This window comes from Pinus tabuliformis, chromosome 5_1 (genome assembly GCF_031772625.1).
Source record: "Pinus tabuliformis cultivar Carrire ecotype Pingquan chromosome 5_1, CPIR1, whole genome shotgun sequence".
Lineage (NCBI taxonomy): Eukaryota > Viridiplantae > Streptophyta > Pinopsida > Pinales > Pinaceae > Pinus > Pinus tabuliformis.
This window is the reverse complement of record NC_142305.1, coordinates 963,239,075-963,311,163: the sequence shown is the minus strand read 5'-3', so window position 1 is coordinate 963,311,163 and position 72,089 is coordinate 963,239,075. Positions and strand designations below refer to the sequence as shown.

At 37.0% G+C, this 72,089-nt stretch overlaps 1 pseudogene; it reads right to left on the bottom strand.

Moving 5' to 3' along the window:
* Positions 1 to 15,622: 15,622 nt before the first annotated feature.
* Positions 15,623 to 44,715, bottom strand: LOC149167962 (uncharacterized; annotated as a pseudogene).
* Positions 44,716 to 72,089: the final 27,374 nt, after the last annotated feature.

The following is a 72,089-nucleotide window of genomic DNA, read 5'->3' as shown; positions in this document are numbered from 1 at the left end:
CCATGCATGTTGGCTTGTAAGAGTGTTGTTCAAATGGGAAATATCCTTAGAAATGAATCCATAGGTGGCAATAGAATAGAGAGCATTTGGGAATGTAAGATAATACTCCAATACCATAAGCAGAGCCACTGCTGCCAGTAGGCGTTCATAGCCTCGACAGGGTTGCTTTTTAACCCCACAAATGAGCCAGAGTCCTCCTTTTAGTATGTAGATGATTCTTCTTTTCCTGCCATAAAGAGACCATTATGCTAACATGGTGGCCAGATGATCATAGTGCCATTCACCAAGATATAACAAAATGATTAGGCTAGCTCGTAATGAGACCCTCTGTCCTTCTAACAGTTTTTAATCATCAAGAAGGTCATTACCTTAGTTTGGTGGCCAAAAATGGAATGTCACCTGTTACATATTTATGATCATGGTAGGCTGGCTCATGATGAGACCCCCTATCCTCTTTAAGACAATGTTCATTGCATTTTCATATTTCTTTATTTTCATTTTTTTTATCTTTTGATGTTTATATAAAAATAGGGAGGCTCATTTTCTCCTTAAGAGTCAGGGATGGTGTAAGAAGTAAAAATATGCCAATGAAAGTTTATACTTTTACCCCCATCTCATCATATCAAAGGGATTTGTCCATTTGAAAGTGTGGTAAATAAGCCAGCATGGTTTGAAATAATGAATCATTTTATGACGTTTCCAAAAAAAGATGTCTAGCCAGTCATTACAGAGATGCACCATATCATATTTTGAATAACGATAACCATCAAGAGGCTTCATAGATCATAATAGTGTTGACATTACTATTTTTCGTTATGTTAGGCACAAATCCACTCAGATGGTGTTTATTCAAAACATAAAAGAAAAAAGAAGATGACACAATGATCGGCAATGAAAAAGAAATCACAGTTCATCCTATAATAAGCACAAAAGTGTGGTTCAATTGGTTAAACAACGATCGTTCAATCATTTGAACAAAAAAATTGAAAAGAAAACAAATTGTTGTTCAATTGATTGAACAAAAATCTTTCAATCGATTGAACATCAAAATCGAAAGGAAAACAAAACTGTTGTTCAATTGATTGAATAGTAATCGTTTAATCGATTGAACAACAAAATTGAAAGGAAAACACGCAAGAGTGTTGTTCAAATGATTGAACAACAATCGTTCAATCATTTGAATGGCAAATATCAAATAAGAAAAAAACGCAAAAGTGTTGTTCAATCATATGAACATCAAAAATTGAAAATAAAAACTCAAAAGTGTTGTTCAATAGAATGAACAACAATCGTTCAATCGTTTGAACAAGAAAAATTGAAACTAAAAAGTCAAAAGTGATGTTCAATCGATTGAACAACAATCGTTCAATCATTTGAACAACAAAAATTGAAAGAGAAAACAAATGCAAAATTTTTGTTCACTCAATTGAACAGCAAGCGTTCAATCATTTGAACAACAAGAATTGAAAAATAACAAGTGAAAAAGTGTTGTTCAATCGATTGAACAACAAATATGGGTAAAGAAAAATGCAAAAGTGTTGTTCAATAGATTGAACAACAATCATTCAATCGTTTGAACAACGAAAATTTAAAAATAAAAAAATGAAAAACGCAAAAGTGTTGTTCAATCAATTGAACAACAATCATTCAATTGTTTGAACAACGAAAATTGCAAAAAACGCAAAAGTGTTGTTCAATCAATTGAATAGAAATCGTTCAATTGTTTGAACAACAAAATCAACAAAAATGCAGAAGTGTTGTTCAAGCGATTGAACAACAATTGTTCAATCGTTTGAATATAAAATTAAAAAAAAATGAAGTGTTGTTTAATCGATTGAATAGCAATTGTTCAATCGACTGAACAATGACACACACATAAATGTAAGTGATTTTCAATTGATTGAACAATAATAGTTCAATCGATTGAATAACACTTACCAAGCACTTAAAACAGGAAAAATCCTCATATTTACATGGTGATACATAACTGAATTACAATCAATCAAAAATAATATATACATTATTTATAATTTAAAAAAAATCTCAGTTTTTTGAAAGAAAAGCTATAGGATCATCACTCTCTACAACTAAGATTTGCATGGAGGGGTCCTCGCATACCTGCTGGCAGAAAGACTCCTTGGTGAGTGGTTTGTGGTAGAGACGCACCCGATGCCCATTCACCTTAAAAGAATGGCCAGGCCTGTGAATGGTAGTCAAAGTAAGAGTGCCATTGTTATGTACTTCTTGAATCTCATAAGGTTCGAGCCATCTTGTTTGCAACTTGCCTAGAAAATCCTGGAATTTGGAGTTGTAAAGGAGTTCCCAATCCTCTTTTTGAAATGTCTTCTTTTTTTATAAGTTTGTCATGCCACTTTGCCCTTTGCTGCTGAATAATTGCAATCCGTTGCAAAGCTAGTAGTCGATCTTAATCTAGTTCGGTGATTTGTTGAAGTCGCTTGCTTTGGGCTTCTGTTAAATCCAACCCTACTTCCGGAGCTGTTCTTAGAGTCTTTATTTCGAATTCGATCTGAAAAATAGGTTCTTTGCCGAACACGAGCTGGTACGAAGAGTATCTAGTAGTATTCCTCCAAGTTGTGCGATATGCCCACAAGGTCTCTGGCAGTCTAGCAGCCCAGTCTCGCCGATCTATTGAGACTATTTTGGTCAAAATCACTTCAATGACCTTATTGGTGCTTTCGACCTCCCCATTCACCTATGGGTGATACGGGGAAGTTATCCTATGTGTAATTTGATGGTTTCTGAGAGTGGTAGTAATCTTGTGTCATACGAATTGCCCTCCCCCATCTGTTATCACTTCCCGTGGTAAACCATACTGCACGAATAGCCCAAAGAGGAAGTTAATCACGGTGTCCTCTATAGCTCTTGGTAAATCTATTGTTTCCACCCATTTCATCACATAATATGTGGAAACCAATATGTAGGCTTTCTGATTCGATAGCAGATGGAATGGGCCAACAAAGTCCAACACCCATCGTTTGAAGGGTTCTATGACTAGTTGGGGTTGTAGTGGCATTTCATCAGATTTCCCAGGTTGGCCCATCCTTTGGTAGCTATCACAAGCATGGGCATATTTCTTAGCATCTTTAAATATAGTGGGCCAATAATAGCCCATCTATAGTACCTTATGCCCTGTCCTTCGATTTGCGAAGTGTCCTCCGCAGGGCTCGTCATCACAATCTTTCAGGATGTCATAAATCTCATCCTCGCAAATGCATCTGCGTATACACATATCGAACCTTGTGTGAAAAAGATATCCACCAATCCAAGATAATTGGGCACTGCGCTGAATGATCTATTTCCTCTCCCTCACTGTCAAATGCCTAGGCAGCTTCCCTACTGCCAGATAATTTGCCACATCTACGTACCATGGCGTCTTGACTGTCACGACAAACAAATGTTCATCTGGGAATTGGTCGTCTACTACCAGTGGATCATTTACCTTTGGGATTCAAGACAGAAAATCAACAACTGGGTTTTCCTTCCCCAGACGATCCTTAATAGTAATTTCAAATTCCTGCAAAAGCAATAGCCAATGAGTCACTCAACCATTTGTGATAGGTTTGTTAGCTAAATACTGAATGGCAGAGTGATCATTATACAAAAAAACTTGGTAGCCAATTATGTAATGTCTAAATTTTTTAATGCATAAATAACAGCTAAATATTAATTTTCTGTTACTTTATAATTAAGTTCTGCAGGAGTAATATTTTTGCTAATATGATACATAGCATAAGGCTTCATGTCCTCTTCCTGGTCGAGGATAGCACCTATAGCTGCATCTGATGCATCCATGGATATGTGAAAAGGAAGCTCCTAGTTTGGTCCACGTAATACTGGTGCCATCAAGAATAGCTTCTTTAAACCTGTAAAATCCATGTCACATTTGTCAGACCATTTGAAATCAACATTTCCAGTTAAAGCATATAAAGGTGCAACAAATTGTGAAAAGTTTTTAATAAATCTGCGATAATATCCTGCATTTCCCAGGAAACTACGTACCTCTGTCTGAGTACAGGGAGTAGGCAGTAAAAGAATTACCTGTATTTTTGTTGGGTCTACTTGTATCCTTGCTGCAGAAATATAATTTCCTAACATTACACCTTCGGTCATCATCATGTGACACTTGAAATTTCTTAAACATAAATTGGTAGCAATGCATCGTTCTAAAACCTCTTCTAATGTTTGCAGTGCTTTATCAAAGTCATCCCCATATGGAGTAAAGTCATCCATATATACCTCAAGTCCTTCGTATATCAAGTCAGCAAAAATGCTGAGTATAGTTCTTTGAAACGTGGTTGGGACATTAGATAAGTCGAATAGTAATACTCTGTAAGCAAATGTACCCCAGGGACAGGTGAAGGTTGTTTTGTCTTGGTCTTCAAGGGCGATCTGAATCTGATTGTAGTCGTTGAAGCCATCTAGGAAGGAAAATAATTGCTTCCTTGCCAAGGTAGCAAGGACTTGATCGATAAATGGGAGAGGGAAATGATCTTTCTGTGTTGCCTTGTTTAGTTCCCAGTAATATATATAGATATGCCATTTCCCATTTTTCTTGGGGATGACCAGCAATGGAGAAACCCATTTGCTACTCGAAATAGGATAAATGAAATTCACATCCAGCAACTTCTATAATTCTTCTTTCACAATATCCTTAAGGTGTGGATTCAATCTCTGTTGAGGTTGCTGGATAGGTCGAGCATCCTTCTCGGTATAGATGTGATGTGTGCACAACTGTGGATCTATACCCTTCATATTGGGATAATCCCAAGCAAAAGCCCCTTTATATTTTTGGAGAACCTGAATGATATTTTATTGCTGATCATTGTCCAAGCTATCATTAATGTTTAAAACTTTGCATGTTTCAATTTCCACTGGCTTGCTATTATGAACAGTAGTTGTCTAGATGTGCTGATCATCAATATCCTTCAAGGGATCTTGCAAGGCTTCATTACCAAGAATTGCTTTCAGCATTTGACACTTTATATTGCTCACATTATCTGGTTGATTGATGAAATTGTTGATAACGTCATCTTCAGTCTAATCTTTGAATTCTAGTGCCTTTGCTACTATGAGTGGTGAACGGATGCTTTATTCTAGGTATGCTAGTGGTTGTTTACATATTTTTACAATGGGCAAACTTGGTTTGAAAGGGGGGATATAAAACAAGATTTTTTATAGCATCCCCCTTTGCAATAGTCATGTTACCCTCCCAGTAGCCTATATATGCATCAGTTGTCGCCAACCAAGGCCGACCCAGTATTAGAGGGTGCCCATCCAATCGACTCTTCAGGTTTATAACAAGAAAATCTACTGGATATTCCCATGAATCAATAGAAACTATGATATCTTGTAGAGTTCCTTTTGGCCTTACCATCGAACGATTAGCAAGTTCTAGTAAGGTGGTGGTTGGTTCCATGGTTGTAATACCAAGTGCTGAATAGGTTTCTGTTGTTAAGATATTAATGGTTGCACCCAGATCAACTAGCGTATTGGGAAAAGAGCGACCATATATCTGAACTGTCATTATGGGATTCCTAGGATCTTCATACTTTACTGAAGTTTCCCCTCCAAAGAGTAAATCAAATAAGGTTCCTACAACATGAATGGTGGGTGAAGTTTTTGCTTTCCTCACAAGCTTCTTTACACATAACTCTTTAATTGTTTTAGCATAGATGGGAATGTCCTGAATGGCCTAGAGGAGCGGAATTTTTATACAAAGATTTTTTAGTTCCCCTACAAGATCAAAATATGGGTAAAAAATTGGCTTAGGTATCTTTAACCTTTTGGGGAACGGGGAAGAAGTGACTATGATTTCCTCTGGATCTTTTTACTGATCTGTCTCTTCCCCTCGTTTCATTTCAGTATCAATTACAGGTGGTGGTATGTGTACAGGTGTTGGTATATGTATAGGTGGTGGTATATGTAGATGATCCGGATTTAAACAGGAACGCAACAAATTACAGAGATAACCATATACACAAAGATGCAGCGGAAATAATACTTCATTTCATTAATGGAAAATACTGAAATATGCTTACAACCAGAAATGGAAATAAACCAGCTAGGGCGATGATAGCTTATCTCTGAGAAGAGATGTGATGGCTACATGCCTTTGAACTATCTTACAATGAGGCTCGAAGGCCTATTTATTGTTGAGAAACAATGGAAAACCCTTAACATTCCAAAACCTAACCCTAGGAGATGAAACGCCAAACCGTGGGCCCCGTTTGGGGTAAATTGGTACATCAACTTCCCGGGGTCGTAACTTTGGCATATGATCTCCATTTGACGCGTACAATAGCTCATTAGAAATATCTATCCAAGCACTATCATTGTTGGAACGGGCAACATCGGTCCATTCCATCGACCCATGTTGCCCCCGGATTCCCCAAAAAACGTCGTTTAGGGCCTCAAAACGGCTCCGGAAGTTCAGGACCCGAAAAAATGCTAAAAATAGTAAGTTGTGCTACAATTAAGGAAACTGAAAATGCTGAGAAAGACAATGGTGGGGGTCCAGGTGGACTTGGCAGGTGGCCACCAATATCCACCTGGATCAGTAGAGGTGGTGTTTCAATCTCGATGGTTGATCCATGTTTTCCTCAGGGGTGATGATACGTCATGACCTCAATCTAAGTTCATTATATTCTCTTTGCTAAATCTCATAGTCTGAGCTTTCTACAATTTGCACCAGTTGGACCGATCTGTTATTGGGATTCGAATTCGGTTGGGCTGGCAGTTGAGGCCACAAAAGAGGTTGAGGATTTTGTTGTAATGGATAAGGAGCTGACAATGCAGGTTGTGGTTGAGGGCCTGTCCGCATAGGAGTTTTGGATATTCCCAAAGGTCACTGCCAATTTGTAGACCAATTCAGATTTTGAGAAGTGGAGGTACGCCACTAGGATTGATAGGGATTTCCTTGCCAAACAAGAGTAAAAGGATAATCTGGACAGCCATTACCTGGAAAGGATTGAGTTGACTATGGTGTCATAGGTAATGGCTGAGGTTGCCAATTCAAGTAGTGTGATTGGCCTTGCCACACTGCCCCAGGGTTCTGTTGCCGATTTAACCATGAAGAAGGAAAGAACTGGGATGCATCTTGTGACATACCTGTAGGTTTGGCCTGCCACTGTTGACACTGGTTCATTAGATATACTGGCTCTGTCTCTTCTTCTGCTTCCTTGAAAACTGCTTTCAACCCTGGGAGTGATGGACATTGTTCAGTGGCATGACCCTTGGTATAGATCACTCATGTCAGAACCATGTCTAATGGACACTCCCGTTGGTTGTGCTTCCTCCGACAGCGTGGACAGAAAATGGCCAAGTTTTTTTTTTTGCTAAAGCTTGTTTTTGTTTAGCCTGTAGGATGTCCAACTATGTTGTGAGGGTGCCTAGGATGTCTATTTTGAAATCTTCTAGGCAGTTACCAATTTCCATTCATGTTATGCCTCCACTGTGTGGCTTGCTTCCCCTGGTCATAGGATCTCGACTTGCTGCTCCTGTGTGTGAGCTTCCTTGCAAACACTTGATACACAAGTGAACGATTTCATCATAATGTTCCTAATAAATATCTCCTTTCCCCATTAAATTTAGAGATTCTAATCACTCCTTTTTCATTTCTTTAATTAGGATAGTTCTTAGGACTTCTTTTGGTAGGGTGGTGTGTGGATATCTCTACAAGTTATAATGAAACCATTCAACGTATTCTTCTAGAGTTTCATTATCCTTTGCAGTCATCTTAAATATTTCATCCTTTAGCTCCCTAGTCATGCAAAAGTCCTAGTATCTTGTGAGGAAGAAGGTTTTCATATTGTCCCAAGAATTAATAGTACATCCACCCAGACCCATGAACCATCTTAAAGCCGCTCCTTTTAGACTAGAAGGGAATAGTTTTAGATTTTGGGGGTTAGTGGTGTAGTCATAACCTCTACAAAGGACATCAAATTCAAACAGGAAGGCATCAGGATCCTCTGTGATCATCCTATGAGAAGTTGGGATGCTCTGTAGAGCAATAGCCTTCATGGGGGCATTGGCCACTTTGTCGAATATGGGGTATTCCAATGTTGAGGTTTGACCTTGAGGTGGTTGATTTTCCATTTGGTCAAAGATGTGCCAATACTCTTCAGGGATTTCAAGGGGTGTTTTTTGAGTAAGCAAAGGATTAACAACCCAAGATGGCTTTGCATCACTACCTAGATCTAGGATCACAGGAGACCCTTGTTCAAATAGCTGAGGTCCTACCTTAGCAATTCCATTGGTTTCTCCTTCTCCTTCTCTTAAGTTACACAATTTTCCCTCTTGTAGAGGATCAAAATGTAAGCTTATTGTAGCTTGAAGACTCTGTTCAGATCCTCCAATTCAGCTTTGAATCTCAGCGTGAGCTGCATATGGTGAGCCTGCTATTTGAAGGATTACCATAGGAAATTTCCCAGATACAACCTAGAACCTACTGATGCTTGAGACTCTGATTTTCTCATAATGTCGTCTATAAAGGTCATTCTCCCAAGGTTCACCAAATCCTTGGGCTTTGTGGATTTTGGAGGGGGGTTCTGTTCTTTTTCTATCTTTTTATTCCTACTCATTCATAAAAACCAATTCCTATTTAACCTCTAAGCTTTTGCTGAAAAGCCCGCTGGTAAGCAAGCACTTTACTTGCTAGGTACATAGGTTCTCACCTCCCATTTTTAAAACCTAATTCTTTTGCAGCAAGATAAAAAGGAAATCACTTTGAAACAATCTCCCCGGCAATGGCACCAAAATGTTGGTGCACTAAGATGTCTTTTTACAGGCAATCTTAGTTCCTACATTAATTGTCAACCCGAGGCAAGTCTTTTGATTTCAAGAGTGTCAGCGCTATATATGAATTGAATTCAGAGGTTAAATAATAACAAATTGTTGCAATTGCTAATGACTATCTTATTCAAACTCAATCCAAACAACTCTGAAAGAAGTAATTCTGAAAGAAATGCATAACACACTCTGCAATTCTACTTAACCTATCATGAAAGAAAATGGATCTAAATACAACTTGTAAATAATCACACTTGGCAGTCTTAAATAGAATTGACACTAACTTGCTCACACATGAAAGAGAACTATAACAATTGACAGCAATGGTACTTGAACAACAAATCTAAATTAAACAACAATTCTGAATTGAACAACAAATCCAAATTGAACAGCAATTCTGAATTGAACAGCAAGTGATACATAGAAAATGGTTGTAGAAGCATAAAGCGATTAATTCTATCTATGAAATCTATGATAACATTACTTGAAATGAACAATGATCTAAGTTAGAACTAGCATAACCAATTCAATCAAAAGTATTACTCACATATAACACACAGATCAATCTGAATCTCGAATGAATAACATAATCAAACTGAATCAAAAATCCTTACTATAAGAAAAAGTAATATTAACTTAACATTAACAAGCAATCAAGAATGAAATAGAAAAGATTATGGCATAGGTGAAGCAGTAGATCTTCTCTTGACTAGGCCTAGAGTCGCTAAAATTCTCCGCTAAGAGATACTCATAATATAAGTATGAGTTAAACATAGTCTTTCTTCATTAAAATAAGTAACCAAGTTACAACATCCAAGATAATAGTATTATATGTCCAAAAGAATAATTACAAACTATGAAATTCTGAACTCTGTGTAGTTTTGCCTTTCAGCCTTATATATTACATCTAGAAAGTAAATACATAAAAGCAAATCCTCAAGATTAGGGGATCCTAAGGATTTCGCTATACTTGATTTGATTCCTTCATAAAATAGTCATTGGTTTGCCCGATCTTCTTCTATCTTGCCTTGCCTCTGACACTGTCACTTTCCCTTATGAGATGATGTTGTTCTATTGATTGAGCAGCTATTGATCAATTTGTGACTTCTGCACATAAAGATAGTACAAATCAGTTTTTCCTGCTTAGATTTGTCTAATTTGTTATTGATTACTTTTACTCTACTTTAGTTATTATTTCCTCTACTTTTATTCATAAACAAAGATAATCACATGAGAATGAATGCTAAATAAAGCTATTACCAAGGAGAAAATATACCTTTTTCTTGACCCAACAATTACAGTGCTAATTGAACAAAAGGAGGAAATAGTTGATTGGTGTAAGGAGATACTTGAAATTGGCCCGATTCTAGAGTTGATACAACTTAAGGCTAACGTTGCTCCACTTTGAGTCCATTCAAAGATGGATTTTGGGGAAATCACGGTGTGTAGGAGTTAAGAAAATATATCAAGAGCTGGCATTATGAAAAATTGAAATCCTAAATAGAGACAAAGTTATGGATTTACACCATACAATTTTGACCAAGTTCTATTATACTTTATCCAAGGCATACAAAGATCATTCATATAGTTTACAAAATATATATGAAATTGTGATGAGCTTCCTTTCCAAGTTGGAAGGAATTGTGGCATGTGGATAAATTCCAAGAGAATGAGTGAAAATGCACCTAAGTGTTTCCTAACAACAATGTGGATAACTATATTTTGTTGTGCAATTACAATTGGTTTATCAATGTCTAGGCTATATTTGTTTTGGGGAAATAAAAATATGAAGAGCCATGTCAAGAATTGTGAGAAAAGAATATTCGTGGTTGCACATCATAATGCATGGATGACTAAATAATTGTTTATGATTTGGCTATAACATTTTGTCACTTTTTACCTGGAGGCATCGATCTTACAAACATATACTTGTTAATTTTTTATGGCCATCACAACAACATAGTTTTACAAACGACAGAGGAAAACATGATAGGCGTACATAGTGTTGGAACTTCTTAGATATTACTCATAAGTTGCAACCCCTAGAAGTGTGTTTGGGCCTTTTAAGAATTATTTAAGGTTTGAGAGAATAAATTGGATGGCAAAGAACCCATGGAGAGAGGTAAAAAGGTTTGAAACAATTGAAATTTCTAGCATATCTATTGAAAGGACCTTGACACCCTCTAATATTAATGTGGAATGTAGGTGCAATGGAATTTGGCTAGTCAATTATGATGCTCTTACCAATGATGAGGCTTGTAGCCAAGTTTTTGAAATACCTGGTGATAAAGATGAAAAAGTTGTTATAAACATGTTGAGTCTACCTCAAGGATGTTATCATCTATTAGGTGATGATGATGAACATGGAAATTCTACTTAAGAATATGATGGAGCAATTCAAGAAAAAATAGTAGTTGTTGATGACAAAAACCACATACAAATTTTACAAATGCTAATCAAAATGAAATTGTTGAAATGAATATGATTGAAGGTGGTCAAGTGAATGAGAAATTTGCATTTCTAAGCCAAGTGACCCTACATGATTGGTTAGTAGAAGCCATGATGAATATGAATTGAAATTATCTTTACGGATACTAATGAAGAAATCCTTAACATGCCTTCATTCATGCTGGGCCATAAGGTGTTCAGGTGGTGGGGACCAGAGTTACATAAATCTTTTATTGTTGGTCTATTAAACTCCATCATTCAAGGTAGGAACCATTTGTTGGTTGGGTAAGATACAACTATTCAGGTAAGAGAAAGGAAGGTCAGTAAGTAAGGGGGCCCTATTTCATTTTCCTACTTGCATAAAGCCTGCTTGAAGGGGAGGGACTTTAACACAATGACTCAAAACAGAAGATTGCATCGTAAGACCACAGGTAAGGTTCATGGGTATGGGATTCCCTCGATTCAACACTTCATGACATGGTAGAATGACTTTCATAAATTATATATTTATTAAATAATAGAGTGTAATGATCAAATATCATATGGAAGGATGAACTACCTAAAGGTCGATGGCTTAAAAACTACCCAGAGAGAGAATGAAAGTGTTTATAAATCACCCTTGCAAATATAACAACTTCTCCCTATAATGAGGCTGCAAATTTGTAGAAGCAAGAAAGTCCTTTGTCACAGTTAGGATGGCATTTTAGAAATTTGTTTGATATGGAATTAACAAGGTAGTGATGGAAACACTAAAGGAAACAAAAGTTGGGAAAAGTAAAACAAAATTTGTACAAACATTAATCTCTCATAGCTTGAAAAAAGTGGTAGAGAAAAGATTAATCTCTCCTACCTTGACAGAACTGGTGGTCAAGATCAACACATACAAGAACATTGTTGTGGAATATTATCAAAACTAATAGAAGGATATGAAAGAGTGTACAATAAGAACCTTGACAAACACGACCACTGAAACTTGCAACATTGTTTGTAGGAAGATAACACTATGTTTCTTTTTTCCGAACATGTATGTTAGTATGTTACAATTTAATGAATATGTTTTCCTATTATCATATATGGTTTCATACTTTAACAAAACATTCGCCAAGACTTCACAATGTTTTATTATTTAATGAAATACTTGCCAAGATCTTACAAGATTTTATAATTCAGTGAAAGATTCGCCATGACTTTACAAGATAATATAATATGGTGAGAGATTCACCAAAAAAATTATATATACATATTATAATATTGATAAAATTGCCTCCCATTTTTCCTATGTATCATGGGGATTCACCCATTTATTATACATATAAATGTAGAGTGGTTCTTAAAATTGTCCCTGGTCTTTGACATTACTTCACTGCCAGTGAGCCTGAACAATACCCTGACAAAATTTTCTTTTATTCCATACAAGCTTAGTCCTACTTCCGGAAAGCGTCCATAGCCCCAACGGGTTTACTTGTATTTCCCATGCTTCCTCTTTTAATCACTCTTTTCGTAAGTGCATTTGCAAGCCTTTTATTTATAATGTATTTGAGTGAAAGAGGTGGAATTGTAATAGAAATTTATGTTTAATGAACATAATAATTTCATAATGTTGACTCCAAATTCTTTCCCTGCAACTATCAATCAGAGGCTTTTATGTGGAGGGGGGGGAGGGATTTATTGAGTTAAACTTAGATCAACTTTTTTCCTTGAAAAGTAAACTCAATCACTTAGAAAGGATGTGTGTTCCTCCATGAAAAATATGTAAAGAAAGATGGTTTTATGATTCCATAAAGATATGTCTTTAATGATAAATGAAATTCACTAAGATAGAGTTAAAAGATTTCCCATGTATGTCAATTGCTATCGGGTGAGAAAAAGGTCTTTCACATAAATCGTGGTAGAGTCACAAAAATAAAAACAAAACCGAAAGAAAAAGGAAAATAATTCCTAAACTAAAGTAAGAAGAAATTAGCAAACTCTAAAAATTGTAAAAATGGAGAAAGCGAAAGCTAAAAGAAAAGTTAAAATTTAAAGAACCAACCCCAACAAGGTTACTTATACAAATGTCTCAACAGAAGCGATAAAAGAAAATAAGCATATGTACGTGCCTTCTTATATTGATAAATATATATTTTTTTATCTTGCAGAGTTATAAGAAATGAGGCTCTCAAAATGTAGAGGGTGAATAGCAATGATGATAGATAATATGCTAAATGAGAAGTCTTTGTTTGTTGCAAACTTTCTTGTTTCAAAGTAAAATCTGTATAAAAGCATCTTAGCCATTTTCTGACAAAAGTAACGCTCAAGAAACAGACTAAAGGTTCAGAAACTCCCTAGTTTAACTGACTTGATGAGGATCATTACTACTTCTTTCAAGAATCTCAAAACAAATTGAACAAAAGAGAATGAACTTTAAAATTGATCTGGTAGAGGTGCAAAAGGTTCATGAAGACCTGTAAAAACAGAGTTCAAGATCAGCAAAAACTAAAAAATATAACTGAAACCAAAAGTAAAGTAATGAAAATAAATGAAAGTGGGCACATGAAACTTACCATTGGAAAATTGCATTTAATATTACCTAAGAGGTATCATTTTCTCCAACAAAAGATAACTTCTTCCTTTAATTAGAATTAAAAGCATGAAGAAGTTTTATTGACCCAAAATCATTATTTATTAAATCTAATCTAAAGCGAGCAGTAAACTAGAATAATGCAATGTTTTATGTCCAAGGAATCTGAAAATAAAACAAATCCACATAAATGAGAATGAAAGGATGCTTCTTTATGGATTGTAGTGAGGATTGTTCTCATAATATTACAAGTTTCATATCGACTCCATGATTTTCATAAATTGTTCAGAATCAAGACCAAATCCAAGACAATGTAATACATATGTGTAGATGGAGAGGTCTTGAATTTTGTATATTAAATATAGAGTGATATATCAAAACTCAAATATAAGAGAAATCAAAAATGATTTAACTATGTTCCAAATTTCTTATCAATTGCTTCATTACCATAGTGGTTGCCCAAGAGTGCCTTAAATTCTTTTATATAGGACAACACCTCATTGGATTCTTCACATTGCAAGTTTATTTTCCTTGCATAATTTTCAAGTTGCGAGATTCACCTTTACCGATATGTGATTGAGTGTTATATAATAGTTAAAATGCAATGGCATAAAGGCATATATCTGAGTTTATCGCATCGGAGGATCTTAAGACAAGGCACTATTTGAGTTTTGCAATGCGATAGTAAGGTTGCTATATGAGCATATGTGATGGGAAATTGTGATGGAGCAATTGCGATATCGGAGAATAACCATGTTGGGATATCGAGGATATTAATAAAAATGAAATTTCGATATTATTCTTGTGATAACATGAACGCAATAGATGACGTGGCTCATTGGTGGGACCGACTTTGGATTTTGTTGGACACCTAATCCTCTATGGGTTGGTGTAGAATGTGAACAGCCATGAGAGTCCAAGAGACCTTGGGATGTGGAACCCAATGGTCACACAAATATACTATAAATGTATATCATTTTCAATAATAAATGCAATCTATTGTTTATCTTTCCTATTTTGTCTCTACCATGTGTGTGTTTAACATGGTATCAGAGTTGCAGGCATATCCCGCCTTGCCTAATTTTATATCTCTATTGGTCTCCCTTGGTCTGGACCTATCATTTTCAAGTATTGTAGTCCTTGCTGTTGTAACTCTTATGCCTCAGCCCTGTGCTCTCTATTTCTCCTGCCCTGTTAGAATTTTTCTATTCTAAGCCCATAATTATCGGAGACATTGTATTATTCCTTCATTAAAATGTGTAAACGGCCTTTAGAGTTAGTTTCTCTAGCAGGGTGCCTCCACGTTCGAGAAGTGGTGCGGTGATCATCAAGCAACAAGAGTGGGATGCCCAAAGATGCGGCTTGCTCGACAGTGCGCTTAGAGGTGGGTATTCCCACGATGTATACTAAAGCTCTCTGTGAAATCACTCTGTGGTAGTTCATTTCTATGTAACAATTTTGTGTGCACTAACAGTTATCACTGAGGAATTACATCGAAGAAATCCAAGGTTGTATTCTGTAATCATCATACTCCAGTCTTCCATGGGAGTAGCCAAAAATTGATATAAGATGATACCTGTCACATAATGTCTTTCATGTCATTGCACATGCTAAAAGAAAAGAAATTCAAAACGCCTCCCCTGCGCAGTTCTTTTCGAATCGATTTTCTGCAATCTTAGCCCAAGAGATCATATTTCTTTGGTAATGGCGACAAAATTCCTAATTCCTCTTCTTGGTCTTTTGATGTCCAAGAATACAATGAGAATAATAGTACCGAGGCCTTGAAAATAGAGGCAATTTTGTAAATCAAGTCGCGTAAATCTCGAGCTCTGTAATCCATGATTTCAGAGCTTGCATAGCTATAGTTCCCAACTTGTTTGTTAAATCCCACAAATTCAATCTAGTTAGAGATTCTTTTGAATCAGATTCAATAATTTCTTTTTCATCGTTTTCATCAGCAACTACAATTTTCCAAGAACCAAGGACAACTCGATCACTTGAACTTCTCCTGTGCCCACTTTTTCTATCTATAGTAGCTCTAGTATGCCAATCATCGTGACTGTTAGCAAAATTTTGTTCGGTCAATTGTACTACAAACTTGGAGTCCTTGTTGATCAAAATGGTTTCTTTATAACCATTGACATCAGGACCACAATCACTTTCGGCATGACAAATGTATCTTAAGTCACTTCTATTCAACATGTGTGCGTCCTCAAGTCTCCAGTCCACCATTTCTGCTGTTGTGTTAACATGTTGTTGTTCCAAAGAGTTGTTGTTATTCTTGTAGGATCAACAAAGAAACAAGGCCAAATCATCCTTCTCGTGATCATCAAGTTGTACCCATCGAAGACGTTTCTTGCCTTCATCAGTTCTCCTCTGGAGTCACGTGTATTATAACATAAGCTTGGTCTTCAATGGCATTCTCGACTGATGGATGCATTTTATGCTTCTTGGTGTCGTGGTCGAATATGAGGTGCCAGAGTTTCATGAACAACATGTAGATCTTTCTCTTGCAAGACCAATGATCCCATTGATCTTTGCACGAAAATCATTGCGTCCAAGTCCAGTGACGCTCGAAGACAAAATTATGAAATTCCATTGGCAAGAAGGGACTTTCACTTAGCGGATCCTTCCGGTGGCCTACGCTCAGATCTTCCTCCAATCTCAAGCTCATCTACAGTATCCTAAACATTTGAGGTGTAGTATCCTGAACATCTGAGGAAAATTGCAAAAGATTTTCCTTGAAAGTTGTGATGGTTGTCCACATCGTATCCAATTTCAAACTCTAGTTTTATTTGAAAAATTAGCTTCAATTAAGGGCATTTATTAGAGGTTGCGTGTATCACTTCCTTTGCTTCACGTCACTAAGAAACAGAGTCAAGACACTCTTCTTGGCAGTGGAAAAGCAGATCAATCACTACAATCAAAGGTCGACAAATCGAGTCTCGCAGGGCAACAAGATTCAAGGAAGGAGAGCGTTGCACCTACGCAAGACATCCAAAGGCGATTCGACAGGGTGATGATAAAGAAAAAACTACTGTAGCTGTAGAAAAATCAAAAGAATTGTTGCAAGAATAAAAGGCAAAAGCAAGTGAGCAGGCCAAAGAGTTGGCTGGAGAGCCACCAATATAAACTCATGCGCAGGCAGGGAAGGAAATTTATCGAACTGACAAATTTCCAGATCTGAATCAAATTCACTTTTCTGCTTCGTGTAGTTCAACGTTTTCTAATCGTGGGGTTTTTGATAGCATAGATTCATTGGGCTCCTTATTTGTACTTGTCTTATCTTAGTATAGGGAAGAGAGCTTCCATTCGTACAGACAACATAAACTAATTAATTCTCTTATTGTTGGTGTATTTTCAATACAAATTGACACACTTTAATTTTAAATTTGACTTGTCTAAAAAAATGACTCAAATTTATGAAGTATTAAAGTTCTTGAAGACTTTGATACAATTTACTGCTGATGACACCATTTGAATCAGCAAAGACTTTCTCTTAGAAATCCAGACTTGTTTGCAAAATGCACATGACAAAATTGATTTTTTGCAACTTGAATCACAACTACAGCAAGAGGAGTTACAGAAGTACAGCCATGATTCTGAACTTGTTTCTGTTCAGAACAATTCTACTTTTGAGTCAGAAATTGACTCCCATCAACATGCAGAAAGTAATCAAGACATTAAAGTTGAGGTTGATTCAAGAGCAGATGTCAATGCACATTTCGAAGTCCAGCCTACACTTCCCAAGCCAATCATCAGACCTTGCGAAGATCTTGTCCACAACAAGCACAAAACTGGTCTTGGATATGACAAGGATGTGTCCTTTCATATTCCAAATTACTCAAAGCCCATCTAGTTTTAGAGCGTTGGATTCCTTCATGACAGTTCACCTTCAGTTGTTCCAGATTCTGCTCCTCTTCCACAGCAACAACAACAGATTTGTGAAATGCTAACATTATGACCAAGTTGGCCATATGAAAGATCACTGTTTTGATCTTCATCCATGTAAGCACTGTCATAAAACCAGTCATTCTTCAAATAGATGCTTCAAAAAAAAGATCCTGCAAGAACAATGATTCATCTTGGATGGATCGCTTCTTGGCAATGGGCTTCAACAGCCAAGAAGATATTTCGCTCATACAATAGGATTTGTTCTTGAATATTGAAAAGTCTTGCATTTGAGATCTCTTCATCTTCTCGCCTTGTATTTGACAGGGGGGAAATGATGGTCATATACAAGCTTCAAAGCCACATCAAGCGAGCCTGAGCCACAACTTGCCATACCAGATTCAGAGTTGTAGCCAGAGGAAAATATGCCCCTGAGCATGCCTTCATTGGGTGATACCTCTTCAAAGAATTCGGGACACTTCCTCTAGCAGAAGATTTTAGCTTCTTGCTAGTTTCGGAAGAGTTCCAGGAATTGCATTAAACGTTCCAAAGTTGTTGGTCATCCCTAAACCATCACAGGTTGAGACCTCCCTTTTCAAGTTGAGGTTCTCCCTTTTATACGGGGTGAGACCTCCCTTTATTGGTTGAAGGTTTACATCTTCAAAACATCAGGAGCACTTCCTCTAGCAGAATACCTGAGCTTCATGGAAAAATTGGAAGAGTTCTGGGAACTGCACTAAGTGTTCCAATGTTGGTGGTCATCCTTAAACCACCACCATTTATACCAACATTTCATAGAGCACACTCAACCTAGTGCTGCCATGCACTTTTGCGCATTTTGTATTACAGTTGTCTTCTTGGATTCATACATAACCCTTCGGATTAAGGGGGGGAATTTTGGACACCTAACCCTCTATGGGCTGGTGTAGAATTTGAACAACCATGAGAGTCCAAGAGACCTTGGGATGTGGAACCCAATGGTCACACAAATATACTATAAATGTATAGCATTGTCAATAATAAATGCAATCTCGTGTTTATCTTTCCTATTTTGTCTCTGCCATGTGTGTGTTTAACAGATTTTATAAGAGATCGACGATTAGAATATTTGAGTACGAGATGTAACATCATTGATATTTTGGTGTGATGAAGAATGGACCTGATATTTTTATTACATGGATTTAATTTCATATCGGATCCGGACATTGGTACTTTTAAACATATGCCCCAATCAAAATTGTGATTTATGAACGAATGCACTATCTTCTTAAAACTAAATTTAAATGTTGTATCGGGTCCAGGGGTTGTGTGGACATCACAATATTGGTGAAGTCATCTTATCAAAGAATGAGTATGAAGGGAATATCGGGGGTCTTGTATCAGAGGTTTCTTATCAAGAATTGTTAAGAGCTACTTCCAATCAAACGTTGCGATACAAAGGTTTGACAATATGGATGATGTGATATCGGGAGGAAAGGCTCATTGGAGATCGAAGGGGATGGGAATATTGAGGTATTGGAGATATTTTAAGTATGCTCATTTGAGAACCTTCAATATGTGAACTTTGATATATGACGTGACTTTTTGTGGGGCCAGAAACTTCTTAAAGTATTCAATTCAAAATGAAGAGCCCAATTTAATTTTGTTTTTTAACAAATAGCCCCTTTTAATATTTATCGAAAATATTGGGTCAGGTAATAATTTTATCAGAGCTCTCAAATGATGAGAATTGAGATATTAGAATGCTTCGATATCAATCTTCCGATACTATTTTAAAGGCCTATTGGGGTTTTATTAAATAAAAGTAAAATTAAGCAATACTCAAATTCTGATAAACAACAAATAATACTTCCCTGAATATGTTGCAGATTTGAAAATGGATTGGCTACCATACTATCTCAAGTCTCCACAATCAAGTCAATGAAGACTTGCAAAAGAAACAAAACAGAAATAAGAAATAAACTATGAAAAAGAAACTCAAAATACAGATGAAGATGAACTTGTAAAATGCATACTTGGAAGAATATTGTCTGTAAGTTTACTTTATGAACCTTCAAGTTCTCCCATGCATTTCTCAAAATTTTCATATGTTCAACCCCATCTTCTTATTCAATTTAAAATTCTTAATTAATGAACTTTTAGATTGCATCCACTTCAAATTTACATTGGGGGACAAGAGCGGTGACTTATGAGCTTTTTAGAAGTAATTGTGAATCAAAGATTGTCAAGCCATAGCAATTATTTGGAATTTCTTCATACATGATTTAAAATATTTTTGTTAATGTGACAGAGTTTTTTCAAAACAAGACAATCAAATGGTTCATAATCTTCTAATATATTCTAAGTCACTTTTCCAACAAATGAAAAGGGAATGCTAGAAACTTGGATTTATTACTTTCTTATTAAAATCTGCATAATGAAATAAATGCAAACATAAAAGGAATCTAGATCTAAATTAATCTATTTCTAATTTTAATTGAATGGAAGGAAACATAACTAGGTATAGTCATACTTCCAATGTAACCATTTTCTCATTCTAATTCTTGTATGTATGTACAGATCAGATATTAGAAATAAGAATATAGTTAAATGAATAAATATAAATCTAGTATGTACACTAATTGCTAATATACTTACATAAAGTAACTTATTTGTAATTACATTTTCTTGAAATATCCCTTCCAGCAAAATTTCAATTAGATCATAGAAATCTGGATGGATTTCCATTAATGATTGGGAGAGATTCAAAAGAGAAGATAACAGGCCAAATTGTGAAAATGAATTTTTAAATACAATGGTATGCAAAAAATTGTCACTTATATGTGCATATGTTAAAGTATCAACAATCTTCCATGTAGGATAAGTTTTCAAATGTATCTCAAAGAGGTCTATGAAATATGGATGGAAATCTGATAAATTCAATGAAAGATTATTAAGTAAATTATATTGTTGGTTATATTGGATCAATTAATTTCCAAGTGTTGTTTCATATTGAGAATGCATACTAGAAAGAAAAGCAAGTTGCAAATATATAACCATCAGATAGAGTTCAAAGGAAAAAGGCTCTTGATGGTTATAATCGAGATTTTGTGATTTTTCTTCACATTCATGCAACATATATTGTGAATTTTCAACACTTAGTTGTTTGATATGCCAACAAAAGACATCCAAAAAATGAAAAATGTTAACAGAAAATAAATCTGAAACTAAATAAAATAAATGAAGAAAAAATAATAAAATCAAATCATTGTTGGTAGAACTAGTGTTACAACACAATTGGAATTGATTTAAAACAATTTCCCCCTCACAAGCACTAGCCAGAAAATAAGAAGGATCATTGGATTGACTTGTGGAAGAGGAAATGATTTTGGACCAAGAGCAAGTGTAGGAGCTTGATGATAATATGAATTATAAATTGAAGAAGGCTCTTGAATGTCAAAATCAAGAAGATCATTTTTTACTTGAGAATGAGAATGCGCTGTAACAATTTCTAAGTTAGAGTGTTTTTCATTCCCACATATGATTGATCTCTGATCATGGGAATTTAATTGAGTATAATATGTTTCAATTTTCTCATTTTCATAATTATTAACATAAATAAATTCATGAATTTGATTGAATTTTTCTTCATTCCCATATGAAAAATCAAAACAAGAAGGAAAATGAAGCTCAACTTCATCGATTTTAGAAGAATGATCAATAAATAATTCTTTATCCTAATAAAAACTAATAGGGAGTCCATTTTAATTAGTCTCACTGCTTTCTAGAACAATATCCATGCAATGAGAAGGTAAATTCTTATCAGCAAAAATATTGGGATAAAGGGAAAAATATGAATCTGAAGAAATGAATGCAAAATATTCTATGTTTGTATTTCCTTCATTACAGACCTCATATTTTTGAACATCTAATTGATTAATTATGCTTTCTTGAAGAACATTATTTGCTTGCCCTGAATTTGAAATTTGATCATCATAGAAGAATTCAGAAATTTGTACAATAGGTTGCATATTAATGGAAGTTCCAATTTATAATTGTACTTGCTGAATTATAATCTGATTTTCTGAATCTAATGCATAATGATTTTCAGATTTCAAAGCAATTTTTTCTCCAAGATTTTTGCTAGTATCTTTTTGGATTTAAATAGTAAAATTTTCCAAGCTTTGTGATTGAGATTCACTATCATTTGAAGGTGAATTTTTATCATTATTAACATTGTAGGAAGTGTACACTAAATGAAGGAATTGATCGTACTTATTAGAGGTCACTTCATCATCATTAGTTTGCACCTCCATATTGGAATTCTTAATTATGTCAATAACATTTTAAGAGGCTTGATCAAAGCTTTTAATAATCCCACATGCATTGTGAATAGGAGGAAGAGAGTAAATCTATTCAAGCCAATCTAATAATTCATCTTCCAAAGGTTTATCTTCAATTTTAAATTTCAAACAATTTAAACGAAATCTAATGGTAAAATCAATAAAAAAACTCGTTTTCAAGCCTTTGTATACCTTCAATTTTTTCACATACATGTTCGTAGTCATAGCCGTCAAATTTACAACGTAATATTGTAATAAAATGATCCCAACTGTGAATTGAGGAAAACTAGAAGAGATTGACATCAGATTCTGGCTTTTCCTAAGAAAGTAAGAGTGAAAATCCTGCATAAAATACCTTCATCAATATCATGAAAAGTAGGATTTTAAAAATTTTGAATGGATTGTAAAGCATGATTAAATGCAGAAGTATTCATCTTACTGTTAAAATTTACCTGAGACAAGAGTCTTACCACTTTTGGTGGAGTATTGGCAGATGCACGTCCATAAATACAACTCCAAATTGGAAGTTTAAGAGGAGCTATTGTAATAAAAATAAAATGTTAGAATACAAAGACCCCAATAAAAAACAAGTTTCATGCCCTCCTTCCAACGCCAAAAATGTTGAAGGCTCGAAATTCTCCGCCTACAAAATTATAAGGGAGACCACCCGGTCTGGACCTTAAAGCAGTTCATTTTCCATTGAGATGATGGTTCCAAATGGTTTAACTAGGTCTAGTTACCTTCTCTCTATCTCCAATGACTTAAAATATGACTTTCATCTACCAATAGAGAAGACACATCAGATCAACCCTCTCGCTGATTAGGAAAAAAAAGTGATCCTTAAGATAATCTAGGGCTCAGCCAAGCCACAACTAAATTTTACCTCTTTGGGAAGAGGACTTATAGAAATATAGAATTAAATCTAAATGCTAATTAATCCTAGAATGCAAACAAAAATAAAAAAAGTATCATAATCCTATCTCAATTAGGCATATATAGATCTAACCCAACCGAGAGCAATATATTTAAATGATTGGGATTTAAATATGTCTACCTTATAATGAATATAAAGTTAATGAAGTAGTTCAATTAAATGATATTATGAATACCTAAACACATTATGTTTAGATTTATTAACAAAAATAATTAATCAACATCATTTAGGAAGTAGTTCACAAAATGATATTGATTGCTAAATACTTAATTCGAATGATTAAACAATAATATAAGGAAATAGTTCAAAGAATATTATTGTTTCTTAAATGAGTATTAAAAGATAGATTTATGAGCAAATAGTTAGTTAGAAATCAGAATTCAATCCACAATAGCAGAGATAAATAATAACATATTATTGAGGCAAATTACTCGCATTGACAAATTATAGTGCACAATTATGAATAAAATGACACATTTTTGTCATCATAAAATGAAACCAGTATTTAAAACAATAGTATTAGAAATACCAATTTATTGAAACCATTTCTCTGGCTTTGATCTCTAACAACCATTTACAATGCTTGAACTTTTGCTATTAAAACTAGAGTTGCGATAATGCAAGCTCTATTCTTCATACATAATTCAGAATGCAAAAGAAAAATCCTCAATAATCCTTAGATATGAGATTTTATCTCCTCTCATTTACAACTTTAAATCTTCATTACAATAGTGCTTTTAAGAATTTCAAAATTGTAGAGAAGAAAATCCCCTAATACATTCTATAATCTATTATTTATAATATTTACAAAAAAATTCTCAATAAGAAAGTTTGTTGAAGAATAAATCTGCTCCATCAATTTTCATTGGGTTAAAATCTCATTCTTCTCTTGTTGGAGCATTCTCATTGATTGAGATTCTCATCTTTTCAACTTTTTCCCTGCAAAAAACAAATCAAAATTAAATTAAATTAAAATACAAAATCAAATCAAAATACCAAATCTGGAATAAAATATTTTCAATCAAACTTAATTAAATAACTAAATGAAAATGAAATCTGAGCTTTCTATTGATTTCTGTGATGATCTAATTGGTCAAAGAAAACATAGATGCATGGATATGCACTCAGAAGAAGTTGTGAGCTAATGAGAATGCATAAAATAAAACTTAGAAAAAATGATTTTGTTCTAAAATTTTGGAGTTTGATCTTCTGCTGAATTTTAGACCCATTAAGTGATCAAATCTGGATTTGCAACTACTTTAAAAATAATCTCCATTATTTTATCTATCCAACGAGTCATCCTGTGACTCATTTGGCCAAGTAAAACTCAATTTATGAGCTTCCAAATTTGATGAGTTAAAACTGCTAGAATTCTGGAAATTTTGTTCTCTGGGCTAAATATGGATTTTTTAAATTAAACTCTAATCCTATATTAAATTAAAATTATTTATTAATTAATCTTAACGTAATTAAATTAGTTAAAAATAAAATTTAATTATTAATTAAAATATTATTATATTATATTAATATTATAATTATATTATATTAAAATCATAATTTAATATTATAATTATAATAAAAAATAATAATAATAAAAATATAATACAATTATATTTAAAAACATAACCAAAACAAATACGATAAAACATAACCAAAACAAATATGAGGATACAACTCACCACATATACCGATTAACCTATATATGTGGGGAATGAAGACTAATGGAGGAGGGTATAATAAGGAGGTGGAGTGAAGTGGAGTGGGGAATGAAGACTAATGGAGGAGGGTATAATAAGGAGGTGGAGTGAAGTGGAGTGGAGTGTGAGGTCATGATGGTATAGGGAGGAGGAACGAGAGTTATAAGGAGGAAGGTTAACCGAAAAATTTATGGTAAATAAAAATAATCGTTGTATAATTTCAAATCAGCGATCGGAGTTTTGAAGTTTCGTAAAAATGTGTGTACAATTAAAATTGTCGATATGCCGATATACGATATCAGAATATTGGTGATTTTTTAAAAATCGGAATTTTAGATTGGCAATTTTGGAAGGAAGGATGTGATGTGAAGTGGGGCCCACATAGAATTAAATATTCTACAAATTGAACTATAACCACTTTGCAATTTTGAGATTTCGGGTTTGGCAATTTGTTTTAAAATAATAAATTGGAGTAAATTACTGAGAACTCGAAACACGTTTTTCAATTGTTCTATAATTTGGCTGGGTCATTTTGTAGGACCATTAGTGAAAAATGAAAAAATTAGTAAAAATTAACTAAGAGTTAATATTTACAATGAATGACTATTTTAATTGCAAAAAATTGAAATAATATACATTTTTTACATTTATTAACTCAGGCGACAAAAATGATCAAACTTCAAAGGAGTGTTATTTACAAACCGGTTAACCAAATGAGACGAAACAAGTATCGATGGAAAGCTAGTGAAAATTCGAATTCAATGAAACAATCAAAATATAAATTCGATTTAACAAAAAGAAAAAAAGATGGTAAAATTGTAAGACAATTAACTTAAATGAAAATCATAAAAGGGTTTTGCCAAAAATTAATGGAAAGGGTCCCCATTATTTGAAGTAATTGAGTCAAATAATGGGCGGTGTTGGGTCTTCCCTACAACACACCCCTAGAAAAAGCAATAAAACTCTCATATTCTACCCTTGTCGTATAAGAACTGTTTTGGATGGGCCTTGGATTTTTTCAAGAATGTATTAATTTTTGTCAATATTATCGATCACCGTGATAGTTTTTTTTTGTATAGAAGTATATTCTAATTGTGAAAAAAAAAGCCTAAGACTCATAAACTCATGTTATAAACTTTAAATTCCTCTTAGCATTGTCAAAGCCTCTCTAGATTTTGCAATGCTAATGGAACAGGTTTTACAACCCCATTTTAACTCTATATAAACTATCCATTTCATTTAAAATAAATCACCAACATGCAACTATGAAGAAATTTTATATTATTCCATACTTCAAAATAGTCACCAAGATTTTTTTTTCCATGGATTCATACACATCCAAGGGAAATTCTCTCCAAAATTCTCCTCATTTCAAGGATGATACCTAGTGTCTACTAATCGGTTCTATTTTTTCCAACCTAACCCACAGGGACATCGAGTAAGGCTCAATAATCCATAGAGGTGATCATTTTAGGGACTTGATCTCATGATCTCCTCTTATAATTCACAACACTCAGCCACTCAAACTAATCCACTAGGCTAAAAAAATCACCATCATGTGATAACTAAAAAGTTTCATTTTATATGTCACTTTAAACTATTACAATCGACTGGTCTAAAAATATTAGATTCACATTCACAATGAAATATTACAATTCTTTGGGTTTCAAGTAGTATGGATCTTCAAACATTTTACAACACTACAATCCCACACAAATTATTAATGATTAATTTAAAATATTTTGATATAGGATAGTATTTTTTTATGAACATAAAAGAAGATGATATAAGCCCCTTTTATACCTTCTTTCATCCAACGCCTTCTACCTCATCCATCTCCTCTACCCCATCCTTCATCCTTGGAGTAAGAAACAAATATTCTAACTCACTTTCTTCCCTTCCTTGATCTAAACCATCCTCCCTTCCATCTCCTCAAGTCTATCCTTTATTATCTAAAAGAGAACAAGATCTTGTGGCCCCACTTTCTTCATCCTTTGCTCCATCCATTTCATCCATCTTTCCTTCATCCCTTCATCTTTTAGATTATTTCCACCAACATCAAAAATTACATGGAAATCCCCCATCCGTCTTCTTTATCCCTTTCCACCAACATCTAAAATTACAAAAACACTTTGAATAAATACATATCGACATTAAAAAATCGGCATTGAAATATCGTTACATATTGCGCAAAATCATAAGATAATCTTTTAAATTGAAAAATATGGTTGAAAAAAATCAACTTATAAAATAGTAACACCTTCCAAATTTATCACATAAAATAGTAGATAACATGCACTCACAAAACCAAAGGCCACATATAGCTTCAAACTTTGAAGAATAGAAAGAATGTAATGCCACACTTGTGTACAATGTTTAGCACAAAAATAAATGAATCTTAAATGAATCTTTTGTAACATAATAGTGTGGAGTGACCATTTGAGTATACCAAAAAGAGGACCTGTATTTATAACAAAAGATAATAATAAAGTATCATCAAATAACATAAAGAGGCAATGGTTCAAATTACGAACACTAGCTCGCCTTACTTCCCTTAATGAAAATTCTTTAAGGATTAAGGAACTATGTCCTAAAAAAAAATTCAATGTAAGCAAATAAATTCCATTTAAGCATAAAATTTGGAGTTCAAACACATCAATGTTTAGTGTATAAAGTCAAAATCACAATGATAACATAGGTGCTTAATTCATGAGGAGTTATATTTAAGGTCAGATCAAAATCAAAATCTAATAGAAAATAATACACTAGCTAAAGAAGCACTTTCCTCCAAAGTAGTAAACATATATAAATGGAAAAGCAATGCAATATGAGAAACCAGGATATCAAAAAGAAAATAAACTATCAACATAAAAAAGAAACTACAATTAGGACATATATTTTGAGATCACACGGTGTGACTACTATATATTTCAAGCCAACATTAAGAACACATTTCGTAAGAAGAAAGAATTAATGGTAGGACTTTCAACTTGCTATGGTTAATAGTATAGTTATTCATTTTGATTGTTTCCTATAAGGATGATGTCACTGGCTAGCAATTCTAAATAAAAAGGCCTTCATTGGGTGAAGCATATCCTTTATTGCAAAGCCAAGAGTGCATCTAGTTTAATATTGAAATCCTTCAAGTAAATAGTACAATCTTCATTTATAGTGAATCGCAGGGATATATTATATAATTATATTTTTGAATGCAAATAATGAAATAGATTGAATAATCCTAAAATGATTAGTCTAACTCTTTTACGTTTTAGCTATTTTTTAGGCATCTTTTTCGGTTAATTTCAACTAAAATCTGGCAGGGATTTGTTGGAATCAGATGTTTACTTTATTTTTTCTGCATAATACGAGTGCCCTATGAGTTTTATCGGGTGATTAATCCATTTATACATTCAAAAAAACATTTTAAAAAACTAAAATATACAATCTCGCCAAAAATTGTATCGCCAGATTTTAATAAAAAGAAGCCAAAACATAGAATAGTCAGATTGTGTAGCCCCAAAATACTTCAAAAAAAACCTTTTATACTTTGAACATACTTCAACTTGTAGTATGAAGTGTATGTTTTGTAATTCCCAACCCCAAAACATCCTAGTAACAATTCCATATAATTGACCACGTGATTTGTTTCATATATATCATTGCTAATTAATCACAATAGTTTGATCTTTGATGAATACGATTAGATTATATGTAAAAAATTGTAGTTGTAAAAGTACAATGATTATAACCATTTTAATGAATGGAGGAAATGGAAATGTGAAGGGTGGAGATGGGGTGACAACTTAAATGAGTAAATTCATGGATATATCAACCCAAATGAGATCAATATATGCACATTCAACACTCTATGGAGGGATAAATTGTACTTCTACACATACATCCAATCAGTCATTGCAATATCCTTTGTCTATGGAAAAACAGAATCACTAAAATAGTCAATGGAAATGGGGTAAATGATGAGTGAGAAAATATGATTTTCATCCCAACTTAGATGAAATCAAGATATGCAAATTCTAGACACGATTTAAGGGGATTACTGTGTATATGTTTTAGAGAGACGAGTTGTCCTTAACACATTAAATGACATTCATGACTTAATAATCATTAATTGTCAAACTTTTCAAGAGACATATGATATTTTTCACATGAAAGGACATGCATGATTAATACATCCAACATTATATAACTATACCAACTTCATTCAATCTCCTTGTTTATTCTTGAGATAGTGAGAATAGAGAACTTCCTCTTTTGATTCCCCAATATCAATAAATAACTTCCTTTTTTTTATATGGGGTTCATATCTTGAATGAAAACATTCATTTTTCATCCTCTTCGAATGCAAGGGTTCACAAGAAGCATATCCACCAACACATCAATCACCAAATCCATGGAAAGTAACAAAAAGGATAAGATGTTTATTAGAAAAATAGCATAATTTCTCTTCCTCTTCCTCTTCCTCTTCCAATATAGAAGTTCAAAGGAGAACAATTTCTTCCCCAAGTTCTTTTTCAATAAGTATGCACTTATATTTCATTGATATTTTATGCAATTCTATTCATAGAGACCACCACTCTGAAAAATATCAAGGGATGACAAACATTTTCCTTGAATCCTCAAACCAACTTAGACTATGAATGCTAATTTTTTACTTGCAACATGTGGATATGAAAATATGTTAACTTCAACATTTTGCCCTTGTGATAATAGATACATTTATAGGCTCAAATAAGATGATAGTGAAATTACATAGATGTGTAGATTTTGTCCCTATTTTAATTGAAAATTTGTTGCTTTCAATTCAGTTTGGGGGGATTTGAAGTTGTAAAGAAATAATCCTCAACTATACAATTTCTCTTTCCATAATTTATATTCTTGTTGAACCTCTCATCAAAATTAGGATTTTGTTTTTCCAAACTTGAATTTTTCGAAATGTATATAAGATAAGATTCAATCGAGTTCCCCCACCCCGATTTTAAATATTTCATATGTAGGTTCTATTAAGTTTTGTGTAGCATCAACAAGTATTCCTACATGCCAAAAGGTCACCTAAGTTGGCCTAGAAGATATGTGAAAACTAAAATAAAATTGTTATTTTTTTGGGCATCATGTAGGCTCAAAAAGGACAACTCGACCCCCCTATGAAAGGGTGTGTCCCTTCATTAGAAATTCACCCATTTGACTTGTATATATACATTATGTGACACTTCAAATTGATCATGCAATCATCACATCCTATGTCTTCTCGAGAAACCAAAGGTGGGAAAAAATAGAGGCTAAATTGATTGCAAGTTGACAGAATTTGAGTTTGACTAAGTTTGACAGTTGATTAGATTTTACTACAGTACGAATCTGACCGCAGACCTTTAACTGTGGGCTAAGTTGACCATAGGACCGAGATTGACTAAAGGCCAAAATTTAATTGTTGACCAGCCTTGACTTCAGTATTTTCGGTAGATTTGACCAACATTGACTTGTTGGAAATTGACCAGGTTTGACTGGTATTTGGACCGTGATTTCTGTACAAATTTCTAGAAATTTAGATTTGTAAACATTATTGAAGAATAATTTCCCCTAGAAGAAAATTTGTTGGGTTTTCTCCCAAGTTTGGGTTTCCTGGGAGAAATTGTTGTCTCTATTTTGCATGGTTGTCTCTTTATGATCTTATTGTTTTCACTACATTTACTGTTTAAATTTCTTTGAATAATTGCTTAATGATATAAGTGGTATAAGATAAATTGTTAAATATCATTAGGTAGTAATTAGAAAATTGGTTTCTATTGTGCATCTTGTAGAAAATTCAACATGGTAACAAAGATCTATTAAAAGAGTAACCATTGAATCAACCTAAGAGACAAGTGTTCAGCAACTTGATTGATTTTTGGATCTCTTATAAAAATGGCATCAAGTATCAGAGTTAAATACTAGTTAAATGGTTTCATCAACATCATATTTTGAAGACTAGGATACCCCTTATCTTGGAAGAGAATGAGCTTCAAATTCATGTGGAGAAATTCATTCAATAGCCAGAGGGAGCTGAGGAGAAAGACAAGTATAAGAAGAATGAAGCCGAGGCCAAGAGAATCTTGGTAGATTCTATAAAGGACCACTTGATTCCTTATATTGTTTCATTGAATACTGCCAAGGAAATATATGATGATATGGTAGGATTGTTTGAAAGCAGCAACACTAATAGGAAGATAACCTTGAGAAATTGTCTTCGTAATAACATGATGACTATATCATATTTTGTAGTCTTTTATCTTATGAGAGTTATTGGAGACACCATTGATGATACAAAGTTTGTTACAATGACTATAAATGGATTTGTTTCCTCATGGGATCCATTTATTTAGGGAATATATGCACGAGAAAAAATACCCATGTTTGATAAGCTATGGATTGATTGTGTCCAAGAGGAGGCTAGATTGTTGCCTAGGCCCAATAGCTTACTGAATCCATGGGACGAAGAAAATGATCCCTTGCTTCTCATACAAGGATACAAAAAGGAAGAAAGAAAATTGGAAAATTTTATAAGAAGAATACAGGCAGAATACCTACTCTTGTTCAAGACCAGAAGAAGAAGGATATGTCAAATGTCAAGTGCTTCATTTGTCATAATTTTGAACATTATGCTTCCCAGTGTCCTGAGAAGAAAAGGAATGAAAAGTAGCATGCATCAACAACAAATGTTAATGATGATGATGATGAGCATCCACCTCAGAAGAAGTCAAAGGAATTATTCCTTTAGGATCTACTTCTACTAAGGTTTGTGGATAGTTGTGCCTCTAGGCACATGATAGTTTTTTGAGTTTTGTGAAAAAGGGATTTTACAATCCTCAATAGTTTCATCCTTAATCAAGATATAAGCACTTCATTTTTTTCTTGATTATTACTCTTATTTTTAATTTTTTTGGTGAACCTCTTGTCCTTTTATTTTTGTGTGGTTATAATTTTTCTTCCATGGCCTCCTGAATGGATTTTTTGCATAAAGGAAGAATTGTGGAGACTTCTAATACATTGATTCATGCAGCAGATGGAAACATTGAGAAGTACCAAGCGAGGTTTGTGACAATAGGGTTCTCCCAAAAAACAAGAGTGGACTATGAGAATATTTTTTCTCTAGTCACCAAATGGTCAGATTTTTGGGCTTCGAGCATAGACTCAGTAAGAGTGATTGATATTCTAGAGGGAGGATCGCACAATTTTTTAGGACATATAGGATCATGCCAGATGATTGGAAGATCTTCTAGTTTCGAGGGGGAAGAGAGTGAGGAAAAATGGAAGGAGCAACCTTCCAAGGGGATGTCATGAATTTCTTTAATGCTCAGAGATAATAGGTCTCTAGGATCCATATGCCTTCTATGAAGGGACCATGTTAGATATAAGAGTATGCTTCAGTGGTAGAGGGAGTAGCAGTTGCAGAAGGACTTTCTTACATGACAAAGGGAGCAACCTAGATGGATATGCTTTGGTGTTAAATGGAGTTGGACTCAGAGTTTGAGATGAAGGATATTGGCTTGATGGATTATTTCTTGGGATTTGAGGTGTGGTAGAGATATGATGAGATCTTCCTCAGAGAAAGGAAGTAGATTTCTCATATTTGAGAAGATTCAATATGATGGAATGCAAGTCCATGGCTACACATATGGTGACCAATCTGAAGAAGTTGTGATTCCACTTCATATTCAAATTTGGTTGATCCCATAATGTAGAGGAAGTTGATTGGATCCTTGATGTATCTGGTTAACACTAGGTCATATATTTCATTTACAATGAACACCCTAAGATAGTATATGGTTAATTCAAGGCAGATACATTGGGTTGCAACAAATCATGTGTTGAGGTACTTGCAGGGTACATGTGCATATGGGTTGAGATATGTATCAAGTGTTGAGGTGAAGTTGCAGGTATAAATAGATTTGGATTTGGCAGGGAGTGTAGAGGACAGAAAGAGCACACCAAGGTTCTACCTCACCTTGGGATTAGCTATGATATCATGGTTTAGTAATAAGCATACGTTTTTCACACTCAATACAGAAAAGGTAGAGTATATTTTAGCCAGTACCGCAAGTTGGGAAGAAATGTGGCCATAAAAGCTACTCATAGGGCTATTTGGTCAGGAGCTTGAGCCAACCTTGATATTTTGTGACAAACAAAACTATGCTAAGATTTTAATGAATCTAGTTCTTCATGAAAGGTCAAAGCATATTGAGATCAAATATCACTTTAGCCAATTCATGATGCAAAGAGGAGCAGTGAAGCTCTAGTACATATCCATAGATGAGAAGATTGCAGACATTCTCACCATGCCTCTGTCTAGAGTGAAGTTTGTGTACTTTAGAGACAAGCTTGGCATGATGCAAAATGTCTCCCTCATTGAGAGGGAGTGTCGATGTCTTTGAAACATTGGGAAGACCATCTCCTGAGATGCTAGAAGGACTTGGATGGGTCATTTCACCAGTGGAGATGGATACATTCACCTAAGATTCCAGAAGGTCTTGGTTGGGTCATATGGATTGGACTAAGGTGAATGGCCCAAGGCAATTACAGATTAGACAGATCTTCCACTAAAAGTCCAGAAGGACGTGGCTAAGTCATGTTGATTTGACCATAGGAGATAGATGAAATTCACCTAAGAGGCCATAAAGGACATCGGTTGGGCCATTTGGCCAAGGGTGAATGGTCCAAGGGCATATACTCTCTTGAGAAGCCATAAATGACTTTAGTTGGTTCATGCTAATTTGACAAGAGGATTTCGATACATATACTTAAGGGCATAAAGGAATTTGTCCAAGCCACGCTAATTTGGCTATGGGAAAATTGTCGAGGATAGTCAAGTTTCCTACTTCAAGATGGAGTAATTTATAGACTTGCATCAATAAAGTAAGTTGATGAAAGTTTCTTATGAAGGATATGATTTTAGAAAAAGGGAAATTTTTTGTAGCCCAAGAGAATACCTCCCTCACTAAGAGGGAGTGTTGTTTTTTATGTAGAATTGGGAGGTATTCCCACATGTAGAAAAGGTCACCTAAGTCGGCCTATTATATTTGTGAAAATTAAAATTAAAATTTTATTTTTTTGGGCATCATGTAGGCTAAAAAATGACAAGTCGGCCTCACCATGAAAGGGTGTGTTTCTTGGTCAAAAATTCACCCATTCGAATTGTATATATACATGATGTGACACTTCACCTTGATCACTCAATCATCCCATCCTCTCTCTCCTAGAGCAATCGCACATCGGAATAGATAGAGGTCAAATTGACTGAAAGTTGATTGAATTTGTGTTTGACTGAATTTGACCATTGACTAGAGTTGATCGTAGTAAGGATATGACTATATGCCTTTGACCATAGTATGAGTTGACTACTGGTCATTGACCACAGAAATGATTTTGATTGCAGGCCAAAATTTTGACTATTGACCAGTGTTGACTTATGTAATTTTGGCTAGTTTGACCAATGTTGACTCGTTAGAAATTGACCAGGTTTGACTAGTATTTGGATTTTGGCACATATTTCTATGCAATTTGGATCTTAAACCTTGTTGAAGGATATGTTCTCCTAGAAGAAAATTTCGGTTTTATCCCAAGTTTGGGTTTCCCCAGGAAAAAATGTTATCTCTGATGTGCATGGCTACAACTTTATGATATTATTGTTTTTGTTGCATTTATTGTTGAAAATTTCTATGTATAATTTCTCAATGATATCATTGGTATAAGATAAATTGTTAAATATCTTTAGGTAGTAATTATCAAATCATAAAATTGGTTTCTATTATGCATCTTGTAGAAAATTCAACAGGTTCCATCTTCTCATTATAATTATAGTTATACCCCTATGCCTTAACAAGGTTGATTCTATAAATAAATAACTCTCAATTATACAACCATTCTTTCCAAGATTAAGCTTAATGTGACACTCTCTTCCACCACTTAGGCTAAACTAGCTCTGTGGAAGGTGTTACTTACTTTTAACCTAACCTGTATAGTCTTATCATGGAAAAGGGGTCACAAAATCCTCTATACTCAACTTTATCAAAGATAAAATATGATACCACTGTCATGTACATCTCATCGAGATATTTCTAGGTATATGAATTTTACCTCAAATTGACTTATGGATCAAAAGTTAAGGCCAATTGAAACTTGGCCCTTTTAAAGCCCGCCAAGTCAACATGGTTGTACACATGGTGTGGCCAACATGACTACCTGTTACACATAATTTTGTCACTGTCCCTGTACTCCCCATCCATGATCTTGGAGGACCTCTACATTGAACCTGACATGCTTTCCCATCATGAAGAAACTCCCAGTATGTCCCTCTTCATGAGCAGGATTATTCCTCTTTACATCATTTCCCAAGAATCTTCCTTTTATCCCAGTTTATAAGACCGACACTACTGACCAGTTTCCTCCTTGCACCGATTTGCAGAGATTAAAACTAGCCCTAGTGCCATACAGAGTGAATGAGCCCTTTTTCAGTCATGCCAATCCTCTTTTGGCAAGTTTTTTAAATATGGAGTCGAAGCTTCCAGCTCTAGAAGCTTCGTAACGGAAGTCTGGTAGATGGTTGGGCTAGATGGAGCCAAGGAAGTTAGTTTGGGCTCCTTTACTCTATTAGGATGGAACAAACTCAAGAGATAATACCTTCTCCCATGATGAGAAGAACCATCTCCCATCCATCCAATCTATATAAACCTCTCTTTTCCCAAGCTAAACTATTTTTTTTAGTGAGTTTGAATGATCAGCAAGTCATCTATAGCTTGTAGCTTTATAGTGTATGTTTAAGGGAGAATAACGTGTTTTGGTTTGGTTTGAGAATAGAGGGAAGAATCCTTAAAACTTCCATTGTTGGGGCTATCCATGAAGTGCTAGCAGAAGTATGGGAACCCAGATACGTTGGAGGAGACCAACAACATCAAGGAATCAGTTGTAATCTCTTTCTGATTTATATGAATACAACTATTGATTGATTTCCTACATGAAGTGTTATTTTACATATTCATGACTTAATGTTCCTTGACCTATTAAGTAGGATGAATACAATACTGTATGCTATCACATTTGTTGTTGTTGTTTGCTTGCTTGTTTTAGGTATTCAAAGGAAGGAAATGAAAGATAGTTGGAGTAAGGAACCAGGATCATCACCAAGCGGAATAGCATTCTAAGAGGTAGGCCCTCTTATTTGATTCTAGCTTAAGGAGATTTTCCATAGATTGTATGTTTGTGGCTAGACCCTCTCTCTCGGGCTAGAGGAATTGTTTGTGTCGGCACTGAGAATTTACCTACACCACATTGCCCCATCAGCATGAGAACCCCACATGGAGACCACATCCTCCTAGGCCCTACCACCTCATCACACCTATTTAAACTATAGGAAACCTTGCCTCAGCCTATTTCCCTCGATCCTCCATGCATTTGCACTTTACAAATGGCCCAAAGTGAGACAAACTCCTCCACATCAAATGATGAGAGGAATTTTTGTCGTCCCCTCATTAATCTCACCTTGTCATTACCACTGCCACCATGCCTTACACATTAAAAATGATCCTGAGATGAGGCAGACTCTTTCCACATCAATCGACATGGAGGGCTTCCCATCTCGCCCCCCATCAACTTCAGCCTTATCTTGCCACTTCATTTACTACAACAACCCAAAGGTCCAAGAACCTAAGAAATAAAATATTTATGCCATTTGTTGGTGAGACCTCCAATCTCCCGGACCTATTATTCTCGACATTCCTTAAGTCACACATACTTTGAATTCTTTCGAGTCTTGTGTACATGTATGCATATTATGTTAATGGGAACACCCCAACACTAACACACACACCCACACACACACACACACACAAACACAAACACACACACATGGTATTAATGGGATGCCCTCAACACTTAGTTGAATACAGGCTTCAATATTGTTAATAAAGTACTTAGCCCAACTCTCAAGCACTATATAGCCACCCTTGACACAAAATGAGCCATAGCCACGTCCATGATTCTCCATCGTTATATCTATCTATATATATATAATATATAATATAATATATATATATATATATATACATACATACATACATATACATATATATATATGTGTGTGTGTATATATATATATGTATATATAATATATTATATATATATATAATATATAGCCACCCTTGACACAAAATATATATGTATATATATATATATATATATATATATATATATATAGATGTATATATATATATATATATGTATGTATGTATGTATACATATATATATGTATATATATATGTACACACACATATATATATATATAATATATATATGTATACATATACACACATACACATATATATATATATATATATATATATACAGACAAATAGGTATGTAAGGGCATGAATTCTTCGCATTTGGCTCAATGGCACAAGGTCGTTCACAAAACAAGCCATGCATCACAAAATTAGCAAGTGAAAATAGAGACTTTGCATATCTTTCACACCAATGCAATAAATAGGCATCAATCTCATTCATAAACATAGAGACATGCGTTCCTCATAAAAATACATAGGAATAATCATTCCTCATCATTAGCACAGTTATGTCACAATAGCAATAGACATTTACATTGCATTGAGATACAAAGTGAAGCATGTAAGAAAATTTTCTTATGATGTAGTTGGCTGGTGACTGAGAGTGGGACTTCAAATCTCCATCCAACCATAGATTGATGCACTGCTAATATTTCTTACAGCCAACCACCCTCGAGCCAGATTCAGAGTCTAAGGAGGTAAGTTTCTTAAGAGTTCTTATCCAGTAACTCACTTGAAAGGAAAAAATCTTATATCTCAGATGTTTATGATAGCTCACATCCATAACACCACAATGGCTCTTAATCAACAATAAAACAATACATGGGTTCAAGCAGGGTGCAAAGAGTCTCAATTCAGTATTGGTGAGAGATATGAATAAATAAAAAGGAGGTTTCTGAGTTTTTTTAATTTTGTAGGAATAAGAGTGCACTTGCTAGTAAATTCTCAGTGGTTCTCACACTTTTGTACTCATCCCCCCGCCCCTCCAAAGGCTACATTAGGTATTATCATCCCACTAATTATGGGGTGCCTCAACCTCTTAGTAAGTTCTCAACCAGCATAGTATCTACTGGTTTTATCAACCCCGAGAATGCATCCATGGTTGGGGTGATTCTCATCCAGCAAACCCATGAGTTTCTCACCCTGGCTATCACCATAGTATCCCTACTCCACTTAACTCTCTTTTGGCATTAACACCTAGGATGAACACAGACCTCACAAGCACACAAGAACATTACAGACTTTTGCGAAGCACATGGAATCCCCAAGCGTTATTGCAAGCCCACACACACACAAGAATACTCATAGTCAAGATACACCAGTCTCTCTGTATTTTCTCAGTGCATTCCCCTTCTCTTCGATGTCACGTTGTTATCTCTTTCCCACCTTGACTCCTCTTTCATGTTGACTATGCCAACACGACCCATGAGGCATTTTGAAACTTGTCATTTTGTTTAGTAGCTCGTTTCCTCCATTAATTACCTACAGCAGGGCCATCTCCTCTAATAAGGATTTAAGTGATTACTTAAATGCAAATTTGGCTTACAAGTGTTGAAAGTTTAACTAGGTTTGGTCTTCATAATGACATGTAATTATGATTTTATGTAATGAGATGTAAAGAAGAAAAAATAAAATTATTGTATTTCTCATGAGTTTCATGAGCAAGAGTTTTTTTTTTTTTTTTAGTCAAGACTCCCATTGAGAGTCTTTAGGAATTATTTTTCATCTAGTCATAAAATTATAGAGTCATTGTCATGTAATGAAGTCATGTTACACATTGTAAAAGGTCAAACTTGTCATTGTAAAGTATCTTCCAAGACCTTGTCACGTATCCTCTTGAAGTCGGGCTACAACGATGGAAGAACTTACTAGAAGAAGTCGGCCTAACTACTTGTGATCATGTTGGCCTAAAGGACATGTAATGAAGTGTATATATAGCCACACTTGGCCTCACTTAGAGGCAAGCAACTTGACAAGCATTCATTCAAGAAGAAGTGCGAACAAGAGGTCAAGTAGAAGTGCGAAGAAGAGGCTCCAAGCAGAAGTGCGAAGAAGGGATAACAAAGGAAGGATTCTTCTGGGCATAACAAAGGAGAGTTTCTTCTGGGTCAACGAAGGAGATATTATTCAGGGTTAGCGAAGGATATTTTCTTCTAGGTTAAGTGAAGGATAATTTTCTTGTGGAGATAGCGAAGGAAGGGTTATTCTAGGGTACCTGTTCTGGGTGACCAAGATGGAGACTAGAGACTGAGATTCTCTAGGGGAAGCTGAGAAGAAGCAATGTGAAGGATAGAGACCAAGTTTCTCTAGAGGAAGCTGAGGAGAGAAGTTTGAGATCAAAAATAAAGTCAACGAAGGGAAGAGGCAGAGAATCAAGGTTAGTGACAAGGTTCTTGGGAGGATACTAGAGTCAAGGGTCTTTGTCATGGTCTTGGTACTCATCAATTGAAGATCTAGAAAAAGAATTTTGATCGGGTTTTCCTCTCAAGAGGTGAGAGGTTTTATCCTTGGCTGACAAGCCTACATACTGTGTCACTTGTCTTTTATTGTGGATATTGGTAATTGTCTTGATGAAAATAATACAATAATAACATAACGAAGAAAAGACTATAAAATATGAAATAAATGTATATCACAAGCAATTATCAAGCAGAGAAATATTTTAACTAGTCATGCCCTAGATTTCTCAACATGGTTTCAGAGCTAAGGTGTTGAAGTCAAGAAGGGGCATTCAATCAAGTAGACACATGAGAATCGAGCTTCAAAGAAGGATCAAGGAAAGTCAAAGAACACCAAGCAAGAAATTAAGATTTTCATTGTACCAAAACCCTAGATCAAAGAAATATACTCTAACAAGGGTCTTGAAATTATCTTCAAGAATGAAGCAAGAAGAAAGACTGAAACCCAAGAAACACTTCTAAGATCATCAATAATACATCATGAAAGGATTAGAAGCTCTTCAAAACTAGGAAAATCTAGATCGAAAGGAAATCTTCTCTTTATTGAAGCAAGGATCTCATTTGGAATAAGGTCATCCTAAATAATGCAGTCTTCCATCGTCGAAGTTGTTAGTGTCATTCTTGTTAGCCTGTCACCTGGATCAAATGTGCTTTTACTATGCTTGTCGAGACTATCAAAATCAAAAAAAAATTATGTCACTAGGTTTACACAACAAAATGTGGTCACTGTTTGGTCAGTCTAGAGATGACGTCAATCTTTTGGAAATTCACTCATGCTGGTCACCTATCACACTTTTATGGAGGTGTCATAATAAAAACATGTCAGTCATCATCATCATTCCATTTAGTCTCAGGTCATTCATTAGGTCACTATGGTTTCCAAGGTCCATCATTTTCATGAATAAATCCAGCAGTGAATAGAGCATGAAAATTAGCTTTTGGGTATTGATTTATGAATTTTCACACTTTCATCATGTTCTCATGTTCAAAAAGTTCCAGAAGAAGGAGTTCTAGCACTCAAGAAAGTAAAAGGAAGCTCAGGTTTTCAAAAAAGTAAAAAAGAGAGTAAAAAAATCGGTTTCCTAGGAAAAGTTGGCAAAAATCTTGAGGTGTTGTGCTCAAGAATAAAGCATTGCGCTCAGAGAAGAGGCGTTGCGCTTTGAAGAACTACGTTGCACATAGGCGCTGTGCTTAGGAACAAAGAGTTGCGCTCAGGACAGAGTGCCCAAAATTCACCCAAACCTCTCCCAAATTTCATTTTTTGGCTTGCAAGCTTAGTTTTATTGACTTCTAAGCCAAAGGACAAGTAAGTACGCCATCATTATCCCTCATTTTCTTTTCAAAATCATCTCATGTCAATGATTTTTTTAATTAGGGTTTGTAGTGAAATTTTGCATGGGGAATGATAGCGTGATAATGGCCATTTTTATTTTCAGTTTCTAAAACATGTAAAATGTTGTCCTACACCTACATACATGTTCAATAAACCATTTTAACCATTCAATCTACCTCAAAGCAAAGTTTTACCCCTCAAAAAGTAAAACCTTAGCTCATTCCTAGAGGTTTTTGGGCATTTTTCATTACAAACCCTGTTTTTCCTCCTTGCAAGCATATCACTCTTCCACTGTTTCTTCACTCATTTTCATCAGCTTCCAAATTTCATATCCACCTTTTGAAAAACTCCTCTATCATTTTTTCAAAATCCACCTTCACATCACTTCATTTCCATGCATACCTCACACTTTATTTTTAATTGCTTGCTGCTAGGGTTATTTGTCATCATGGAGGCAGAATCTTCACTAGAGAGGATAAAACATCATGAGGGAAGATCCTTAGATATGAGCCATCAAATTGTAATGAAATCAACTCCTATCCTTTCATCAAACAGTGCTTCGAGGATGTACATTGCTTGGAATTTTGCAAAAGAGTGAGTGAGGTGGGGTTCCATGAATAATTAACAGATTGGGTGGCAACTCAGTTGAAGAGAGAAAGTGTTGTCATTGTCGGTGTTGAGTTCATTTTTGCAGTGGCCTTCATCTCACTTGCAACAAGGTTACTAGACAATGGTGAATATTGGTTCAAAGGAATGAGCCTAGATATTGAATACTACAAGACTTTCTTAAAAACACCATACATGGAAAACATACTCACATTATGCCTTTTAGATACTTATTGGAAAAATATGCCCCTTTGATGAAGAATTTCATGAGGTTCTTTACATGTGAAGGAAGATTCTCCAAGTTCCATGCTTATCATATTCACCTCTTGATGCATTTTACCTCTTAAAAGCCACTCAACATGTGTAACTACCTATCCAGGAGAATTTCCAAAATGTCAGAAAAGATACAAGTGAAGAACAACGAGTACTCCCCAAGCTTGTTTCATCACAGTCTAATCAAAACTATTGTCCTTCACCAGCTTGCAGAGAAAGGTATGGCTTGGGAAGCCTTTTTGGAAATAGCCCTAAAATGGCATGAAGCCAATGTAGTAGCTCAGTCTTCTAGTGTGCCAAAACATTAAATGGAGGTGGGGTCCTCTAGCAAATCAGTGGAGAAAACCCAAGTACCTAAGCCTGAGGTGACTAAAGTGTACAAGAGAGGACAGAGGCTTGTGTTCTCTTCTCATGGAGAGAAAGGGGCCAAGCCTTCTTCATCGACAAAGCAGGGACCAACAACGAAAGACAAAGACACAATTGGGCATGACTTTGAGCTAGTTGATTCAGAGGTAGAGGATCAGACTTCAAACATGCAACAGAAAATCAAAGATAAGGACTATCAAATCAAGGATTTTACAATCAATATGTAAAGAGAAAAATATGTCATCTCATTCCTTGAACATTAGTCAGCTCAAAGCAAAGGAATTGATCATGGAAAAAGAACAAGCCAAGTTATTGCAGCAGGTTGGCAAGGGAAAAGAGATCATGGAATCAAGTGAGCCTGAAGGATAAAACGGGAAAGGAAATAGGAAGAGGCCAAGAACAAAGGGCCTAAAGAAGGCATTGCAAGAAGAGGAAAAGCACACTCTGTTGAATGAAGACCTAGACCTAGAGGATAGGATTGCTCTTGAGGTCAATAAAGACAAGGAATATTGGCTCAACAGGGTGAATGAACACTTGGAGAATATCCTTGAGAAGGAAAACAAAGATAATGAGTTGCTCAAACATATGGCGCACCACTACAAGGATCAAAACATGATCTCCAATGTCAAGGTAAAGCAGCTTGAAAACAAGCTCAAGGAAGCCAAAAAAGACCAAAAGGATGAGGGAAAATTGGAGATGCTTGCTGAAGAATCTATGAAGGTTTAACAAACATATTTTTACACCTCCCATCCAATCTTGAGCAAATTCTGAGTAATTTAAGTTTTTTGAGAATTTTTGGGTTAAGTTCATAAAATCAGCTGCTCCAGAAGCGCAGCGCCTTAGCGTTGCACTTTTTCCTCAGGCCTCCATTAAGGAAAGGTGTACATTTTTGGAAAGATATTTCCATCCTCTAAAAACCCATTTTCTCACATTTCACAGAGGTGGCTCAGTTTTTGAAAAAAGTGGCAAAAAACTAGCATTCTGGACCCTTTTTTGACAGGCGCTGCGCACAAGGAGTGACCTTGGGTGAATGGATATTTAAAGGCCTTCCCATGGTCCAAACTAAAACATTCAAACTATTTTGGAAACTAGACTTGAAGGGATAGTTGACCATTCTCTCATTTTTTCATTTTGACCCCTGGAAGGCACCTGAAAAGAAACTCAAAGTCGGCGTTGCACTTCTGCACTTTTCTGTGTTTTAATGTGTAAATTTCACTATGTAAAATTTCTAGTTTCTAGTTTGACTCAGTCAAAGTCAAGATTGTCTATGTAATGGCACTAGTTTTTAAGCTAGGTGATGTAGGCATGAATAAATTTACATCATAGGCTGTTTTTGATGTTTATTAGGCCTCATAAAAAAAGCAAACTCCTAAACAAACTCTCCATGAAGTGTTTGAGTTTCACCTTCTCACTCTCACCTATTGGTTGAGAGAATCTTGGAGTCAGTTCCTCCACCAAGGAATTCGACTCCTGAAGGTGGGAAAGTGGTCTAGGAGAGTCTATATGTATGATTTCTCTTGAGGAGAAGAGGGTTGAACTTTTTGTGAAGGAAGCTTGCATGTAATCATCTTTTCAGCTAATACAGAGACAGGTTGCAGCTATTTTCAAGGAACTCTAGCCCAGTGAGTTCATGGTGCTTGTACTTCATTCTATTTGTTTTCTAATGGTTTAAACATATTTATCTACATGATATATCTTCTTTCTATGGATGCCTTACAATGAAATATATAGAATTCTTGTTTTTCAAGCTCTGTTATCTGGTTTTCATAGTTATGTTTATGTCTTCCTAAGCTAATGAAATCATGTTTACTTATGCTCATTAGTTTCTTCTACACTTTCTCCTCTATACTACATTGACAATATTCAAAATACACCATGGCTTATGATATCTAGCTCCTTCTCATATTTTCTCCTACACTCCTACAACTTAAACCTATTTGTGGCTCCAAACCCTATGTTCAACAAACGCTAAAACTCAAATTTTTACAAACAAACAAACAAATGCACATATCTAGCCTAAAATTCATTTGCTTTAAAGTCATATCACTGACAAGAGACTTAGAGAGATCCCTCTCATGCTCAATAGGGCTAGCTACTGAGCTGAAGTGGTTTGAGGTTAGCCTTCTCGATTTCCTTTTCAACCTAGGAGATTGTCAGGACTAACATTTTTGGCACCATTGCTGGGGAAAAATTGTTAAATCATTCCTAGGAAATATCTAAGAGCTTTCAAAGAACTGGTTATGTAGTTCACAACTTCCAGTCTTCAAAGATAGGATGAATTCATAAATTTCATCAGTTTAGGGTGTATACATTCTGGCTTCCAAAAGGCATACCAGGTAAAACCCTGACCCAAATCCACCCTTCATTGTTGAAGATCTAGAAAGACTGCTCAGAAAACTTAGATTACCCATCACTAAAAGTGAAGTTTGAAAAATTAAAAGAACAACCTCCCTAAAAATCTATTTTCTTTTGAGCAGATTCCTTTTGATGAGCATATAGAATTATCTCTTTCTAGGTTGAAGTCTGAGTCCTATATTTTTGAAGTGACATTAGAGCCTTTAAAGGTTGAAACCCACTCTATTTCTTCATAATCTTTGTCTGCTGAAACTGATCATGAACAATGGTTGAATTTTGACAAGCTTCAAAGCCTTGCTGACCAACTCCAGATCACTACTGAAAAATCTTTTGTCCAATATCAAATTGAATACCTAGACACTGCTTCATCTTCTGTTTCATCTCTAAGCACATTTTCTACATCTCCCAACACTTCAATTTCATCATCTTTCATACCACCTCCATTTGTTCCATCTTGTCCTTTACAACCAATTATAGTAGCTCTGCCACCCCTATGAGTATCATCATCCTTACTTACATAGTCCATTGTAGCACCTCCACTATCTCCAGTAGTCATGGCAAGATTTTCACCTTTCTTACTGCCTACTCAACTTGTTGCTTTGCCTTAGAATTATGGTCAAAGACTCTCTTCGTTTGATGGAAGTACAAAAATTACAGCTCAGCAACATGATGACAAGTTAATAGATTTCATTGATTTAGAAGAAATTGATGAAGATAATGCCAGGACGAGGATTATAGCTCAAAGTTTTCATGAGATGTTAAGAAATGGTTTCGAAGTATGGTTGCTAATTATGTTAACAGTTCTCAAGTATTGACTGAATTATTTTTAGCTCGTTGGAAAGAGAAGAAAAATCCATTACAGATATTGGTTGAGTATAATTCAATGAAAAGCAACCCAAATGAAACATTTCAAGAATTTACAGCAAGATTCAACACAATGTTCAATTCCATACCTAATGATATGAAGCCTCCTCCTGGTCTGGCTCTTCTTCATTATCTTGATGCTTCCGATCCGGACATGGCATACTAGCTGAGAGAGAGAGATCCTACTACTCTTTAAGAGATGTAGTGGAATGTGGTTAGTGTCGAAGCCAATTTTCTCATCAAGAAGTCAAAATCAATGCCAGAGAGGACTAAGAAGAAAGTTGTCTTTAAAGAAGAACCTGCATCATCTTCTAATGTAAATCTTGATAATCTGATAAAAACTATGGAGAGGATGATGGATAGAATATCCATAACTGATCAACAAGTAGAACCTTTAGTGAGGAATCTGAACTTTCATGGACAACAACAACAGTAGTTCATAAATTGATAGAAAGAGTAGAGGAACCAAGATCCTCAAGGTCAAGTAAGAGCTCCATTTCAGAAAAATTATACTAAAGGCTAGAAGAAGATGAATAAGAGATTGTAGAAGCAAATCACTTCTTTCAAGAAAATGAACTGCCTACATTCCTAACAGAAGAAGATCAATTTTCTGAAGATTCTCTCATACCAAATGATTAGCAATTTGTGCTTGCAAGTGACAATATGTGGGTTGTTCAAACTGAAGAGTACCAAAGAGGATATCAAAATGCCCTTAGCCATCTTTAAAAGTACTACAATTTGAGGAATATAAATGTACCTATTTGTTATAGATATATTTGGGCATTGCAACCCCAATCACATATGTCCATAAACCAAGGGCTTCTAAACCCCTAAAAGTGTTGTTTCATACCCTAATGGAACAAGGTCAGTTGATTACATCATTTCCCAAAAGTTCTCCCTGAAAAACTGCTCAGAACTAGTCAAAATTGTACCATACAGACTGCTCCATGCTAAGGGTGAGATGCATCTCACCTATTACACATGGGGGGTGTGATGCATACTGAAAAACCCTTCTATAGGGTGTGATGAGCGAGAGCAGACAAATGGCATAAGCAATTTGCTAGGTGGAAACTCAAAGAATCTTCTAGAAACTGCTCATATGACACTTGCCTCTCTGAATTCGCCCAAGGATGAGTAAGAGATCATGAAATCTCTAAGTGGAACCAAGAACTATCAGTGAAATGACACTATTCAAAATCCCAGAAGCTGACTCACTCTCCTGCAAACATCTATATATGGATCCCTCATCTTAGAGATCCAAAGGCTGGAATTTTGTAATCTGTAAGGAAGTGCTGTTGGTTTCTCTTTGAGACATTGTATTGTTGGGTGATCTTGCTTTGTATGAGGTGAAGAGGGCTTTCATGCTGGGAGGATGACGCTGGATCAGAAAGCTTGGTTGTATTCCTCTCTTCTACTACTTCTATCAATAAAGCTATTTGAGTTTTCCTCTATATGCTTGCATATCTCTGAATATTGTATTTGTATATGCATTTCTATGGTTAATGTACATCTGATCCTACATTGTTTATGGTTATAGATCTCTATGCTTTGATGGTATTTTACTTCTTTGACTCTACAGGTGTTCTTTGAAGCGAGACAAGTGAGAAAGGAGTGGCGAAAGCTCTATCAAGGGAGAGAGGAAACGAGCAAGGAGACTAGCGAAAAACTGAGGTTGGTACTCTCTGCTTCTCTCTCATCTATCTCTCATAAAGGAAGACACAAGTAACTTTAGTTTGTGTGTTTCTAAGATAGCTACCTGTCTTAGTGGGACTAGCAGCTCTAAATGGACACTAGTTTTCCCGATAACAAAATGGTGACTCCACTGGGGAGTGAATAGTTTGTTTGTTTTGTTACTGTTGTTTGCTTTATAAACCACAAATGGAGCTTGAAGTTAAGCCAGGTATCCTTTGAACTGCTTTTTCTATGCAACTTCAAAGTATATCAACGCTACTTCAATCAATCTCCGGGTTGGTTTATGAACTGAGCATCTAGCTTGTAAACATCCTAAGTGCCCTGGTGGTAGCTCAAATAACCTCATTAGATCAGTCCCTATACTTTGTGTTTACTGACTATCATTAGCTTAGCCTAAATCCCTGAACTTAGCTGCAAACTGTGGGTGAAAACCAAGCTCAGTCTCGTCCCTGGACCATCGCACTGTCTCTGATTGGAAATCTGGATGCATCGCACCTCCTGTGTGTTGCAGGTGAGATGCATCCCTATTTCCATGTGTTACAGGTCTGATGATTGAATAAGATTGTTTCTGCCTCCAGATTTTGGTTTTTTCTTCATTGTCTTCAGCTTTATTCAGTAGTTTTGTTGTCTATGATCAGTATATCACTGTCGAAACCATCTTCCTTTACATTATTCAGCCTCCACTGATAAGGAATTGTGAATGTTTTTTATGTATTTTTCATCATTTACAGTTCTCCTTTGCAAATAGTAGCTTAATCAAACTGTCGTATTTTGATTTGAAAGTATCACAAGTGTTTTTTTCAGTCAAGAAAAAGAGTGTCGTTAAGCATTCCTCTTTTAGACAGTCGATTACACTTTTTCCATCATATTTGATTTTAATTAATAGTATTTCATGTGTCGAAAGCAATTTTAAATTTGAAATTGCAAAGTGTCGTCTTAGCCTTCCTTTCATTTTTTGAGGAGAAAATTGTTAGTACTGTCACTTTGAAAGAAGATAGTTCAGATCTATACTTAGTTTTCTTTTGTCATTCTCACATTAAGGAAACTGAAAAACAATAAATGCATTTGCATTTGCATTTTGACTGCATGCTGAAATCGATTTAGGAAAAATGCATCTAGCGTGTGCTCTCTGCTCTATGTTGAAAGAATTTTACTTCTCTTTCCTTAGTAGCTAGGATTTTCATTGCAAAAAGAAAGTAAATGACTGTTTATCATCTTAGATTGCATATTTAGGAATTTTATATCTACATCATGCGGTGAACCTTAAAGGAAAACTTCTTAAGAAAGATCAACTATAAAATAAATCTCAATGAACATAAAAATGCTTTGGAACCTAACGCAGAACATTTAGAAGTCTAGGTTAGAGACGTATTCTAGTGTCGTAAAGCCTGGTAACTATTTCTTTCATCGTAGGTTGGGTGATTCCTCCTCTTTGAGATGACAAGTGCTAGTACAAACTTGTGCTCCCACGTACTGTCGAGTATATATTGGGAGACCACAATAGGCTACATCCTTTATCCTTAGGAAGCTGTGTCTGCCGCCCTATCGATCGTAATGCACTGAACACAACATTCGGGAAGATTGATTGCCGTACCATAAAAGTATTCTGTAGTTTTGTGATTGGTTTGGTAATCCCTTTGTCTAGATTTCTAGAGTAGTCACTTTCATTCCTTTTCAGACTCCTTAAAATAAAAGGTCCATCTGAGCACTTGTCACTTCAAGCTCATTAAAAATCGAAGGCAACTAGAGTCATCTTTAGCTTTTTCTTGACTCTTAAAAATTGAAAAATTAAGTTCTGTCAAAGCGTCATAAAATTTATTTTAATCGGAATAACATCATTGTTCCCTTTTTGGTCTTAGGTTGAGAAATGGAGTCCACCAATCAAGGATCTCCCCTTGGGGTAAATCTTAGTCCTTTCTCTTCTTGGGGATATGTTGGTGCTCCACATATGGCTACATTGTCCCTTCCAGGACTCACAATTGGCCTACTGGTATGGCTTTTCTCAACCTCTGTTGTTCAAAACACCATAATTCCTGAGCAATCAAAATAGAAACCAGATGATACTAGAGTTACCCCGCAACCTTCTACTTCGTTTGTTTCTCCCTCTCCTTCTTCCTCTTCGCTTGGTGAAGCTAATAACCAAGTAACTAAGAAGAAGAAGAAATGGAAGGCGAAGAAGAAGAAGAAGCCAACAGAGAAAGGGGGCAACCATGCATTGTCTGGCGAAAATCCACACACTGCACCATCCAAGCCTAAATCTCCATGTGTCATTTGCAAGGGAGGCCACTATCATCGAGATTGTCCTTGCATCCCACGGATCCTGAGGGACTGGTCTCCCCGCTTTCACAATCCGGTGTCTTCAACCTCTGACGATCATGTTGAGAGCTCACCATCAACTAGTGAAAACAAAGTCAGTGGACAAAAAGGAACATCTAAATTTCCTTGTATACTATGTGAAGGCAATCATGCCCTCCACCGTTGTACTTTCCTAGACAAAGCTAAAAGATTCTTGGATAACCATCCTACTTCACTGCAACAACTTCCTCCTAGATACAAGAAACTGTTGCCAAGTCCATCACTAGTTGAAAATCCGACTGGCACACCTCTGGTGTCGGTCAAAACACCTATCATTGAAGATAAACCCTTTGAGTCCACACCGGACCAAAGTCAACAGGTCGAGATGGCAATTGACCCAATCTTGTCTTCAGAAGGTCCACCTTCAGATGATACAGTCACCAAAGGGGATGAGAACGACACCGTTCAAATTATTTTTGTCAACACAGAATCTGATGAACTTGGGGGCAATCTACCCATTCTTTTACCACAGGAAGGAATTTCGTTAGATATTTATTCATTTGTTTATTCGGTCCCTCCTCCAAGCAATCTAGTCATTTCCTTCGATTGGAATCTTCTAGGGAGACCCCGCCTACCATCTAATGTACCATTCCGAATCATAGTACAAGATTACAGAATGATCATGGTTGCTACTATCATAGATGAAGGGGCTTCTGTGAGTATCCTTTCCTCAACTGCTTGGAAAGTGCTTGGTTCACCATCGCTTCTGCCTGAAATTCGAAATCTAACAGGCTTCAACAAAGGAACCAGTCGACCGTTAGGGATCCTTCCAAATTTGCCTATAACTTTGAGAAGGAAAAACATTCATCTAAATGTCATGGTAGTCCAAGGACCTCTAGATTACAATCTACTCCTTGGGAATGCCTACGTTTATAGCATGGTAGCTATCATTTCCTCACTCTTTTGAGTGATGTGTTTTCCGCATGAAGGAAGAGTGGTCCACATAGTTGACCAGCTTTCATTTCTTGGTTCAAACACAGCTACTAGTCAAATGCCATCCCTAAATGGTATTTTTGCACAAGGAATGTCTCATCAATCTCCAGTCCGTCCACCTGATGAGCGCGAGTGATTCGGTGATTGGGACTGAAATCTAGGAGGCATGCACCCTGGTCTGCTTCGGCAGGAAAACCCCATATATAAGGTAGGTTTCCGCGTAGGATATATGACTAGTCTGGCTTCCCTGTTTGTTTAGGAAAATGGAAGTAGACTGGAAAAGGATTCCTCTGTCAAAAGTTATGTCTATTCTCGACAGAGCCAAGGAAGTGTTTTGTCTACAAATGCAGATGAAACAATCTTGCTAATGCAAGAACTTCTGTATGGTAACCTGGAAGCTCTATTTCGTTATACCTGGGGGCATGCAAACCTTTTTGCATGAAAGTGAAAAGCGACCATTTATTTTCTTAGTTTGTAGGCTCTTAACCCTTTAAACTCATAGGTTGGTCATTCCTAGCTTGCATAACAAAAGGTTTCGGAGCAAAGTTTCGAATGGGGCAAGCTCCCTAAAAAATGAACCTATCGATGAGACATCCTTATTATATGACTGGCACGAGTAGGTTTACGCGAAGTTCAAGCTCGTTAAAAAATAAACCTAGCAATGAGCACATGTTCCCCCAGAGTTCAAGCTCATTAAAAAATGAACCCACCTTCAGTAAATAACCATTGCAATTGCATAATCATCAGCTTTTGATCCTTGGTTGTGTTCTTACCATCACCTCCACTCCTTTTTAGCCGATCATACACCTCCATTTGATAGTTTACCCTTTTGAGGAACAGCTGCGATGATTGATGTTGAGATTGCAACAAGATGATGGAGCTTAGTGAAAAGTGTCGCCTTCACTAAGTGGGCCCACAGGCAAATTATGGCCCAAGTTCTATTTTTGATGCCAGCAGGGATGACCACAGTATGAGTGATCACAGTGTGGATGATCACAGTGTGGGTGACCACAGTATGAGTGATCACAGTGTGGGTGACCACAGTGTGATTGATCATAGTATGAGTGATCAAAGTCTATTTTTAGACTGGCTGTCAAAAATAGAAAAGTCAAATATTATTGTCTCATTATAATATTTGGACTATAAACTTGATCTTATTCTCTTGGAGCACTTCAGGATGAGCTACGGATGTGGTACATGCAGATCCCAGAGGGAAATACGTGGTTACCTATGGGATGACTAATATTGCATGCAGGACTTCAGTTAGAACTCAAGTGAGTTGAGTTTAGTGGACTGGAGGTGCAGTTGATGGAGTTGTGTTCAGTTTAGCTTTGTTAAACTGGTTGTATTTAGTCTAACTGGAAAATAGACTAGAGATGAGTTGGGTGAATTAGTTATTAATTAATTCACAAGTTATTAACTCATAATGCAACTATAGAATACATCGGTTAACTCAGTTGCATGTCAGTGCATGTTTAGTTCAGCAGGGACAGGTGTTAGAGGATCAGATTGCTATCAGTTGTGACTATAGTTGTGCATGATGATTTGCACAATCAGAGGGATTGAGTATGCCAATGAATTGGCCAATATCAAGAATTGTAGCCTGTGCTCATGTCCAACACAGTGTGAGTGATTCTTTGCAGGTGAAATATGAGTTTGGTAAACCATTGTCATCAGTTCTTGAGCAGGTATTGAGCTGGAGAGGCAGGCAAGCAGTGGAATAGATTTGGAGATCAGATCTGAGTTTTATTGTGTGTAACAGGTGGAGTTGGTACTGGATTTCTTGTGATAATCATTGTACTTTGTAATGTTACATGTTCTCAATCATTAATATACAGATAGTGTGGGGTTTTTAGCGAGATGCTTTCCCCGGGTTACATACTGTGTTAATGTGTGAATTCTCTTGATGTTTTATTGTTATTGATGCTGCTATATTGATGATCAACGTAGAGGAGCTTATGTATTGTGTATGTATTCCGAAATAGTACATGATCAGGATAATCTCCATTGAATATGTGTTAAATTATTCAAAATTTCTACATGGTATCAGAGCTGTTGATCATCAGATCTACTATTCAGGAAGTGTTTACATTCTATTTCTTCAGGCAGAGTCTGTAATCGGGCTAGGTAGCCTCTGGATTCATCCTTCCTTTGGAAGGTGAGATATCTGGTGAATGCCCATACAGTCAATCTCTGTACGAGAAATATTGTGTTCTCACGAATCTTAGATCTGAGGCGGTTGAGTTGGTTGCTGGTGGAATTCGAATTTGCAGCAGTGTTTTCTTGGTGACAACGCAACAATGTCTTTCAACGGATTGCGATTGGAGTATGCTCTTGAGGGCAGCTCAAACTATATTGCATGGAAGGATAGGATGGAGGCAATATTGGATGATAACGGGTTGAAGGAGTTCATATATACAGATATCCCAAAGCCTACTGATGCTGCTGAGGCGGAAGTTTGACAAAAGAAGACCGCAAAATGTCAAAGGATTCTGTTGGAGGGCGTGCAGGATCACATTGTGTCCAGCCTCCATGGAAAGGCTACTCCATATTTGATGTGGAAATCATTAACAGAATTATTCCAAAGCAAGAGCGATCAGAGGAAGATGGCGCTCAAAGATAAACTCAGAAACATCAAATGCGAGAAGGGTGACAGTATTCCCAAGTATCTCACGAAGTTCACTCAGTGTCGAGATGAGCTGGGAAGTGTGGGGGTTACTGTCGATGATGAGGACCTGGTGAGCTTGGCTCTCCTTGGTCTTCCGAAGAGTTTGAATTCCTATCAGGACTCTGTCAATGGTCGGGAGAAATTGCCAAGATGGGAAAGACTATGGTCAGATCTTGTGCAGGAGGAGATCAGGCGGAGTACCAGGGACGGATCTTCGTCAAAGGGAGCTGATGAAGAGAATTGTGCTTTGGCTGCCAAAGCAAAGAAAGGGAAGAGCAAGAAAGCTTCTCAGTCTGGTGCGAAAGGCAAGAAGCAGGATATGTCCAAGGTGAAGTGATTTCACTGTCACCAGCACGGACACTATGCCACTAATTGTCCGCAGAAGAAGAAGAACAAGCAGGCTGCTGGATCTTCAGCAGGAGAGGCTCTAACCTCACAGTTTGAGCTTGATTTTTCATTGATCGCATGCTTGGTTTCAAGTGTGATGGGATCAGTGTGGTTCTTGGACAGTGGTGCGTCTTTTCACATGACGAGAGATAGGGACAAAGATCTTGGACTGCATATCGAGATAGGTGATGATGGTAGATACAGTGCGACCGGTATCGGTACCATTTCCTTTGAGACGGAGTCTGGTAAACCCTTCGTATTGAAGGAAGTCATGCATGTTCCAGGATTGAAGAAGAATCTTATCTCAGTGGCGATGTTAGAAGACAAGGGGTATGATGTTGTTTTCAGCGAGGGAAAGGCTTTCCTGCGCAGTAAGACAACTAGTGAGACTCGGAAGATAGGGGTTCGAGTGAGGAACCTTTATCAGTTGCATGTAGATGGATGCGTGGCGGGCAAGGCAAAAGGATTGGTGAGCCGGGATGATGGCGAGTTGTGGCACAGGAGATTGGGTCACCTTCACCATGGAGCCTTGAAGATACTGCAGCAGATCACTATAGGGCTTCCTAAAGGCACACTTGCGCAGTCAGATCAGTGCAAGGGGTGTACTTTGGGGAAGTTTGTGAAAGCCACCTTTCACGAGAAGGATAGTTGCGCCACGACGATCCTTGAGAGAATTCACACAGATGTGTGTGGACATTTCTCATTTGCTTCGACAACAAAACATAGGTATTATGTGATTTTTGTTGATGATTTCTCTCGTAAGTGCTGGATCTTCTTCATGCAAAAGAAGAGCGAGACATATTCAAAGTTTTGTGAATTCAAAGCACTAGTCGAGAAGGAGTCGGGGAAGAAGGTGAAGGCTCTTAGGAGCGATAATGGTGGTGAATACATCTCAGACGAGTTCAAGGATTTCTGCAAGGCAAAAGGGATTCGAAGAGAGCTCATAGCTCCCCATAACCCACAACAGAACGGGGTAGCTGAGCGGAAGAACAGAACGATTGTGGGTGCTGCACGGGCAATGTTGCATGATCAGGGCCTACCCCTTCACTTGTGGGCGGAAGCATGCAATACAGTAGTTTATGTGCAGAACCGTTGTCCTCATAGGATACTTGGCATGAGTACACCCGAGGAGGATTATTCCGGTAAGAAGCTTGATCTTTCTCATTTGAGGATTTTTGGTGCTAAGGTTTACATGCATGTGACAAAGGATGCCAGGAAGAAGTTGGAGACGACCGCAGAGGTTGGGATATTTGTGGGGTACACTGATACGCCCCACAAATATCGTGTGTATTTGCCAGACAGTGGTAAAACTATCGTGCGATGGGATATAAAATTTCAGGAGGAGAAAGCCATGAAGTGTTCGCTTGAGAGGGAGCTACACTTGCATGCAGATGAGGAGCTATTAGTTCCTAAGGATGAGCTTCAAGACGTGGATCAACCACAGGACGAGGTTCATGGAGTGGAAGAGACCACTCATGCCGTGCCAACCATCAGAGGGCGAAAGCGCTTAATAGAAGTTGAGCGACTGGCTTAAGATGCAGAGAAAGTTGTAGGACCACCTACAACCCAACGCAGGCAGAGACAGTCACCTGATCGGTACACTGGATACATGGCTCTTATGAGCAAGTGTGTTGTGACTGAGCCATCCTCTTTTGAGGAAGCTGTGGAGGATCCCGCATGGGTAGATGCCATGGTGGAAGAGTATGATTCTATTGTCAGAAACAGTGCATGGTAGATTGTTCCTAGACCGAAAGGGAAACAGTGGTGGGTTCGAGATGGATCTACAAAGTTAAGCAGGCAGCTGATGGGAGTGTGGAGAAGTACAAGGCAAGATTTGTTGCCCGAGGCTTTTCACAGATAGAGGGGATCGATTATGAGGAGACCTTTGCACCTGTCACAAGGTATTCTTCCATACGGACGATTCTTGCTCTCTCAGCGCAGATGGGATGGCACATTCATCAGATGGATGTGAAGACTGCGTTCCTCAACGGAGTCATTGAGGAGGAGGTGTACATTGAGCAACCCGAAGGCTTTGAGGTCTTCAACAGTGAGTCGCATGTGTGCAGGCTCAAGAGAGCGTTGTATGGGTTGAAGGAAGCACCACGTGCTTGGTACACACGGATAGACAGCTATTTCACAGGACTTGGATTCTCCAAGAGCGAGGAAGATCCTAACCTATACCAGATTGTGGTGGAGGGTAAGTTTCTTATCATTGTACTGTATGTTGATGATTTGATTCTAACGAGTGATGAGCTGTTGATAGTGTCATGCAAGAAGGATCTTGCTACAGAGTTTGAGATGAAGGATTGGGCCTCCTTAACTATTTCCTAGGATTGGAAATATGGCAGCACAGTGGTGGACTGTTTGTTTCTCAGGGCAAGTATGCTCGGGAGATACTGGAGAAGTTCAACATGCATGGCTGCAAGCCTGTTGATACTCCTCTTCCTGGAAGTTGGAGGAAGGAGGATGCCACTTCGGGAGAAGAAGTGGATGTCACTGTTTATCGACAGTTGGTGGGGTCGCTGATGTATTTGGTCAATACACGACCTGATATATGCTATGCAGTTAACCAGCTTTCACAAGCTATGGTTAAGCCTACCAAGCTCTTCTGGAAGGCGGGCAAGCATGTATTGCGCTACTTGAGAGGCACATCGGGATATGGTTTATGGTACAGACAGGAGGATGAGGTGAAGCTATGTGGCTTCACAGATGCAGATTGGGCAGGGAGCCAAACGGATAGAAAGAGCACATCAGGAGGGGTCTTCAGTATTGGATTGACAACAGTTTCTTGGTATAACAGGAAGCAGAGATCCGTGGCACTCAGTTCAGTGGAGGCCAAGTATATGGCAGCAAGTTTTGCTGCATGCGAGGCTATATGGATGAGGAAGATCCTGGTTGGTTTGTTCGGTTCTCATTTGGATCCTACTGTGATTTACTGTGATAACCAGAGTTGCATTAAACTCTCAGGTAATCCTGTATTTCATGATAGATCTAAGCATATTGACATTAGGTTCCATCATATCAGAGATTGTGTGCAGCGGAGGATCATGTTGCTTTCATACATTCCAACGGAGGATCAAGATGCTGATATTCTGACGAAGGCTCTCACCAGGAGAAAATTCGAGTACCTCCGAGGCAGGATAGCGGTTGCTGATAATCCATATCTTTTCGAGAGGGAGTGTTGAGATTGCAACAAGATGATGGAGCTTAGTGAAAAGAGTTGCCTTCACTAAGTGGGCCCGCAGGCAAATTATGGCGCAAGTTCTATTTTTGATCCCAGCAGGGATGACCACAATATGAGTGATCACAGTGTGGATGATCACAGTGTGGGTGACCACAGTATGAGTGATCACAATGTGGGTGACCACAGTATGAGTATTCACAGTATGAGTGATCAAAGTCTATTTTTAGACTGGTTGTCAAAAATAGAAAAGTCAAATATTATTGTCTCATAATAATATTTGGACTATAAACTTGATCTTATTCTCTTGGAGCACTTCAGGATGAGCTACGGATGTGGTACATGCAGATCCCAGAGGGAAATACGTGGTTACCTATGGGATGACTAATATTTGCATGCAGGACTTCAGTTAGAACTCAAGTGAGTTGAGTTTAGTGGACTGGAGGTGCAGTTGAAGGAGTTGTGTTCAGTTTAGCTTTGTTAAACTGGTTGTATTTAGTCTAACTGGCAAATAGACTAGAGATGAGTTGGGTGGATTAGTTATTAATTAATTCACAAGTTATTAACTCATAATGAAACCATAGAATACATCAGTTAACTCATTTGCATGTCAGTGCATGTTCAGTTCAGTAGGGACAGGTGTTAGAGGATCAGATTGCTATCAGTTGTGACTATAGTTGTGCATGATGATTTGCACAATCAGAGGGATTGAGTATGCCAATGAATTGGCCAATATCAAGAATTGTAGCCTGTGCTCACGTCCAACACAGTGTGAGTGATTCTTTGCAGGTGAAATACGAGTTTGGTAAACCATTCTCATCAGTTCTTGAGCAGGTATTGAGCTGGAGAGGCAGGCAAGCAGTGGAATAGATTTGGAGATCAGATATGAGTTGTATTGTGTGTAACAGGTGGAGATGGTACTGGATTGCTTGTGATAAGCATTGTACTTTGTAATGTTACATGTTCTCAATCATTAATATACAGATAGTGTGGGGTTTTTAGCGAGATGCTTTCCCCTGGTTACATACTGTGTTAATGTGTGAATGTTCTTGATGTTTTATTGTTATTGATGCTGCTATATTGATTATCAACGTAGAGGAGCTTATGTATTGTGTATGTATTCCGAAATAGTACATGATCAGGATAATCTGCATTGAATATGTGTTAAATTATTCAAAATTTCTACAATTGATTCTATTAGCCACCTTCTTTACACTGTCGTGATTGAAAAGTTCCAAACCTTACCTGGAACCAGCTACTGTCCAAAAACATCACTCATTCCTCAAAAAACCAGTTTCCTTTAAGCTCTTTTCATCTGACTCATACAATATGAAAAGATTACCGAGCAATTGGCCTCTCTAGCTCGTTAAAGTGATCGTAAGTACCATCCCTCCTCTAGATTTTAATCTTTTTGGACCTGAGGGATCATTACACAAAAAGATCGATTGCTTGTCTTGTTCGACTCGTTAAAACTATCGAAAATTCATCCCTTTCGTATTATTTTATACCTTTTCAGTATTAAGGGATTATATTACAAAAAAGGACTACTGGAGTTGCCTTTACATCTCCTTTTAGACTCTCTAAAATTGAAAAGGACCGAGTTATCTTTGTTGTTAAACTCATTAAAACAATAGCGACAAACTTCACTGTTGCTAGGCTCATTAAAACACAGCGACAGGTTTTCCTAAAGGGCAAATTATAGAACAAGCATATGTTATCCTCCTTAAGATTGACAAAAATAAAGAGGTGTTGGTCAAAAATGACTGGGGAAAAGGGGAAGAAAACTTGAATAACTTCATTGGTAGCAGGTTGCTCTTGAACATGACACTTTCACTTCGTCACCATGATTGAGTTGGGTTGGGTTATTCTGTTCACTCATCATATCACCATTAGTCCGCTGTACCATCCATTTTGGGGTTAACGCTACCAATCCATTTCAGTGTCGCCAATATGTTCAAGAGAAGTCGCTCAGAGAATTCACCAATCCAGCTAACACCTCATCCACTGCAATACCTTCACTCTCCATTTTTCATGACCGCCACCCTAAACCCTATATCATCATATTGTTTTCACCTCCACAAAATCATTTAGTCCATTCCATGTCATAGATGTGAGATTCATTAAGGCCCTCCTATGACGGGTCACTTCTTTTCGACATCAACTCATTATCCAAGAAGTTGACTTAGGAACAACCCTTTCAGTACTTTGAAGCTTGCATGCCTCAATGGCAAGTTTCTCAATTCCGGCGACAGGTTTACATCAATGGACTTTGACCGAAAAATTTTGTGTGGTGTTCGACATTAACTCATGTATTCACACCACGTGAATTGTACTGCAGTACCTTGAGGGTCATTATCATTATCGGTGATTCCTCTCGTGCCTATTAACAGCTTACATCATTGGCTGGTAATCAGGCGATGTCTTTCCATGTTCGACATCAGAACATCTTTTCATATGGATCGACTTGTACTTCGGGCGAAGATTGAATGAGTTTCAAGACCTCAGATCTAGTTTCATCCATCCGGGCTGCAATAGATTTAGGAAAATAAAGACATCAAATGTACATCACAACTGCACAAATAATCATCCAAACTAAGGGATGATGGCTCTACCCAGAATCATCTGTCTACCAAACAGAAGATTGTTTGTCTTATGTACATGAAAATGAATTTATAAAGCTGAGCATGGGAATGCACGCCTCGGCTAGATCATGAAAATATTATGAAGATAATGTATTTTATTGTATCTTATTACAGGTCACCTTCCAATTTGAAAAACCTTGGATCCTCATTATAAAGCATTTCACCCGACACCAGAAGATTTACCACCTCATGCTTTAGGGGGCAACTGTTATAGACACATTTGGGCACTGTAACCCCAATCACATATGTCCATAAACCAAGGGCTTCTAAACCCCTAAAAGTGTTGTTTCATACCCTAATGGAACAAAGTTAGCTGATTACATCATTTCCCAAAAGTTCGCCCTGAAAAACTGCTTAGAACTAGTCAAAACTGGACCATACAGACTGCTCCATGCTAAGGGTGAGATGCATTTTTTTAGTGTTCGTAAATATAAGTGACTTATGGAGTAAATATAAAAAAATGTTTTATTTGTTTACCATACCTCTCGTTTATTTATATTTTTATTAATTTACCATACCTCTTTTACAAATATGTTATATGGCCCATAGGATTCACTTAAATAAAACCTCTTTCTTGAGTCTTCATAAATAGAACGAGGGTTATGGACTAAATATAAAAAGAGGTTTTATTTATTTACCATGCGTCTAGTTTATTTATATTTTTATTTATTTACCATACCTTTTGAGTAAGTATAAAAGGAAGTTTTATTTATTTACCATACCTCCACGTTACTTATATTTTTATTTGTTTACACCCTTCCATGTATATAAGGTGACTTATGGAGTAAATATAAAAAATATTTTATTTGTTTACCATACCTCTCATTTATTTATATTTTTATTAATTTACCATACCTCTTTTATAAATATGGTATTTGGGTCTTTGGCCCATAGGATTCACTTAAATAAAACCTATTCTTGAAAATGGGCGAATGGAAGGTTGTAACTCCTAATTTCAAGGGCTAAATTTACCTTTTTTACCCTCTCCCTTAAAATAAAGTGAGCTATTTGAGGTGATTTGTAAAAATGTACTATGATACAAAATATTCGCCCACTAAAAATTTAAAACCCCTTAATTTTTCCAAAGGGCGAACATTTGCCCCTAAAATTTTCTATGCTCCATAAACCCTGTTTACCACCATTAACCCAGCTGTGTCATCTCTGCTAAAATCCTTACTCACGCAGACGAATTTTAAGACGGAAGGAGGGATGAGTCTGTCGTTGAGGGTAGAACTAGAAGGGCCCAAGTTTATGGAAGGGTACCCGCAAATGAAAAACATACTGAAGAAGGCAAGGTGGTTACAGTTTATTCAAAAATTCAAGGGCTACAACAAGGAGATTACAAAGACTTTTGGGATGTATTTTAACGGCCTGAGGTGGAAGTTGGAGACCTCAAGTTTACAGTCACCGAGGCATCTATAGTAGCCGCTACTGAACTTCCGCATGAGGGAGAACACTGGTTCAAGAACAAGAGCTTTGACGAGAAGGCTTGGAGGGTTAGCCTACGAAACCCAGGTATGGATGTAACTATTTTTAAATGAGGAATCCCTGTCCATGCTTTAGAAGAGAAGTGGGCCAGTCTATTGTTGATTATTCAAAAGTTCATTACCTGTGAGGGACGTTTTGGATCAATGTATATGTATCACACCCAGTTGTTGATGAATTTCTTAGAAAACCAAACCCTCAATTTGCCCTACTTCTTGTTAAATAGCCTGAAGAAAATGTCCACCACCATCCAAAATAATTTGGAGGACGTAGAACCCCATTTGTATCATCACGGCCTTGTGAAAATTCTGATAGAAAAACAATTTAAGGAAAAGAAGGACACCTAGGAACAATTTGTGGTTAGAAATTTTTTCCAAGATCCCCCTGAAACACCAGAGAATAGTTCAGAAAGGAAAAGCAGAAGGAAGAATACAAGTGTGAGAATGCAAGCCCCTCCTATTAGCATAACTAGAGAAATTAATCAAGAAGAGAGGCTAGAAAGAACTAAGGATAAGGAGCAAAGAAAACCAAAAGGGAAAAGAAACATAGAAGTTGTGTATCAAGCCCCAGATCCTTCCCAAAAAGAATACCAAACACTGTCTGAAAGACTAGCTTATCTTTAGGAACAATCAACTGCAACCAAGAAGAAAGGAAAAGAACAACAGAGTAGGGAGGAAAAAGACACTAGTCCACAACATGTAAGGAGAAGGTCCAGGCTTAAGGGAAAATTAAGGACAGTGCAAACCAAAGGGCCCCACTTTATTGACTTGGGAGGAGAAACACCGAAGCAGCCTCCAGTAACCTCTCCTGCCATGGCCCACATCATCCTCTTATTTCTCAGCCAAATTTGACAGTCCTTCTCGGCCAGATTTTGAGATCAGTCCTTCTCAACAAGATTTTGGAGTCAGCCCAAGGAAAACTACATGCGAGATAGACCCTAATCAGCAAGAGATGTATGATTATATAGAATCCTTGGAAAAGACAGCCAGAGGTCCAAGCACTTCATCCACTCAGCCTCACACAGCACAAGAAGCTCTAGTCCAATCGTTGAAACAAGAAGTTTTTGAATTGGAGGTCTTAAATAGACACATTAAAAATGAAAGGGAACAAAGCAGATTGGACAAGATCATTCATGACAACACCATGTTACATCTTGGGCTATGGCAGAAAAAGAACATGAAATTGAAGAAGAAGTGCAGGAGGTTGAGTAAAACACTTATCAACCTCGAATTCAGATGCTTGATGAGGAAGCCTAGGATGTTAGCAGTACCAAGGAAGAGGAGAAGAGGGCTGGATGTGCTGGAGGAGGTCTCAAAGCATATGGATTGAAGAGAGGATGGTCAAAATTTTGGTTGCATGGGGACATGCAACACTTTCATAGTGGGGGTATGTTGAGCCCTGAACTTGCATATTTCCTATACACTTTCCTAGAATCTTTCCATTCACGTGGACCTCCTAAGCTATCAACATCATTGCATATTAATCATAAAAGAGCATTTAAAGTGGTTTTTTTTAACTATGTTTTGTGTCTGCTGTTTGAATTAGATTTTTGCTCATTGAGTTGTGGAATCCTGTCACTTTCCGCAACTGCTTCAACTTTCCGCAGTTGTTTTTGTTAAAGTATACATTGCAGGTGTCATCAGGCAAAGTGAGCCACATGGGCAAGTTGGGAATGACTTGGACATGGACCGAGTCTATTGGTTCAGTCAGATTCATCAGGGGAGGCCGTGGTCAACGATGGTCAAGTAGTGGTCAAACAGAAGAGTCCTACGGAAACAAGACTCCGTTTCCAAGCACGTGAAAGATTTTCGTGGTCGTTTCTAGATCTCTGGAGGCACGCTGACACCTGTAGGCTGCCCACGATGTGAATCCAACAAGCCGTTTTCAATAGATTGCATAATCTTGGTAGCCGTGATGCTAAATCTATGGACGTTGTCGTTTATGTGTCCTTTGTCAGTGTAGTTTACAGGAAAATAGTTATGTAACCTTTTGTTATAAATAATGTGTTTCTATATGCATAGGAGTTAGTCTTTTGATTACAATTTTGCTGATAAAAAGCCCACTGTTCGGTGACACTAGTTTCATTTTTGTGATTGCGTTTTGAAATATATGAGAAGACTTTGTTTCTACATGATTGCGTGAAGTGTAATTCTTAATTGTTAGTTGTTGCCCGAGGTTGTGCAGAGGGCCCCTGCACACGCCGAGGTTTCGTTTCTTATTGCTGTACAGTTTCATGTTGTGTTTCTTTATGTTTATTGCAAATATGCCATAGTTATTCACTTATGTATATTTCTTTTACTATGGTACTAACGCTTCATTCTTGTTCATAATTTTACATGCTTTGTACATTGCTATTAACGCTGATCAGTGTGCGTGTTCCAGATTATAGTAGGCCTGCGCATCTTCATACATTTCCTTTTGCAAACAATAGTGACATGGAATCAGTCTTTCTGTTGACTTCCTTTTCTTAGCTTTTAATTCCAGTTCTGTTTTGTTGATTTCAGTTTAGTTCTTTTTCTTCGTTAGACAGTTTAGATATCATATTGCTCAAGTTGTTGATGATTACCTCCGAAAGCCATAGCTAGACTAACTGGCGAGGGGTCAGACTATGAATTGATGTGATTTGATTTTAGTTTTACTTTTCTGCAATTAAATATCAGATTGCTCAAGTTGTTGATGATTACCTCCGAAAGCCATAGCTGGACTAACTGGCGAGGGGTCAGACTATGAATTGATGTGATTTGATTTTAGTTTTACTTTTCTGCAATTAAATATCAGATTTCTCAAGTTGTTGATGATTACCTCCGAAAGCCATAGCTGGACTAACTGGCGAGGGGTCAAACTATGAATTGATGTAATTTGATTTTAGCTTTACTTTACTTGCAATTTTTGGATTTCTTTGAGTGCAGTAGCTTAATTCATTTCTTTTGTATTTAAACAACAGCATGGATAATGGTTTCATGATCAATAGTTCACTGTTTGTTTGATTAGAATAGTGGCACATTTTCATTTTCTTTTAGGAATTAATTTCATCATTAGTATGTTCTAAGACCCTCTGAATTTTGAAGTTTTGGAAGTCATTATAAAGGACATAAGTTCCTTGAAAATTTATATCCATACTTGTCTTTTAGAGTAATCTTAAAACTCAGGGATAGAATTTCCATTTCACATTGGGAGATAAACGAAGATAAAAACCCCCAAAACAAAATAAAAAATCAAAAACGACAAAAAGTAAGAAATAGGTTATCTTGCACATATAGTGCGCCACACTTCAATAGTTTACGACTCCCGGATTGACAATTAATATAGCAATTTAGGACACTCTAAATTTACCAAACAGTCACAGACATATATTTAATTATGGGTTTGTCCAAAAGGGGACAATGGATTCAGTTGTATGGTTCTCGTATTGTAGGGGAGAGTACAGATATGTTGATTGCGAGACATTAACCAGGCACTCAAAAAACTCAGAGTGGGAAGATAAACATAAAGAATATCACCGATCTCTCGCTAAGAACAATTCTCCATGCCATGGCCCGAATAGTTGGGGATGAGGCTTTGCATGAAGCAACAAATTCTCATTTTTAGTATGTCATTGATTGTCTAAGTCCCGCAATTTTTAATTGGTGTGAAGGATTGTTGGTCAACATGAAGCGCCAACGCACGAAATGAAAGTCAGGAAAGTAGGGAGGTGGTTAGTGAATGTCATTTCATCCAACATTTTTTGGATGGTTGCGATAGTAGCTAATCAAGGTAGATGATTGGGAGTATACTGGCACAAATTTCTGGGGAGATACCAACCTTCCACTACCACTTGGTACACAGTGGACCGATGCAGGTAAAAACTATTTTTTAAAGTTTCTGAAGTTTTTGATTTTTTTTGTTTCATGTGTACTAAGATTTAACACTTGTGATTTTTGTAGATGTTGGACCAGATAGAACTCTAGGGGTTTCTTCGATAGCTAGGCGAGTGGCACAAAAAATAGAGGATGTTCCCTATTAGGAGAAATTTTAGGGGCTAATATTCGCATGTAGGCTAATATTCCAAGCTTTTTCCAAAAAAAAAAGATTCGCCAATTTCATTTTTTCTAAAAATGAATTCGCCCAAATTTTATAGTATAAAATTATTTTACCTTAAAAGTAACCAATATTATATATTCTCTAATATAAAATAATTAGAAATCTAAACATTTTTACAAAATTACCGTCAAACATTTTAAAATTTGGATATTAGGCACTAGTAAGATTCGCCAAGGTTACTAAACTTTAAGATAAACTTCAATCCTTAAAATTTTCCCTGCTCCCTATGAGGAAGGAGTTGACCTAATCGTAGAGGTGGAACGCAACCTAGAATCTTGACAAGAGGCATTCCACAATACATGTCTATTGATGAGGTGCCACTACGATATCAGAGGCATATTGTAGGGAGGCCTGCTAGACTGCGTTGGTTGTTGAACTGAGTCATTAGAGATGTTTCGTGCTACTATGAGCACCATGTTGGATAACCGTCTAATTTTCATTTTTTTTCAATTATGTAGGCTTGAGAAGCCATGTGTCTCAGAACACAGATTTTGATATTTTGATATAACAAACATTTTGCAAACTTATATATACATGTTTCCCTTGATGCTTATCTAATGTTTCTATTATATGTTTTTGTATTTACATATGATGAAAATGTCTATATAGAATGTAATTAGCCAATGTATCTATTAATGTCTTCAAATTTCTCAGAATATGTTGATAAGTGATATAATCAAAGTCTCATTCCAAGAGACGAACTCACAAATACATTCTCAAAATCTGAGGTGTTTCTGACTGAATATTGTCTATTAAGATGTAGTACAGTGAGTTGTGAATCAAGATTAATGACCAACTCTTTAATGCCAAGAGCAACGAATTATGACAAAATCTTGATAATTGCACTATATTTGGCAATGTTATTTGTGGTACAACCTAAACATATGCCTTGTAAATTCACTAACTCACCATTAGGGCCATAGATTACCCATGCAACGAAAGATAGATTTCATCTACTACGACAAGAACCATCATCGAAACCAACATGAAGGTTCGATGACATCTGCAAACCAAGTAGAACACATGGTAAGAAAAGGAGAACACGTTTGAAAAAGAAAACAAACACACCAAAACCATATACACACTAATATACAAGGTATCTATGCGAACTTGAGGAATAAAAATTTTAGATGGAGCTCATTTCAGGACTTGGGTAATCGATCAAAAGAGAGTAAAACCATAGTTTTATCATTGGCATGACATGTAAGCATCCACTCAGCCAATTAGTGGAATGATACACAATAATGAAAATTCCCCCATGCCTCCTAGGTGAGTGAGGGTTAAGAGTCACAAAATCAATTCCCCATTGTGAAAATGGGCGAACAATAAAGACTCGATGAGAAAGTCTCATGAAGGAGGACGTAAAAATATTAAGCTCATCGCAAGAAAAACATGCCCCCAAATGAAATTTTTCGAAAATCCCAGGTTGGACTGAGATGTCGCTGGGCATGGCTAACAAAATGTGACACATGTTTCCTTCGAAAAACACTTCGTAAATCAAAATGGGTGTTTGAAGCAAATGAGTCGATACACCAGAAACAAGGGTGTCTAGACAAGAAGAAATCTCACCAAGGCTTGAGAGAAATGAGGAATGATGATGGGCATCATTCCATGGATTTTTCTCGAGAGACATAACTTTTGTGATACTTTCATCAGTTGGAAATGTCTAATTCAAAGGATTTGGAAAATACCCAAGAATTGAGCCAGGGCGATTGTGAATATGCATCTAGAATCATACTGAAATGATCATGACTTTCAGAAGTAGCCACAGAAGCCAAAATGATAGCCTGATATTCTTGCTCTATGGGGCTAAGTGGCATAACGTTGCCAAAATTGTCAATCTAATCAGGACAGGGAACGACCTAAGGATTGCGACGAGTTGAGACCATGTTAATTGAAGTGACATTTGGAGGTGGAAGGGAAAAAATTCCCATAAGGGAAGAGCCTTTGATATCGGTATTCCCAACATATGGCACATTTCCATTTGAGGATTTGGAAGAGAAAAAGGCAAGTTGATCGATAGTGACTATTTTCCCTTGATGAGGAAAATGGAGCACACGAAATAGGGTAGAACCCACACAAAACATTGCATGGGTCCAGCTATGACCAAGTAGAAGATTGTAATTTAGGTTGGCATTGACAACTTCTACTTCTAGATTAACATATTTTCCTTCCAATTGAATTGGAAAGTCATTGAGAATATCATATGGATGAGAACATCTACCATTGAAAGCTTCCAAGGTATTAGGGGATTGGTTGAGAGGTGGAGAGCCAATAGCTTTCCAACATGAAAGGGACATGATGCAAGTAGAAGCACCATCATCAATAATAGTCTGATGAATAGTCTTCCCTTTGATAACAACTTGTATAATAAAGGGAAGTTAATGCAGGAGACAAGGAATGTGGTTTTTAAGATAAAAAGTAATCAGGTTTAAATTTTTAGGATCAATCCCTCTTATGGCGGATAGTAATGCTTTCCTTTGTGATGGAAAAGTCTGGAGGACTTCCAAAGCTAACATTATCGAAGGCGCTTGAGCTAAATCTTCCACAATGTTATAATGTTGAGAAACTCGCACATTCGGATTATAAGATGACTTCTGAAGAACACCTTTGGGAGGTGGTTGAATAATGTAATCATTACTAGGTCATTCAATATTAAGAGGACCAAAATTGGGCTGAGTGGAAGTAGAAGGTGTATTGGTGGCATCATTTTCCATGACCAGTTTGGCAAGAGTCTGATAATATTTTGATCGAGTAGCAATAGAGATAGGTGTCGTTCCACTCATAAAAACTTGAGAGTCTGTAGATGTAGAGGATTGAGGTTGATCTCCTAGTGAAGTCTGTTATGATAGAAAGGGTTCTTTCAACATGGTTAGTGTACCTGGCATGTTGTTTAGAAGACAACTAACCCTGGCACGACAAGGAAAATCCTTCGTGTAATGATCTTCATCACATATAAGACAAGGAGATTTTGGCTTGCATTTGGATGTATCCTCAACAAACGATTTAGGAGAATATGTTTAGGGGTATCAGATTTAGCCTTACCTTAACCCTTCTTTTTTCCTTTTGAGGCCTTGTCTGTTGTGGTATATGGGACAACATTCACTTTGGAAGTTTTACTAGTATTTTTGGGAGTATTTGAAGGAGGAGAAGGTGCAATAGCAGGAACAGATTTGTGCTTCTGTTGTAGCAACTACTACCACCCTCCAAATTTTTTCCTAAGATTTTTTTTGGAGCCTCCCTACTGACCATCCTCAACAACATGTCTTGTACTTTCAAGCACATCAGATTCAGTTGTTTCATAGAATCTTGTCAACCTGTGGATGCAAGTTTGTTACCCCCCTTCACAGGCTGCTTTCCTGACTTAATGTCAGTTGCTGGTTGAGAAACTCCCTCTGGGAATTACGCAATTCTAGAGGGGAACCAACCTTCCCTCCAGAAATTGTGCAAATCCAGTTGCGATCCATAATTGCGTAATTCTTCTTGACAGTATTCCTCTAAAAAATTGTGTAATTCATCCCAAGATAGCTGCTCAACCTAGAAATTGCGTAATTATGGGCAGCAGTCACCTGCTGTTCCAAAAAATTGTGCAATCCCTCTGGGACAGCAAACTCAATAGCTAGCAAAAATTGAGAAAATCCAGCTAGGTAGCCTGCTGGGCTCAGAAATTGCACAATATAGTCAGACATGCTTCCTTGAGAAAATTGTGAGGTTTGACCCAGGACAGCTACTCAGCCTAGAAATTGCGCAATTATAGGAGACAGCCACTTGTTCCTCTCAAAAATTGTGCAATCCCTCTAGGACAACCATCTCCGCTTAGCCCAGAAACTACGCAGACTTTCATCCCAGGCTTGCAGACCGATGCATGTGCCTCAGGTTGACCAGTTCCCTCCGGGACCAAGAAAAACGGATGTGCATGCATGGACTGCCTCTCCCAAGGTAGCAAGCAAAGGCATCCATTGATTCAGGGATCTATTTTTAGCAGCTGGAGGTTACATGCAAGGATCATTTCAGAAACCTCTCGCTAAGTGTTTCTTTTCCTAGATTTGTGGCATGCACATCACAACCTTGATTTTATCAAAACTCATCAACCGAACGCTGCAAAGCTCATTCCTCACATCAACCTTGAAGCTCTAACATCCCACATTACATCTAGGAGTTGTTAGCACATTCAACTTAGTTATTTCGAGGTAAGCCCACTTTACATGTCTTGCACGACGTTTCTATTCTTTTTGTGTTTCGCCTTGTGTGAGTGCTATATGCTTGATTTCAATAAGCGCTTGTTGTTGTTTTGATGTATGTTAGCTTGTAGAAGCATCATTTCAATTTTCACTTGCATCTCACTGTTGTTGCATGCATGACATTGTTTTTGAATGGATGGTTGTCATTACAGAGACTCATTTCACACACATGTATGCTTTCCTATTTTCTGAATCCTACACTTGTTGATTACATGTATGATCACTCACTCTTGTTTGCACTCATATCATTATGAATTCAGACTTCTCATACTTTCAGTCACCCGTTGGTCGGTATGGACTACCTTAGCCAGGACCGTGCCTTACCTGGCTAGCACTACGCATTTCCAAAAGCGAAGGCTCTGCCTTCCCTCCAGAAATTGCACAAGTCTGGACTAGCATTGGCCTCCAGGATTGCATTACACAATTCTTGGAGGCAGTGTCCTGCTGGCCCCAAAAACTACAGAATGTAGTTTGCTAGTTGCATGTCACCGCTAACTAAAATTGCACATTGCACAGTTTCAGTCCTTAGTAGGCCAGGTAGGACTGTGCATTGTGTAGTTCCAGTAGTCAGTCAGCCTCTTGACAGACCAAACTATGCCTTGCATAGTTTTTGCAGTTAGTCTCCCAACCTCCCGGCAGAAATTGTGCAATCTTCACGATCAATCACACAAGTATGTTGCAAGTCAGTCCTCAAGTTTGTTTTGGTTTTCAACTAAAAAATTGCTTGCCATGAGTGTTGCTATGTCTCTAGGCATCACAGGTGGTCATCTATCTCTTAGAAACACAAGTACAATGGCCTTCAGGAGAGAAAATTCAAAGGACACCGTTGAGAGCACAACGGGGTTTGCAGCCAAGAAAGTGTCTATGAGCTTGCCTGCTATGAAAACATCAATTTGTTCATAGACAAGGACATCAAGATGATATGGCAGTAGCATCACAACGAGAAGCACCATCAGCAGCAGTAGAAGGCATCACACCTGCATGTGACGAATGGAAGAGGAAGGTTGTTGATAGCATAGAGGTAGAGCAAAGTTGCAAGTTCAAAGCATATCCACTCATGACGAAAGCAACTTTGGATATTGAGGCTATGAGGTGACGGCGTGACATGAAGATTGTGTGAATAAAAAGAACAGAATAGAGAAGGAGTTTCATGTGCTGAAGCAGCAACTCAAGGAAGAACAGGAGCTGCATAGACAAGAGAATGATTTACATCAAGAACGGGTACAACAGGGGGCGCAACATGCACAAATGGATGAAACTACACCCATGCAAGTTATAGATCCATCCCAGTAGTTGGCACAGAGCAGACAAGGTGAGTAGTGATGTTGATCTCATGCAAGGGAATTCAACAACATGCATGTCATTGTGCACATGCATGCGATCCCACCCATTTGGCACACTCACCGAGGCGAAGACAAGAAGCATGTCCAACTGGAGCTAAACATGTATTTTGACAAGTTGATGTGCATAGCCACCAACACATGCTTAGATATCAGTGCATATCTACTCATGACGAAAGAAACTTTGGATATTGAGGCTATGATGTGATGGAGTGACATGAAGATCGCACGAAGTTAGAGAACAGAATAGAGAAGGAGTTACAAGTGTTGAAGCAGCAACTCAAGGAAGAACAGGAGCTGCATAGATGAGAGAATGATTTGTAGTAGGAACAGGTACATCAGGGGGCGCAACATGCACAAATGGATGAAACTATGCCCGTACAAGTTATAGATCCATCCCAGCAGCTGGCATGAAGCAGACAAGGTGAGCAGTGATGCTGATCGCATGCAAGGGAATTCAGCAACATGCATGTCATTGTGCACACGCATGTGATCCCACCATTTGGCACACTCACTAAGGCGAAGACAAGAAGCATGTCCAACTGGAGCTGAACATGTATTTTGACAAGTTGATGTGCACAACCACCAACACATGATTGGATATCAGCATAGACACTATGCATCAGTATGTTGTTGGTCTAGCTACACTTAAGATGATGATGCACATGCTATCAAACGAGTCAGAAAGAGGGGCCATATTAGTGTACCCAGATGCAATGGAGGCAAGAGTTTTCTTTCAGCAGGATGTCACCATTGAGTGCATGGACACCATCACGGATGACCAATCTTGGCATCAGTTTGCCACCATCGATCATCACAAGGATGTCAAAGAGTTGGTCTCACCGCAACGGTTTGATTGTTAGTGATGTCTTGCATGGCTTTCTCAAGCCATTTTGTCTCACATGGGTACATGTCTAGATTGTATGTAATGTTTTGTCAAGTGGAAGTTCAAGTGTCGATAGTTTGATGTAACAGTCATAGAGTAGATGAAGAGTCGTGAGGGTAGATGAACTATCACAAAGGGGAATTTCAAGGGCCACCCCACCCTTTGCTATAAATAGCCCCTCATAACTCATCGTAGAGGATTTTGCTCAGTCAAGCTTCCAATAGGAGTATCTTACAGAAAGCTTGGAAAATATTGTAATGAGCCTTGGTTTCTCCATTGTGTAGAGCTAGTATATCTCTTTAGAGGAGCAGGCGACAGTGACTGTAACGTTCCGCTATCAGAACTAGTGGTTGGTCATGGTTGTATTGTATGACTGGAACTTTCACTTCTTAATATAACAAAGCAAGCACGTTTCATGCACATGTTGTATTTTATTTAAGCTATCTTGTTTACTCTAAATGATATATGTATCTATTTGCGTACGCATGCATGTGTTTCTATTTTATTTATATGTATGTATGAATCTTACTGAAATGTGTTGTTGGTTTAACCATCACTCTGGATTACTAGCTTACTTTCCTTCCATGTTGTGATGCATCTTTGCTCGTGTGTTCACTTCTTAACTTCGTGCTTTCACAGGTTTCCATGGGGTGCACTCACCTCACCCTCAGTGTGTTAGAACCAATCATGCACCTTCCTTGACTTGCTGCATATGTCACACCCTTTCTACCAATAGGGACATCTTACTTGCCTATGTATGAAACCGTGGTCATAGCGATATCATACAACCCACTGTTGGGACTTATTACCGAGGAGATCCCTTGACATGTTGGCAGATCCAGCACCATCAACATTTCTGGCACTAGAAGGAGGGCCAGATGACAAGTTGTGTCCTCTAATCCTATTTTGAACCTTTGCACATCTATCATGGATTCTTTCATCTTAACCCTCCACGATGTGTTTCGCATGCCGAACCTCTCCACATCACGAGGGAGTTCTTTGATCTCTTGTCTAAATACACATATGGTGGTGAAGGTGAAGTGGCTTGGCTTGTGTTCTTACATGACTTCCTTGCCGTTCTTGACGAGGACGATGGATTTTCTGATGAACAGGTTAGCCTACTACTTGCATACACACTTTGTGAATACACACTACAATGGCTCTACAGCATATCGG